At 44.3% G+C, this 72089-nt stretch overlaps 2 pseudogenes; both read right to left on the reverse strand.

Moving 5' to 3' along the window:
- Positions 1 to 10060: 10060 nt before the first annotated feature.
- LOC115390830 (complement C3-like) lies at positions 10061 to 49364 on the reverse strand (annotated as a pseudogene).
- An 8773-nt stretch (positions 49365 to 58137) lies between these two features.
- Positions 58138 to 72089, reverse strand: part of LOC115390831 (complement C3-like) — a 46406-nt pseudogene continuing 32454 nt past the window's right edge.

Genomic DNA, 72089 nt, shown 5'->3' on the forward strand with positions numbered 1-72089 from the left:
TCTTGGATACTGATGCCAGTAACGTTGGACTGGGGGCGGTGCTATCACAGGTAGGGCCTGAGGGAGAGAAGGTGGTGGCATATTTCAGCCGAGTACTTAACAAGAGTGAGCGTCGATACTGCGTCACGAGAAGAGAACTTCTTGCTGTGGTGGCCGCTATAAGACATTTCAAATACTACCTGTGTAGCACGCCCTTCACAATCAGAACAGATCATGCTGCCCTGCAGTGGCTGATGTCATTCAGAGAACCAGAAGGCCAAGTGGCTCGCTGGCTGGAAGAACTCCAGTCTTTCAACTTCACAATCGCCCACAGAGCTGGGACCCAGCACTCTAATGCTGATGCTCTGTCCCGCCGACCATGTGCTGCTGAGGGCTGCCGCTACTGTGAAAAGAGGGAAGAGAGAGAAAAGGAGCTCACACAATGGGATGATGCAGCTGAACTCTCCTGTAGAGCACTGCAGGTTGTGGATGCAGCGGGGTGGAGGTCTCAGCAGCTACACGACAGTGACCTGGAACCAGTGCTGCAATGGCTGGAGGGAGGGCAGAGGCCAGTCTGGGAAGAGATTACTGGCCTCTCCACTGCCACAAAGGGACTGTGGTCCAAATTTGACATGCTGCGCCTGAAAGACGGAGTGCTTCAGCGAGCATGGAAAGAACCAGCGACAGGAGAGGAGAGGTGGCAGGTCGTGGTGCCTAAGTCACTGAGGGGTGCTGTACTTGAGGCCTGCCATGGGGATAGAGGATCAGGGCACTTTGGGGTCTCCAAGACGCTCCGTCGCCTCCGCCAGGGCTTCTACTGGGGCCAGCACAGGCGAGACACAGAGGATTTTTGCCGCTGTTGCGATGCCTGCGCAGCTCACAAAGGCCCCCTCGATCAGTCCCGGGCTCAGCTCCAACAACAACCAACTGGAGCACCCATGGAGAGGGTGGCTGTGGACATTATGGGGCCCTTCCCCCACACTGAGAGAGGCAACCGCTATGTACTGACCGCCATGGATTATTTTACCAAGTGGCCGGAAGCATATGCCATCCCAGACCAGGAGGCAGAGACGGTGGTTAATGCTCTGGTGGAGGGCATGTTCAGCAGGTTTGGCACAGCGAGCACGCTACACAGTGACCAGGGGCGAAATTTTGAGTCAAAGGTGTTTGCTGCTATGTGTGAACGGCTGGGCATACAGAAAACCCGCACAACACCTCTACGGCCCCAGAGTGATGGCTTGGTGGAAAGATTCAACAGAACACTGGCTCAGCAGCGAGCCATCCTCACTGCAGATCACCAGCGTGATTGGGACACCCACCTCCCTCTCATTCTCATGGCATACCGATCCGCCGTACAGGACTCCACCATGTGCACACCTGCACTCCTCATGCTGGGGAGGGAGCTTCGGACTCCACCAGAGGTGGCTTTTGGACAACCACCAGATGCCCCTGATGCACCACCTGGCCGAGATTATGCAAAGAAGCTGCAAGATCGCATGGAGACGGCGCATGCTTTTGCTCGAAACCACCTGGAGAAAGCAGGCATGAGGCAGAAGAGGAACTATGATGTCACATCAAAAGGGAGAAACTTCCAGACAGGAGAACTAGTCTGGGTCTACAATCCAAAGAGAAAGAAGGGGCGCTGCCCTAAGTTGGACAGTCACTGGGATGGACCCTGCTGGGTTTTGGAGAGGGTGGGTGAGGTGGTTTACAGAGTCCAGATACCACCCAAGGGCAGGAAGGTGGTCTTACATAGGGACAGGCTGGCCCCTTATAGAGGACACTCACTTCCCTGTTTTCCCCAAGGACCTGCACACCCCCTCATGGCCCCTCAGATCACGCTTGACAGTGTTTCTCCCCCTGCATCACCTGCTCATCCTGACCCAGGGATGGAGCCCCCCAACTCTCCCACACAGCACTCACACCCGCTGCCTGACACTCACATACACACACAACTGGGACTGTCACCCCCTTCACCTGCTTCTCAGTCCCATGGTGCCCCCAGTCGGCCGAGAAGGCGTCGACAGTTGCCACGGCGCCTCAGAGACTGTGTTGTTCCCTCGGGGACGAGGAACTTTTTGTTGGGGGGACAGTGTAATGACTCTTGAGTCAGTATTAGTTAAATGTGCTGTTGCACCATTTTTCCTGAGGGTGGCACTCTAGGATTAGAGAGGTGACTGAAGCCAGCCTTTTGCTGTTGTTCATGGACTGTTGGAAAGGGTTCGTTTTTGAGAGATCGGCGTGGGTTACGGCCGCAACAGTAGCCCTGTGTTGTTGTTTGTTTTGCCTAAGTGCAATAAAAAGAGCCGTGTGGAACGACCTGGAGACGTCTGGTGCTTCGCAGATTGCAGAACGTTACAATATATATATATATATATATATATATATATATATATACAAATTTTGTGTGTGTGTGTGTGTGTGTGTGTGTGTGGGGGGGGGGGCGGGCTTATTTGGCCATAAATAAGCCCCCATAAATAAGACTGTCTTAAAAAATGTGTAGCCTGTTGCAAAAAAAGAAGGGTGAATACAGATAAGACACGTCATAGATAAGAAGAAAAGTGATGTACAAAAGTTCAAAATGGAGTTGATTTGTAGTTTTTTAATTCGATCATGTTTGATTAAAGCTAGGGTTGGCGATTTGAATGAGATACATTTTTTTAAATACTGGTTAAAATGATCTTTATGACCCGATGGGAAGCAATTCATAGCGTGTTTTTAAAGTAGTTTGGAAAATATCCGCTATCTACAGCAGGAGTAAAACGGGAAAAACAGCAACCAATAGTCTTGCCGGGACACCTTTTTTTAAACCAATCAAATCCCTTCACCGTTCGACCTGCCCCCTGCGCGTACATGTACGCGTGCACTGATCCTGGTTCAGTGCGCGCGTGGAAGGATGGAGCGTTGTTGCAGAATGGCGGAGACGAATGTTTGGGGCTTTACTTACCGTTGAGTGCGCCATACCTTGGCGTAGTGCAAATAAAGAAAAACGAAGAAACGAAGCGCTGAGGACAGGTTACACCAGGAACGCACTGGACGCGGAAGCGCCGCGCGTGAACGTCTCTGCGTCTCCACTCCCAACGGGAGCTCCTCCAGTGGGGTGGGAGCTGGGCGGCCCTAGCTAGGCGGAGCCTTGGGGAGATGCTACATGCTAACGCTAGTTTTCCAAGATCGCCAACCCTAGCTTTAATACATGTTTCAGTGATTGCTAAGTGTTTCATCAATGCATGTGGAGGAGTAATCATTTCATAGACTTCACAGAAGTTTAAAAATGTATCTATGCTGTTTTGGTCTATGTTGTGTTGTATGTTTAAAAGCACCTGTTGACATTTTGTTTGAAATTGTCATTTTCATTGGTTGTCTGTCATCGTCAGTTGCTGTAATTGGCAAGATTGACGGGAAAAAAATGAGGGGCACATTAAAGACTGGACACAGGAGAGGACGGAAAAAAATGGTGGTGGGGGAGACGTGAATTAATGGTGAAAAGAAAGTCGATTGGAGATAGATATTACTGCCAGTCATACTCAGAGTAAGTAACAGAAGAGTGCAGCTTGTGGACTGGTTTTGCTGGTGGACTGCAGAGGATCACAGACTCTGGAAGCCGCCATTAGCACGAGGCAGACACATACCAAGGAAGGACTGCGACTCACACTCAGCCGTGGACTACCCTGCCACCCCAGTCTTCACATCCTAGGCCCAGGGTCCGCAATAGGCGGACGGACCACCTCTTTGTGGACCCATGGCAAAAAAGGAAACATGCTACTCTGGCTGACTGACGCCAGGTGAGACTGGCTGAGAGAGATAGAGAGTGTGTGTGTGTGTGTGTGTGTGTGTGTGTGTGTTTGTGTGTGTGTGTGTGTGTGTGTGTGTGTGTGTAAAACGCCATTATGAGAAGCGCCCCCGCGATTTTGAAAGAGATTGTCCTCCAAAATCACAGCAATGAACAGATAAAATAAAAAAGCTGAAAAAGTCATATGAGGCTCCTAACATGAAAATGACCTGTGCACCTTAAAGGTGCTGTAGGCAGGATTTTGCTAGTCAATGCTAATTTTTCTGTGTTTTCTTTGGATTAAATGTTAGAGTACCCATTGATAATCCTTTAGGAGTGTAGCATAACTGCACTACCATGAGGGCGCAGCATTTCCATCTGTCTCTGTTCTGAGCTGAAAAGGAATCTCGACAGCTCCAGGTATCTTTGACCAATCAGAAGAGCCCCTGAGGCTCTAACTGTGATTGGTCGAGGGGCGTTCGTCGCACGTTCTTGTGGGAGGGGCTTAACTTGTGTAAGGGCGTGATGTCAGAGAAAACAGGGCAGGATTGGCTGTGCTGGGTTTCAAATCGGCATCTTAGATGGGTCAAATCGCCATCTTGCTTCGCGGAGATGCCGAATCCTGCCTATAGCACCTTTAATTGACTTTGCTCATCTGAGGAAATGAGGGTTTGTTTTGTTGAAAAGGACATTTTCTTTTATTTTTGAGCTCATGCAGTATGTGAATATTTGAATTTAGGAGACACTTGATTCACCTTTAATAGAAGAAAAGCAGTTCCCTCTTTTTTTCCAGTGTTTGCACTTTAAAAGAGGGGTCTATTCAATGAATGTGCCATGAATTTTTTTTTTTTTGACCTTAATGACTGAGGTCTTGCCATTTGTTTACCAAAGAACAGTATGAGGGTTTGGTTTGGTTCATTTTGCAAAAAAGGGAAAGGATACTTTGTTTTACTATTGAGATGTATCTACCCGGGAGAGGCGGAAGTACTGCTGAAGCGAACCTCATCCTCACGAAGCTCCTGGAGCAAATGGTGAAATTGCCAAGTTGCGATTGCCGCTGCAGGTTGAGATGAACCCAAAAACGTCGCACAGGCACCTGACGACGCCGTTTTCAGGCTTTCTTTGTTAATGAAGGGTGAAAAATACACTGGTGATACTCTGTACTGTTAAAAGAAGCTTTTGCTTGCTGATGTGTCCTGCTGGGATGGCAGTGCCTGCACGGCCTGGTACAGGTCATTATGACCCCTGCCCAGGCCGCTTATTAAGGATTTGTTTTGCTTAATGCTGCTCTTCAGAAGATTCTTAGTAACTGATGTAATAGTGACCACACCTCAGAGAAAGTATAAGACAGTGATGGATGAGAACAGCTTCGGCTTTTCACTTACAGACTATGAGCTGTGTGAATCTGCTCCCTGATTGCGCATCTTGTAATAAAAGACATCCTTTCTGCTGGACTTCGGCTCCGACTGATTTCATCCTCTCCCAGACAGAGAAAAACCCTTCATTAAATAAAGCCAAGCCAGTGTCTCAATGGGATCCGCCATTGTCAACATGAAGACAGGACACAGAAGCTCCTCCCACTCCCGCCAATGAGCTGCAGCGCGTCGCAAGCGTTGCAAGCGTCGTGTGTAGATTTGAACAAGCGTCGAATTCCGACTTTACATGCATCAACTTTGAGGCATCAGTGGAGGCCGTGAAGCTTGCAACGTGTCCGGTGTGAACGCACCATTATAGTATAATGAGATGGGGTGCTTCAAATGTTTGACTTTCCCTCTGGGGGGAAAAAGCACAGGAATTACATACCGATATTCTTTCTGGGTTTACATTTAACTTTGTTCATATAAAATGACTTCCTGCAGGACATTTTAGAAGCCAGTAGTAGCCAGTTTGTGATCCAGGATAATGATAGATGAAAGTGTTTTTGTATATACAAGAACACAATCTTACGGAGCCCCTAAAGGGACATCAAAAAAATTATTTTTTTAAGGGAGTTCTACGTGCGCACATAAAGTTGTTTACGTGCGCACGTAGAACTTTTACGCGAGCGCGCAAAAGTTCTATGTGCGCACGTAAAGCTTTTAAGAGAGCACGTAAAGTTGTTTACGTGAGCACTTATAACTTTTAAGGGAGCACGTAAAACTCAGCTCCCGTCCGTACGCTCCCGTCCGCGCAGATTCCTCCGGGGACATCTGCGCACAGCATTGGGTGTACACCGGTCGCACCTATACGCATGCTCCGGAGCGCTGCAGCAAACAAACCAGTACCGAAGTTAACATTGAAAAGTGAGTCTGTGAAGCCATCAGGCTTAGTCAATAAAAGACACCCAGGCCAGCCTCTCATTTATTAATCGATCATAAAACGGCACAAGGGTGCACTGCATATGAAAGACGAGATCGGCATTTGTGCATAGCTCCTTTTATATTTTCATGTTATATATAAAGTTAGATCTTGGATTTCTGCTATTATTCTTAAGATTCAAAATTATTCTTACTCTTTATTTGCACATTTCAATCGCTTTGTTGCACCCCCATGTGTGTTCTAGCCTCTGTAACTTGAAATTTCTCCGTGGTGAGATAAATAAAGTCTATTCTATTCTATTATGATATTTATCAATATGATAATGGTATGGAAAGATGAAATCAGGTCTGACATCATGTGCATAAGTTTGAGTCAGTGTGGATTTGCGGTGCAGCACAGAAAAACCTGGCGGAGCGTAATTATAAAGCGAACCTCCAACATGTCGTAAAACACAAGCAGCACAGATTCAGTACAGATTCAAAAGTGAATGGATATAAAAAAAAAACTAATGCTCTTAAAGAATATATAATAAAATTTCCTCTTGTGGGATTAATAAAGGATTTTTAACTTTCAATAACTGATGGATCCTGCCACGGAGAGCGCAGTTTTAACAGAGCGCACGCGCTGCTGCAGAGCGCATTTCAGACGCTCCAGCAGGGAAAGGTGCTCTTTAGCTCCGAAATGGTGTGTGACTTTATTTTGTCCAGTGTAGTTTTAGAAAATAGTGTACTGGCTGATGGAGTTACTTTAGATGCACTGGTGCCATGAGAGGACTTGATGTAGGAACCAGGAGAGGCTCGGACTGGAGGCTGGACGGAGGAGACGGGACCTGAAGAACCACGACTGAAATGTAAATATACTATAAGTTTAGCAAATGATTTATCTAATCAGTGATTTTATTCAGGAAAATAACTTAAAGGAGGTAGTAGAAGTAGTTAATGTAGAACTCAACAAGATAAAATAGTGGTTTGACAGCAACAAATTAGTTTTAAATGTTAAAAAAACAAATTTTATATTGTTTAATGATAGAGAAAATAATATACATATATCAATTAAAATAGATGGGATTCAAAGGGTACAGAAAACAAGGTTTTTAGGTGTTATTATTGATAAAGACCTTAGCTGAAAGTCACATATAAATTATATTAGAAATAAAATATCTAAATCGATTGCAGTATTACATAAAGTAAAAGCAGTTTTAAATCAGTCAGCATTACTTAACTTGTATAAATCACTAGTTATTCCATACTTAACTTATTGTGTGGAAATTTAGGGGACGACCTGTAAAACTTATACACAACCAATGTTCATTTTGAAAAAAAAAAAAGGCCCTGAAAATTATAAGTAATAATAGAAATAGAGACCTATCAAACCCACTATTCATTAAGTATAATTCTTTAAAATTTGATGATATAGTTGAATATAAAATACTTCAGATATTATATAAAGCTAATAGGAACATGTTACCAGGAAAAATTCAAGAAAGATTCAAAAAAGAACTTTTTTATAATCTAAGGGATTGACATTTTTAAAAACCCCAGATTCAGAACAAAAATAATGGAACTCACTGTGACTGTTAAGGGAACCAATCTGTGCAATGCCCTTCAGAAAGAAGTGAAAGAAATGCGAACAATCACAGCATTTAAAAGAAATGTAAAAACTACATTACTGGAAAATTATGCAATGTTGGACACATGAGATTAAGTACGGAGCCCCTAAAGGGACATCAAAAAAAATATTTTTTTTAAGGGAGTTCTACGTGCTCACGTAAAGCTTTTACGTGCGCACGTAGAACTTTTACGTGCTCGCGTAAAGTTGTTTACGTGAGCACGTAGAACTTTTACGCGCTGGCGTAAAGTTGTTTACGTGTAAAGTTGTTTACGTGAGCACTTATAACTTTTAAGGGAGCACGTAAAACTCAGCTTCAGTACATAAGCTCCCGTCTGCGCGGATCCCTCCGGGGACATCTGCGCACAGCATTGGGTGTACACCGGTCGCACCTATACACATGCTCCGGAGCGCTACAGCAAACATGATTGCTGGTCTTGATTCAGCTGCACCGGCAGCAGATGGCACGGCTATATTCATGGTTCAGAAGTCCCGCAATTTTGGCAAAAAAGAAACTTTTCCGGATTCTGGATATCGATCCTCTCAGGTCTGAGGTGGAGGTAAATAAGGAGGGGCTCAGTGGATGACTAAAAACTGGAATTAAAGGAGGACAGAAACACTTTGTCTGGAGGAAGATCACGCCGCAATGAACAGCGTCGCCGAGGATGAACGGACACCGGCTGAGGTTTGAATAGGTCCGTTCATGTAACCCTGATATAGCAAATAATGAGGCTAACACACTTACACAGCTCATATTTTTATTGTTTCGTTTATTTATGTCTCATACAGCAGCTGCACCGCGGCCAGGTCCCCGTCCCCCCAACACACACTCACCCAGTACCAGACCGGTGCTGAGCAGGACACGGGACCGAGCGGGTGCTGCTGGACCGAGAGCAGCCGTCATCATGGCAGAGATCCTGGAAAGATCAACAGAAATCTGCCGTTCATTGACCGCAATAGTGACCAGGCTGGGGAACCAATAATCAATAATACACTGAACAAATTAATGACAGTTTGTCGAAGTCTGAATAAATGTTTGACTAAACGTCCACTGTCTGTATGTAATCTTCCGTCAGCTAATATATTATATCTGGGCTACTGGCATCACATTTTATTATTTTATTTATAGATTTATTTCATTCAAAAGATGACACAAAAAATATACATAAAGAAAGTAATACATACATGAATGAAAACAGAGCAGAAAGAAGAATAACTTATGTCTGCCTCTTCTTTCATCAGTTCATATTTTACATATTTTCACAATATTTACAAACACCATAATATTTTTCAACCGAATTTTACACTCATTACACACACCTATTATTTTTCTCTCTATCTACCTCTTCTTTATCCAACCGCTTATATTCCGTCTCCAATTTCAATCATCTGTAATCAAAATTCAAAACAAATTCCATTCTGTCAGAATAAACTTATGCAATGTTGGACACATAATCTCATGCATTTAAAGAAATGTAAAAACTACATTACTGGAAGGTCATTCAATGCTGGACACATGAGATTATGTGTCCAACATTGCATGAGTTTATTCTAACGGACCTATTCAAACTCAGCCGGTGTCCGTTCGTCCACAGTGACGCTGCTCATTGCGGCGTGATCTTCCTCCAGACAAAGTGTTTCTGTCCTCCTTTAAGTCCAGTTTTTAGTCATCCACAGAGCCCCTCCTTATTTACCTCCACCTCAGACCTGAGAGGATCGATATCCAGAATCCGGAAAAGTTTCTTTTTTGCCAAAATTGCGGGACTTCTGAACCATGAATATAGCCGGATCCGCGCGGACGGGAGCGTATGGACGGGAGCTGAGTTGTGCTCCCTTAAAACTTATAAGTGCTCAGGTAAACAACTTTACGCGAGCGCGTAAAAGTTCTACGTGCGCACGTAAAAGCTTTACGTGAGCACGTAGAACTCCCTTAAAAAAAATTTTTTTGATGTCCCTTTAGGGGATCCGTACAATCTGAACCTTTCAATCCCCATTCTAAACATTGTAACTTACAAATCATGAATCTGTTCAACAGCTCTGGCCCTGATGTGGGCTATCAGCTTGTGTATGAGTGGCAGGCATCTCCTACCTGACATGGTTTTAAAAGGTTCTGTTTAATGATGATACATTTCATTTTGTTTTTGGCAGCACGTTTTTCCCTTTGCACCAAGTTCCTCTATTTGCATCTCAGTTAGATTTTTGTTTCAGTTTGTGAATTTGAATCGTTTCTGTTCTGGAAGTTGTTTTCCTCTAACTGAGACACACTGAAATTTTGAAGTGCGTTTGGGCCCCTGTCGGCCACCGTAATACACAGACTGCCACAGATATCTAAATGAAAACAAATTTTCAGGACAATATACTTTATTCTCCTATGCAAGGTTACAGATGAAAGACAGGAGATGGATAAAAATAAAGGTTATAGTTCCCTGGCTTTCATCACTGCTGACATGCAAAGACTCTATACTGATCCACCATCTCATCCAAGCCCAAACAGGACGGTCGGTGTTCAGCCGTTTGACACTCTGCTCTTGTGGGCCAGTACTCAACCCAGGTCCTCTCACCGAGCACGTACTGAAACCTGAAGACAGAAAAACAATGAGCCAGATACACAGGAGTCAGCGGTGAACTGATGTCGAAATACATAACACACTGTAGAAAGTCAGACTGCACATACGTCTGCCCTTGGTCATCTCTGTGGATGTCTTTGGACGAGCCCATGATGAGGTACGTTTTACCCTGTTGAAGACCTAAAGCTTGTCTGCAGTGCTGATAGCTGAGGAACATGCGCAGTTTACCCATAGGACCAATATCAGTGTTTCCTGCAGTCATGACAGCAAAGACAACTTATTTAATTCCATTTTAAAGACATTTTTCACCTTAAAATATATTCAGCATTTACAGAGTATTTTCAATTCAAATTTTCTCTTAATAAGATGAAAATGATTCTCTTCCCATCAACTCTCTGTCTAATAATTTAATTAATGGATTTCTTTTGATGACCCGTTGTCAACTATCTCAGAGCAAATATAGTTCATAATACATGTCATTTATTCCATCAAATGAACATCTTTTCTTTGTTTCTACCTCTATAGACACAGGAGATCCATACAATCAAATTCATGTGGATAAAAAAAACCACGGTCATAAAAACTATGTGACCTTTTACAGACTAAAACTGTAAAAAAGTATTGAAAATGAAAATTACCTTCTTTGATGACGTCCAGTATCCGCATGGTGTAACTGTCTGTGGACAGATCAGCTGCAATCTCCTCTAGTTGTACTTTGTATGCTGTGTAAAGGAGAGAGGCAGATTGTTCTCTTTCCTGCGTAGAGAAACACTTACATACTTGACGAGAAATACAAAAGGTTTCTTACCAAACTCTATTTTGCTGGTGAGTGTAGCCTCACAAATCTTAGCAGTGCGCTCATCATTGCTGATTTTGTCCGTCTTCTGCATACTGCAGTTCTCTGAGAGCAGAAATATGAAAACGATGTTGAATGTTACGGTTTTCTAAGGTCAAAAGACACAGACACTGATTGACTCCTCAGCTTTCATCATCCAAAGTGCTGAATTTCATTCACCTTCAGCGCAAGTGCATTCATCATTTCTGCAGAGCCGCAGAAGCTGTCCAGCTTTCCTCTCTGGATGGTAGAACTTCACGCATTGAGTTTTCTGCAATAAGAAAAATGGTTCATGAAGAATGCTTTGTGGTAACTGAACCGCGGCGTTTTGAGTCTTGGAGACTCACCCGTCATAGTATTCATAGACAGACACAGTTGTTGGCTGCAAGACGCCCACTTTGAGCGTCTGCCTAATCCTAAAACTGATTTCCTCTGGCCGTGTGTGAGAAACCTGTGAGCAAAGGGGAACCTGATATTAATAAAGCAAAACCATGGTGGGGAGGGGAGGTGAGAGGGTGAAAAACAAGGCCGTACCTTCTCAAGGTAGATGATGAGCGAGCCTCTTTCTGACAGCAGAGTGTTCATCTCATATTTTGCAATGGTGCGGGCACGTCCTTTCGACAACTGTGTGGAAACAAACACACATCGTAACCCCAAGCTTGTTTTTAAAGTAGATGATAAAAAGAGACAGCATCTTTGGTTTTAGTTTAAAGACCACATTAAATGAAGACTATATTTCTCCAGTCTTTAATTTTTGTCTAAAATATTCATCCATCCAGTAGTGGTTACTAAGTAATACAAATTCAGATTGCTTTCTGGTTGCTGTGAATGTAAGCTGCAGGACTAATTTTTTTTTTTGCCTCTTCCCGGATTTGTTTATAATTTGATGACAGTGGCAGCTAGCTCAGGACTTCTTTGGGGACATGATCACAATTGGGGTTCAAGTGGTTTGTTTGGTCCAGATGATAAAAATTAGCAATTAAGTAGATTTGGAGGTTGATCTGAGAAACTCTGAGTTTTCAGGCTGAGGGACGAGGAGAGTCTGCTGGCTTCATATAAAATTTTAACCGTTTATCATTTATTTCCCCCAGATTGCCTGTTAATCATCGTTAATGATCTATTTTTTGTGGCCATTGACAGATATCCCAGCAGTGACACCAATACAAATATTAATATAGAACAGTGTAGCATTCAATAAACCCAGTTTGATTCCATGAAATGTCGACTTTTAAACTCAGTGTTGTGAAAAGACTCACCTGGTCCAAGTCGTCTTTATCCACGGTGAAGCCAGTCCAATAATCCGATGTCCAAGATCGACATTGTCGCATCACGCTCTTTGCTATTGTACCTGCACACACAATAAATTGAAAAATAAGAGAGGGAACAACAAAAAGAACAAACAAGCTCAATTATTGAAAGACTGATTTCAAACAAAACAGGACTGAGGATGAGCTCCACTTACAACAATTCTATTCTCGCCGGAATACCTTCTCGTCATCATCCATTTTCTCTGAGAAAATAAAGCGTCAGATTAAGGAAGAGATCATAAAGACAAGTGTTGCGCCTCTGCTTCAGCAGATCGAGCGAGGTACGTGATTTCCTTTCAGCTTGATAGAAAGAGAGGCGCAGCCGGCGTCTTCACTCCATGTTGCTTTATTCGGAAGTCGACACGTCATCACTGTGTGACCACACAACACGTATTATACTTTTTGCAATGCATGACAACCATTTATAATTACAAACCATGAAGCAACTATAATCAATCAACTTCACCTTGTGTGTGCAATACAGCAAGCATTTGAATACATTAAAACCTGTTACCAAGCAGACACATGTAAATGAACAGATAAATAGGAAAAGATAGGGAGATAGGGTTACCTGGGATGAGCTCCACTGACATGTTGAACCTCTGACAGTCACTTTCTTTTTCTTTAGGCAGAGCATATACAAGGACACCATCTGAAATATAGATGGAAGAATATGTAAATATTAACAGCATTCATAACAGCTTGAAATGACATTGACCAAACAGAAAGCTGATATCGTACTTTTACTGTTGCTTCTCCTGATCCTGTGGCTGTCACGAGCACGTCCTGGTTTATGTCATTAATCTGTTGAGATTTCAAGATGTATATACACACCACACACACACACACACACACACACACACACACACACACACACACACACACACACACACACCCACACACACACACAGAGAAAGGTGAGTAGACAACACAGACATGAAAGTGTTTTTTGTAATGTCAACGAAGGAGTGTATTTCCACCTTCGATGTTCTTGTTTGTAGTGGTTTTCTCTGTTCACGTTGAACTTGTCAGGCTTCGACCTGCCTGGCATCAAAATGGTCCACGTTCAGGTCGTACTCTGGTTCTTTAGCGTTGATCCAGTACTCCGATACAGCCTGGTAGACCATGACTGTTGCCTGGAGAGAAAAATAAAAGGACAAAGAAAACATGAGGTGAAGGCGATGAGCTAACAGCAAAAAAAATTCCACTGAGGACAGACAGAGGAGAAAGTTTATTGTACCTGAGTTGATCATAGCCTCCGCCCACAAACTGCTGCTGGCTGAACCATCTCACCACAGGCCTGGCATCTTCAAATGCCTTCATGAACAGAAAGGAAGAAGAACAGGAAAAAGTTAAAGGCATTTGTGTCATCTAATGAGCAAAGCCACAAAGTCATCAGTGAAGAAAACTGCAAAGAAACTTTATTCCACACACACATTCATATTCTGAGGTCCCTTCAACTTTCTTTTGTAATCACACATGGCATGGTGGAGGTGGGGTCAGGTTGGGTCTGGTTGGGAACCACTGATATAGAAGATGAATAACAGAGTGGCATGCAGCCCTCCTCATCACCACCTCGCAGTACTTCGGACTGGACCACAATATTCCTGTAAGCCATTCATCATTAAATTCTGAGTTCAAGTTGCCTCCCTTCTCGCCTCGGTTTGCTTACCTCGATCTTGACCAGGGCCAGAAGAGCATAAGCTGTGGCCTCCAGTGTGTATATATGTCCCTTAATACAGGCCAGTGAGACAACTCTGAAAGACAAAAAACCTGTTACTGCTGTGCTCTCCTCCTCCCTGAGCTGCCCCCTTAACATCGTGGGGAGTTTGAGTGTCCACATGATCCAAGGAGCAAAGACCGTGACATTGCCTGGTGTGCCACAGTCGGGGGGCCCCACCCTGAAGCCAGACCTGGAGTTGGGACTCAAATGCCAGTGCCTGGTGGATGGGCCTTTGCCCACGGGGCCCAGCTGGGCTCAGCCTGAACGGACAATGTGGGTCCAAACTCCATTGGGCTCACCACCAGCTGAGGGAACCATAGCAGCCGGGTGCAGTGTGAATGAGTTGACAGCCGATAATGGCGTGCACAGTGATATACCCTCCATAGAGTGTTCAGGGTTCGTGGGAGTTTGCCCTACCAGTACATGCATTTTGTGGATTTGGAGAAGTTGTTTCCTCACGGTAGCTTCTCGGGATCGCTCCAGGGGTGCGGAGTCTGGGGCTCCCTGTTAAGGGCCGTCCAGTCTCTGTTTGACCGAAGTAGGAGTCTGGTCCACATTGCTGGCAGCAAGTCGGACCTGTTCCCTGTGCATGTTGGACTCTAGCAGTGCTGCACTTTGTCACCGGCTCTGCTCATAATAACAGAATTTCTGTCTGTCGGTGCAGCCAGGAGCAGGAGGGGTCTGATGTCTGGGTATCTTGGGAGTTTGTTCAAAAATGGGGGAAGGATGGAACGTGAGAATGACAGGCAGGTCGGTGTAGTGGCTAAAGTCCTCATTGTCTTGTTCTGTCGTGGTGAAGAAGGAGCTTAGCTGAAAGGCATCGCTCTCAATTTACTGGTCAATCTCAGTTCCCACCCTCTTCTATGGGCATGAGCTCTGGGTCATGACTGAAAGGACAAGATCCTGGATACAAGTGGCTGAAATGAGCTTCCTTCGTAGGGTGACTGGGCACTCCTTTAGAGATAGGGTGAGGGACAGCTGAAGGGGCTTGGGCATCTGTTCTGGGTGCCTCTTGGATGCTTCCCTGAGTCCTCCCTGTTCTGGGTCTGTTTCACCAGGAGAAGGCCTCAGGGAAGACCGAGGACACGCTGGAGAGACTATGTCTCTCAGATGGCCTGGGAATGCGTGGGGATCCTCCCAGAAGAGCTGGAGGAAGTGTTTGGGGCAGAGGTGTAATTTACGTAGGGTTGGTGGGTTATGAAAACCCACGGGGCCTCTTGTGGTGAAATCCACTGCAGAGGATTTTTGTTTGTTTGCGAAATGAGAGCAGCAGCTGCCTTCTCTCCAGCCAGAGGCGCCGCTACACATAGGGCCCCGAGCTGAAGGGGGTCCCGAGGGACGGCTGACATCAGTCAATTTCAATGACAAATTAAAGGCGCTACACTGGACGCTGCAACGACAGCGTGTCGAAATCCCCTGCACGGGGCCCTTTCCCAGAACTCACCGGTTAGTTGCTAATAGGGGGCCCCGACAGGCAGCAGATATCAGCAACACAATTTGAAATTTACAATGACATGTCGGGGAACCTACCTACGATCCGCTTGCATCAACGTGATGCATTACATGCAGTCAATATTCGGCTTAAGGTCAATATTACAGTTTCTGAAACATTTGGAATAACCCAATTACATGCTTAAACAGAGTTACTCACAGACTCACAATGCCATGACTGCATTTGCACTTCATGCCACTAGGTGTGCTGTTTGAATGTTCAACCTTATTTTACACAGACACCACAGAAGAAGAAGGGCCCCTGAAGTGCAGGCTCTCTCTGCATGTTGTAAGAAAAAGCAGGCAGGACGTCGTAATAATGATCATGATGTGATACATCGTTTTTTCAGTAAAAGAGAAGAACTGAACTATTGTTTCTGCACATTTTATATACTTAGTAGCAGTTAAACTGGATCACAAGTAGTTCCCCGTACTCAAAAGACCAAGATTCCTTGTGGATGAACATGCTCAGAACAGTAATTTAATGCCCCTTTCGCCAATGCGCGTTTATATGTCCAGAAATTCAGGTTAGCAAGTGCGTAGCAACCCAGGATTCGGGTTTTTAAAAACCGGAATATGAGCATTTCAGGTTTTGCAGGTGTTTACATGGCTGGTGCCCAACTGGGTTATTGCGAAGATTCCAGTTAAGAAGGGTAATTGCCTGCATGTAAATGTAAACACAACAAACGGTCTTGGGTTAAACCATAAAAAGTGCATGTAACAATAATATCCACAATGTATGGGCTTTATGTTTTGCACTTATAAGTGTTTCCCATACATTGTTAACTCGTGATTAGATTGTTATTGTAGGGGCAAAGCCTATGCTTGAAGCCACTACGGCTTCTACCCAGAGTTTTTAGGCTGACACGCTAGCACAGGAATTGCATGAATAAGGTGGCTGAGGCGATCGTTTGCTTCATAGAAATATGTCCATTTATTTCCACTACTCACACATTTTACCACAGAACACGAATCATACAGCGATGGCGAGGCAGCAGCGACAGCGGTCAAAACCGTGTTTCCTCTCACGGGCAGCAACACCTGTCAGCCGTGATTACTTCCTATTTATGGCTTCCGGTGCTAATTGGCTCCAACACACCAGCCCCTAATTGTTACTGGTGCATAAACATAACAATTCCAACATAGATTATTGAAGGAGCCATAACATAAAACAACTTAAATCATAATATAAACCATAGCTGGTTATACTTCATGCAATAAACACAGCTTAGTCACAGGTCTTTCCATCACACTAGTTTTCGTCTGTAACTTGACAGAGAAATTGACCCCATTTGCCATGACAACTCTAGTACTTTGCACCACGAAAACCTGAGACATCCATGATGACGTGAATAACATCCCAGCTACAAGATTCCTCTTCCTCTGCTGAACCGATGGAGAGCATTTATGCGCACGTCCGTATTCTTTGAGTCTTACATCCTTTGGCATCCAGACTGCTTATGTTCCATCTCCAAAGAACAGGTGTTTCCCCATTTCTGATCCATTGAATTTTCCATATCAATGTGATATTTGGCAATTGCCTCTTGCTCCCTCTCAAGTTCAGACCTCCTTGTGCGGTCCTCTTCTTTCGCTTTCCTTCTGCTTTGCAACTCGGCTCTCAGTTTGTCTAGCACAGCTGCCAGGTCCTTGAACCATCTTTGCACCTGCTTCAGCTGGAATCGCAAGTCGACCGTGAACTTCGTGTCTCTGACAGCATCATCCTCATGTCTGCAACCAAGCTTGTCCACCTGACTGGAGAAGCAGCTCCTCTCTGTGTCGATCTTCTTATAAACATCTGCAAGCTTCAGGTGAACATCAGTTGATTGTGATGTTGCTTCATTCAGAAGGAATTTCAGATGGCTTTTGTCCTGCAAGCTGAGTTTTTGCAGGAGGGCATAACAATGGCGCTCATCTTTAAGCTCTTTGTTAGTGACATCCAGGCATTTCTTGAACAACACACTTGGATGCGCTTCAATCTGCTGCTTCTGTTTCAGATTGCTGTGGGCCACTTTCTTCTCTGGAAACATGACTGGTGACTTCTGCTTCTCAGAAGACACCTGTACAGCGTCTTTCTTTCCTCATTGTCTGCATCAATGCAGAGTTTCACAGCTCGCTTCAGAGGTGCAGCTTCAGCATCTCCCCTTTCAGTCACCTCTCGGACGTATGCTGAATGTTTCTTGTACAGCTCTGGAATTTTCAGAAACTTCTTCAGTCCATGAAGTCTATGCTTTTCCATAGCAAATTGACTTGGAAGTTGAACATCAGGTTCTTTGAATGGAAACTTCGAGGAGTACCTCACATCCTGCACCACTGCAGAGGGTTCCATGCCCACTGATGTCTTCTCATTGAAGTCATGTTTGCCTTGACTGTTTGACATGTGTTCGAGTGTCGTCACAGAAATCCTGCTGACAACAACAGAAGAACGCTTGACTTTATTGCTCTCACCATTATCACCTAAAGGACCATTAATGACCCAACCTAACACTGTTCTTATAGCATATGGGCCATCTCCACAGCAGTTGACAATCTCCCATGGTTCCAGTAACGTGGGAGCGTTGCTACCTATCAACAAGTCAACGTCAGCGTGTATGTTGTGGATATGTATCCTAGACAAGTAAGACCATCTTTTTAAGTCAGCAGTGGTGGCGATGTTATCTGAAGAGGCTGGAATTTGCTTTTGTGTGAGGACCTTTGGCAAAGAATAGAATTATTAGCTTCCAGCCCCGACACTTCCAGACGACCAAAGAATAGGACGGAACAAGCCTTTCCTGTCCCATGGTTTTTAGCAGAAAATGAGTTCTTGTTCCCGTCATCTTCAACCTTCGCATGAGATTTTCAGAACAAAAGGTTGTCGTACTGCCAGGATCTAAAAAGGCATAAGTCTTTATGATCTCATTTCCCTTTGCTGATTTAACCTGTACTGGAATGATGGAAAGTAAGCATCTCTCTTGACCAGCCCCTGTACGACCACACAGCTGACCACTGACCACTTTTGTCTCTGATAAACCAGTTATTTGTTCACACTGTTCGCTTGGCTTTTCGATGTGAAGCAGAGTCGGATGCTGTTGTTCACACACCTCACACCACAAGCGTTTGGTACACTCACGGCTTAAGTGACCAGAGCACAGACACCCAAAACACACTCCTTTTTCCTTTAAGAAGTGGATCTTTTCTCTGTGCTTCTTTTTCCTAAATTGATTACACTTCTCCAACAGATGAGCACGTGAACAGTAAAGACAACTCAAGACCTCCTTTTTCTTGACATTTGTAACCAGTTTCTCATCCACGGCTTCCACAGTCGCAGCAAAGGTGCTTCCTTTCATTCTTATCTTTGACTGAGGTTTCATGTTGAGATTCTTCACACCAACTGTGGGTTTTGAGGCATATTCCAGATCTCCAAAGATCAGATCAGACAGAATTCTTACATGTCTTTCCAAAAAGGAAACCACATCCACAAAATGAGCCCTGTCATTTTTGGCTTCAAAAATATCATGTGCTTTGCATCTCCACTGATCCCTGAGTTTGAATGGTAGCTTTGACACAAGCAGTTTCATGTTGGTCGGCATGTCAGCTCTATCATGTAATCCAGCTCCTCCATAACATTACAGCAACCACGCAAGAACATGGCATAAGCTTGCATGGCTTTGAGATCTTCAGCCCTTATAGCTGGCCAGGCTAGAGCCTTCTCAATGTACGCTCTTGCAATCTTATACTCATTGCCAAAATGTTCTTGTAGCAGAGCTTCGCGACGATGTATCCACGCTCAGGAGCCATGTGCTGACAGCTTCTAACCAGTTCCTTAGGTTGTCCTGCTGTAAAACTGTTCCAGATAGTACAGCAGTCAGCTCTACTGGCTTTGTCCTCAACACCTTGTTCAAATGCTTTAATGAAAGCTTTGTACGGAGTGAATCACCTTCATACACCGGAATGACCCGTGCAGGCAGGGACAGTAAACGCTGCTGATGTACAAGAGCGCTTGTGATCTCATTTGTCTATGCATGATGGTTACAACGTCTCCAGCAGGTATTGATTGTTTTGGCAGTTGATCCATACATTGAGCGTCTGCTTTCTTTAACCAAGCTGCTGTTGCACCAGGTTGTGAAGCTGTTGTTGGGTTTAAAGATCTTTGTAGTTGTGTGTCAGCACACATATTCAGCACATGTCTTTCTTGAGTGTCTGTTCTCTTAGGTTTTGTGACCATTGCTGATTGTTTCTTCTCTGTGTGCGTTTGTTTTGAAGCTGCAGGTTCATATTCCTTTGCCATAGGGTCAAGAGTGTTGCTTGTTGTCATTTTCCTTTTCTCCTTCTCCAAGTAAGAGTTCATGCCATCTGCTGATCCATGAGAAGAACTTCTTTGATCTGAGAACTGCAGAACTTCCAGCTTAGCAGTGGAGGCAGCCAGCTCGGTTTCCAGTTCAAGCTGCTCTTTTTTCCGTCTTATTTGTTGTTCTTGTTCCTCCAGTGCACGTTGTCCCTGCTCTCTTTTCCTCCTTATTTGTTGTTCTTGTTCCTCCAGTGCATGTCGCTCCTTTAACGATGACATGCGAGCGAGAAGTGCAGCTCTCTCGGCAGCAGCTTTAACTCGTGCAGAGGAAGTTGTGCTTGACCTGCAGCTGGATGTACTCTTGTTCCTGATTTTACCCGCATTCGAACACTGGTCGTTGGATTGATGTCATCCTGATGAGATACTCTCCCCTCATGACTAACTGCATCACTTTCACGCACACCATCACCTGACAACCAGCCCTGAGTGTTGACAATAAACTCATCATTGAACATCATTTTCGCTTTTAAACCTATTTCATGTCGCTCTTTCTCAAATGTGGCAATAAACTCAAAACAGAACCATGAATTAACCTTATTTCAGTACATAACTTAAGTAAATGATCAAGACCACTTTGCACATCTCCCACTTTGCATTCTTGCATCCAACCTTGTAATCTTGTCTCTTAACTGAGAAGCTTTGCTCAGTTACCCTTTCTGGTCATGCTGCAAACACTCCAATTTATGTGCAAGAGCTTTGGCAGAAAGCTTTGGCAATCTTTTAGTCAGTTTTGTGTCACTATAGCTGGTCACTGCGTCCAGTGCACCAACTGTGGACACGTTCACACCAGAATGTGTGTCTTGCACGACGCGCTTTTCCATTTAAACAAATAGTCAGAGTCAATCGAGCAAAAATATGCTGCAGCGTCGTTGTTGTGTTGTTCATTTGCTTCCCACCAAGGTTTGGGTTTATGCAAGTAATGTGTGCACACTAAGGTTTATGGCCATTATCATATGGTAGCGCTCTCCATACCTTGTCCAGAAGAGTCGCTCCATGATCCATTCAAAAGAAATCCCACGGCGTCCTCAGCGCTGCACAATTAAAGAAAGGCACACCTGGCTCCTTGCCAGGCTCCGTCTCCGACGCTCACTGCCTCACCGCAGCGGCCGCTCGGCCACCCCGCTGCTCGCTCCGCTCCTCCACGGCCTCCGTGCCCAACGATGCCGCTCCTCCATCCGGTGTCCTCTTCCGGCAGGTGAGCAGATCAGGCGTCCGTTGATGTGGCGTCCCGCCCCTCCGTGTCCTCTCCGGCAGGTGAGCTCCGCAGCGCCGCTGGTGACGCACCTCCACTCCGGCGCGCTCTCCGGCAGGTGAGCAAACCTGGCTCCGCTGATGTGGGCGTCCGCCCCTCCGGTGTCTTCTCCGGCAGGTGAGCGAACCAGGTGCCGCTGTGGCACCTCCACCCCGACGGGTGAGCTCCTGCGTGCGCTCTCCAATCGTGCACTCAGCCGCGTCTCTCCTGTCTGGTGCGCTCTCCGACACCAGTGCGGCGCGCTGACAGGTGTGCTGCTCACAGCGTGATCCACATGCGGCTTTCCAGAGTTCTTAGTCCTTGTAACCTCCTTATGAGGAAACGGTTTTGACTTGAATGTAGGGGCAAAGCCTGTGCTTGAAGCCCCTACGGCTTCTACCCGGAGTTTTTAGGCTGACACGCTGGCACAGGAATTGCATGAATAAGGTGGCTGAGGCGATCGTTTGCTTCATAGAAATATGTCCATTTATTTCCACTACTCACACATTTTACCACAGAACACGAATCATACAGCGATGGCGAGGCAGCAGCGACAGCGGTCAAAACCGTGTTTCCTCTCACGGGCAGCAACACCTGTCAGCCCGTGATTACTTCCTATTTATGGCTTCCGGTGCTAATTGGCTCCAACAGTTATTATTATTATTTACTGCACTTTATTGGCTTTTTTTCTGTCCTCTATTCTCGTGTGCAATGCGGCATGAAAAACATGGGGGCCCCTTTGACACATATTAAACCCATGTGGAATACATCCCAGCTATGCCACTGGTCTGGGGACAGGGAAGTCTAGGCATCCATGCTTAGACTGCTGCCTCCACGACTGATCCCAGATAAGTGGCAGATAACAGATAACAGATGGATGGATGGATGGCACTGTGCTCTACAGTAAAGATGCCTTGCCAGCAGACACATATTGTTCATGCATCAGTCTAAAAAAAAAAAGACAATTTTGGGTCAAATGTGGTGTTCTGGTCTGTCTTTTTTATTTGCTTATTTTAACACATTTGCAGCATTTACTGTGTTAACTTATTCACTAAAAGGTATTCTTAACAAATTTTTATCTATTCTACTTTACTGGGATATGCAGTGAGGTAAAATCAGACATGAAATCACTGTCCCAAAAATGTAAGATATCTGCATAAATTAGTGAATTATCAAGAAAATTTAGACCATCATGAGAATTAAAACTTTGCAGGTCTTGGTAAACATTGAAATAGTGTGAGTGAACGTGTGTGAATATCTGCCTGTTATTTTCCAGTGTGAACGCACCTGGGGAAACAAATTTGTAGAGGATCTCCCGGTTGAGTTTGCCTTCATTGGCCAGCGCGTAGGAAGTCATAGCGACAGCGTAAGGATTGGTGAGGCTCTCCAGGCGATTCTCCAGGTATGCCACAGCTTTGTCTATGCTGTTTGGCAGACTCTGGAAAGATGGAGAAAACAGAAAACATTCAGCAGGATTGACATGAGGCCTTAAACACGAAAGGATTGCAGATTTGATCAACTTTTCTCGATCTGTCCAGATGTTGAAGTATGACTGTGAAACAAACATTTCTAGTGGAGGTTGAGCATCTTGCGTGGCAGCCAGGAGTATCAGTGTAAAGCACTTTGACACTGTTGGAGTAGTGTTTAGTTCAAGACAATTTCCCTGAATAACAGTGTGCTGTTGTTTGTCTGCACAATGATCAGTGATTGAACCTCGAAACTGCAATTCCGTCATCATTCTTTAAACCTGGTAACATCTTATTTTTGTCTGGGTTAAAGGAAACATGGATTTCACTCATGAAGTCCTTTTTTGACTGATACAGCTGTCCTAAAGCCTTTTCTTCCAAACATGCCTGATGAAAACAGTAACACATATAAATAAGCCAAGCAGCCAAGTCGGTGAATAACTTCTTAAATATTTGAAATAAAAGTGCTTCTATGTGTCTATTTACATCATATCTAAAATGTATTACCAGCTCTACAATTTCCACAGTCTCATGCAAACAGAATGCGAGAAAAAGAAGCAAACAGAAGAGACAGCATGCTGGTGATATACTCACATTAACAGTGGCACCACATATCGCCCGTGATTCCTGCATGGCGATCAGGTTGAAGGCCGTCATGGAGGCGTCTGAATCTGTGCCCTTCACATCTCCCTACACAGACAGAACCCCAGTCACATTCACAATGCTCGCATCAATATGATTTTAAAAGATAATCTGGTATAGCTGTTTATTCATCTCAATCAATTTTGAAGGGAAATGAGCAGAATTCACAATAATTTCACTCACAGTCATTTCCCCTTGGAACACTGCCCCAAGCTCCCGAAACCATGCCATCAGGCTGCTGTGCATTGAGGATTAAACTACTTGATGGCATCACAGATATATTTTTCCTGCACTGCCACCAGACCATGGGCCATGGCAAACACCTTCGCAACATAGGCTGTCAGCCTAAAAGAGGAGAGAATGTCTTATTGTTTAAATGTGTGTACAGTATATTTGTGAAATGGAGGTGCATATAGAATTGAGATCTGGGAGTCTCACCAGGAGCTGCTTGGGCGGCCTTTCCACGCGAAAAAAGACCCATCCGTTTCACGGAAAAGCAACTCCCGATTGTAGCCTGTGTAAAACACAGCCTTTTCAATAACTCTGTTATCAAAAACTCTGCAATTTTACTACTATGGCAGCATTTTGTAGTTATTCACATGCCATGAAATTTACAAACTACACTTGACTGAGTTACCAGTTTTTATGTGTTGGAAGGCTTCATCACGTTTCTGAAAGCCTACAGCCTCCCACTGGTTGGTTCTGTCCAGATATATGGTTGCAATCACAGGCAGAGTCATGTGGATCATGTTCTGCTCTCCGCAGCCTGTGGGCTGGTAGATCAGTGTACCCATCGACTTTCCACTGATGGCGTTCTCCACGAGAGCTGAAACATCTTCTCTTCCTGTACAAACAACGTTTGAACCTGTTACTGAGGAAGTGAGCATATCTGGAAACATTCATCTTCATGGAAAGACTGGCCTGAATATTTGAACCAATGAGCTTCACACTATGAGGTTATTCCCCTTTTCACACTGATGAACTGAGTGCACCAAATCCTGCGGATCACTGCAGCGGTGAACTGCCACTCACCACGGTGCTGGGTTATACAAGAAGTGATTTCTTTTGAAAAAAAAGAACTTCTCTTTGCGCACTGACGATGCATCACGAGTGAATGCTGGCAGAGAGTTTTCGTAGTGCTGGAGGACTGTACACATATATAGTGAGCGTAAAAAGATGTGCGGTTACGCAGAGTTGGAGGAGAACTGTTGTACATTATGCGGAGACGGCGTTCTGTCTTCCTGCAGTTTGGTCTGAGCTCATTTATGAATTCCAATTCTCCTCTTAGCCCTATCCCTTGGCTCGAACCCTTCGTTTTGCACGTTCACGTGAAGTGGTAGGGGTGTCCCGATTCTAACTTCATCCCCCTTCAGACCGAGGGGTAGGGCGGAGTGCTAGGGCTATCTGGCCCTTGAAACGGAGATTTTCCAGGAGCACACTAGGAAATGAGGGCTAAGTGAAATTTCCCACATTGTGCTGGGAAATGCCAGCAAAATGGCAAGGAAAACATCAGCCAAAGAAATCTACAATGTGAGTATTTAAACAAATGAAAAAAAAAAAAAGATATTTTAAGGTTGCAGCATGTTACGTGACAGCTGGTTGTGTAGCGTTAATTGCATCTGCTCATGTCTCTAACGTAACGTTAACGATTAACTTGTTTTAATTTCTGGCACGGTCATGACAGATTTTTTTGATATTACCGTAGCCTGCTTTTCTGCTTTGAGCGTATAAGACACCTGAAAATATGCCATTTGGGCTCCCCTAGTAAAGTTAACATTACCGGAGCATTTTGCAGTATCACGGACTGTAACGTTCACGTCAACGAGCACCGCTGGGATAATATGATTGATGAGGAATGAAACGTGTGGGTTGTGAACGAATAAAAAACGGTGGGTTTTGTATTTCAGCATCATGGACAGTGCCTTGGAGTCATCATGAAAGAGCGGCCCACTGATTTTCTGCACCACAAAGGTGGATTAGCTATTTCAGCACCATGAACAGCGTCTTGGATTTTTACCGATACAGTGACAAACTGATACTCTTCACCACAATGGTGGATTGGCTATTCCCGCACCATGGACAGCACCTTGGAATCATCATGAAGAGTGAACTACTGATATTCTGCATCACAATGGTGGATTGGGTGCTTCAGCACCATGGACAGTGCCTTGGATTTTTAATGATACACTGACCAACTGATACTCTGCACCACAATGGTGGATTGGCTATTTACGCACCATAGACAGCGCCTTGGAATCATCATGTAAAAGCGAACTAGTGGATATTCTGCATCACAATGGTGGATTGGCTGTTTCAGCATCATGGACAGCGCCTTGGAGTCATAATGAAAGAGTGACCCACTAACATTCTGCACCACAACAGTGGATTAGCTATTTCAGCAGCAATGAACAGTGCCTTGGATTTATCTCTAACAGTGACTAATATTAATCTTTACCACAACAGTCAACTGGCTATATCAGTGCCATGGACAGCGCCTTGGATTTATCTGTACCACTGACTTAATATTAGTCTTTACCACAAGAGTCAATTGGCTATATCAGCACCATGGACAGCAAATTGGAATTCATCAATGAATCAGAACTGACAATTAATCTTTCCTAAATCTGTGGTTTGGCTATTTCAGCCACATGGACAGCACCTTGGAAACATTTTGAAAGAGTGAACTACTGATATTCTGCACCACAATGGTGAATTAGCTTTTTCAACAGCATGGGCAGCGCCTTCGATTTTACTGATACAGAGACCAACTGCTACTCTGCACGTCAATGGGTGGATTGACTTTTCAGCCCCATGGACAGCGCCTTGAATTTATTGGTAAACAGCAACCCACTGTTAAACTTCACCACAACAGTCATTTGGCTATATAAGCAGCATGGACAGCAATTGGAATTCATCAATGAATAAAGACCCACTGTTGATCTTTACCAAAACGGTGGGTTTGGGTATTTCAGCACCATGGACGGTGCCTAAGATTTTTAATGATACAGCGACCAACTGATACTCTGCACCACAATGGTGAGTTGGCTATTTCAGCACCATGGACAGCGCCTGGATTTATCTGTAAACAGAGACTTAATATTAATCTTTACCACAACACTCAATTGGCTATATCAGCAAACTGGACAGCAAATTGGAATTCATCAATGAATCGAGACTGACAATTAAAGGTGCTGTAGGCAGGATTCGGCATCATCTAAGATGGCGATTTGAAACCCAGCACAGCCAATCCTGTCTTGTTTTCTCTGACATCACGCCCTTATGCCAAGTTAAGCCCCTCCCACAAGAACGTGCAACGAATGCCCCTTGACCAATTACGGTTTAGAGCATCAGGGGCTCTTCTGATTGGTCAAAGATACCTGGAGCTGTCGAGATTCCTTTTCAGCTCAGAACAGAGACAGATGGAACGCTGCGCCCTCGCAGTAGTGCAGTTATGCTACACTCCTAAAGGATTATCAATGGATACTGTAACTTTAATCCAAAGAAAACAGAAAAATTAGCATTGACTAGCAAAATCCTGCCTACAGCACCTTTAATCTTTACCAAATCCGTGGTTTGGCTATTTCAGCACCATGGACAGCGCCTTGAAAAACATTTTGAAAGAGTGAAGTACTGATATTCTGCACCACAATGGTGATTAGCTATTTCAACAGCATGGAGAGCGCCTTCAATTTTTAATGATACAGTGACCTAGGGCCGGGTCTACGCAGAGGCAAGAGGGGGCCTGGCCCGCTCAAATAAATTTGTTCCCCTCAAACTAAATCCCCCAAAATATATTAGAATGAGCATGCACCGCACCATCCTAGCTCCGACGCTACATGCTACATATCGAATAGGGTAGGGGGTCGAACACACAGAGCTACCAGAGGTCTAACACCCCCCCCCCCCCCCACTGTAGCTTTCACTACTCACAGTAGCTGTGTGGCCTGGGGTTATGAAACCGGAGATAGGCACCGCCTAATGCACTTGTGCATAGGGAGACTTTGACAGTCAGTAAGAGCCCTGGGCGTGATTGTTGACTCTGAGCTAAATTTATTCCACACATTAAAAACATAACTAAGATTTGATTTATCATCTTAAGAATATAGCCAGAGTCCCGTTCTGTTGCTCTCTCATGCCAGTACAGAGGTGATAATGCATGCTTTTATCTCCTTTAGATTAGATTATTGTAATGCCTTGCTCTCTGGTCTTCCCAAAAGGAATATTTCAAACCTACAACTTCTACAAAACTCAGCCGCATGCGTGTTGACCAGGTCCAGGGGGCGGGCCCACATTACACCGGTTTTACAGTCGCTGCATTGGCTCCCTGTCCGCTTCAGGATCAATTTAAAGTTCTCTTATTAGTTTTTAAATGTCTTAATGGCCTTGCCCCTTCTTATTTAGCTGATCTGTTTTTACCGTATCGACCCTCGCGGCCCTGAGGTCCTCTGCCAGTGCCTTATTGTGTGTTCCAAAAGCCAGAACCAAGACCATGTGAGGCGGCTTTTAGCCATTACGGCCCCCGCCTGTGGAACAGCCTGCCGGAGATCCTCAGGACCGCAGAGACTGTTGATATTTTTAAAGGGAAGTTGAAAACACACCTTTTTATTCTGGCTTTTAAAGCTAGGGTGGCGATTTGAATGAGATACATTTTTTTAAAAACTGTTAAAATGATCTTTATGACCCGATGGGAAGCAATTCATGGCGTGTTTTTAAAGTAGTTTGGAAAATATCCGCTATCTACAGCAGGAGTAAAAACGGGACAAACAGCAACCAATAGTCTTGAGGGGACACCTTTTTTTAAACCAATCAAATCCCTTCGTCGTTCGACCTGCCCCCTGTGCGTACATTATGCGTGCACTGACCCTGGTTCAGTGCGCTCATAGAAGGACGGAGCGTCGTTGCAGAACAGCGGAGACACTGTTTGGGGGTTCACTCACCGTTCAGTGCGCCATACCTTGGCGTTGTGCAAAATAAAGAAAAAACGAAGAAACGAAGCGCTGAGGACAGGTTACGCCAGGAACGCACTGCACGCGCCACGAACGTCTCAGCTGCCAACGGAGCTCCTCCAATGGGGTGGGAGCTGGTGGAGCTAGCTAGGCGGAGATGCTACATGCTAACGCTAGTTTTCCAAGATTGCCAACCCTAGCTTTAATTGACCTTTTATAGTTCTTATCTCCATCATTTTTATTTTTATCATTTTTATTTTTAATCTATTATCCTATTCATTCATTCTATTTTTATAATGTAATTCTCACTTATTTGACTTTTTTACTTCATAATCTTATCTACTTGTTTTCTATTAACTTGTATGTCTTTTTATGTTTTTAACTGCTTAAATCCAGTGTTTCCTGAGGGGGGTCCTTCACACTGGGAGCTGGTTCCTGTCCTCTGCTCTGAGTCCTCTGGTCCCGGCTGGCCTGGGGGTCTCCACACTTCGGTATGCGGGTTCCCCTTGGTCTGATGGGGTCGGGGGTCGAGCGCTGGAGCCCCAGTATTAATGACCTTCGCCTTCTCCTGTTGTGGATGGCCCCACTGGTAGTGTTTTCCCATGATGCTTAGTGCCATGCCATGTCTCCTCTGCTTTGCTGTGTGCAAAAAATTGGGAGTGTGTCTGTTGTGTGTGTGTGTGTGTGTGTGTGGAGTATACTAATTGATGGTGCGGGTTTTTATTCTTTTGTTTTTATTACTGTTTGTACTATTCAGTACTTTGCGTTGTTTTTATAAAATGAAAAAGTGCTATACAAATAAAGTTTGATTTAATTTGATTTGATTAACTTGCAATTATAGGGGAAAAAAGATGACGTAAACTTGGCTACTGTACAGTACACAAAAACCTCTTGGTTTCTTTGGTAATTCATTTAGTGGGTCACAGTGACATGGTACAATTGGTGCTCCACAGTGTTTAAAAATAAATAAACTGAATTGCAAATGAGCGAGTAGACCATTCGTGAATGGGGAAAACCGTTGAAGAGTTACCTGCATTGGCACTGCATCCACAGAATTGGAATATACATGTCGATATCTCCTACCTGTCACAGAGATGTTGTGCTCTTAGGTGAGTTTGGAATCAAATCCGTTCTGGGAATTTGACTGTTGAGAATTTTCTCTTGTTCTTCCCCTGAATGGAAAAGCAGTGGTTAGATACTGAGAATGGTAAGTGATGATTAATGGGTTTAGTGAATTTAAAGAACTCAGCCACACCTTTAGGGTCCAGAGTGATGATCTTAGGACTCTTAACGAGTACACCTGCAGGCTAGAAAAACAACATGGTCAAGGAATTACATATCACCATGGATCTATGGTTCAAATCAAAGATAACCTGCCCAGTGAAGGATAAACCTAAAGCATTGTATGAAATCTGACATGATGCTGATCCTGTAAGCTGAGCTGATAGGGTAGCTAGGGTAGACGATGTTGTCCAAAAGCACTTTTTGTCATACTGAGTGAAATGCTCCTTGCCCCCTGGGAGAAATCAATACATTATGTTGACGGAAAAAGGTGCGGAAAAAAATCTGACAACTGTAGCGGCCACAGGACAGTAAAAACTCCAACCAATTGTAAGGTGCGGACCGCTCTTAAGGAACCAATCAAATCCCTTCGCCGTTTGACCAGCCCCCTGTGCGTATATTTCAATGGCGTGCACTGGCCCTGGTTCAGTGCGCGCACAGCGTTGCCAAGGCGCTCTGGGTGCTCGCGGCTCGTGTGAACAAATAGAACGAAGCGGAGCGGGCGCCGCTGCGTTCCTATGCGCGTTGTGTGTGGGCAGTCAGAAAGGTTAATAACATTGGAGGTGATCACAAACTCCATGCGCGTGGTGCTATCCGTCCGCGTCCAGTGCATTCACTCCCCAACATGAGCTCCTCCAATGGGGTGGGAGCTAGGCGGAGCCTTGGGGAGATGCTACATTCAAATACATGCTAGTTTTCCAAGATCGCCGACCCTAGCTTTAAAGCATGAAATCAACTCTTCCCACTCTGTGGAGAGGAGAAGTAATTTGTGTCGGTGTCTCTTACCACCACCCGAAGCATCTTCATGATGCCGTCACTGAGTGAGGAGTCCTTGACAGCTGCTTTGACCTCAATCTGGACCTCTCCCTCCCTCATGGGGATGATGACGAAGGGCACCGATCGTGTGGTTTGTGGTCCTATGTTGATCTCCTGACGGTACCGCCCACGTCTGGATGCTGCACTGCACACATGCTGTGCCTCCGTCAGATCTACTCGCACCTGGAAAGCAACACAAAGACAAACAGAAGTGTGAAAATCACCCCAAGTGTATCAGGCCGCTGCAGTAATACACTGATTACCTTTTATTTCTACAGATACAAATAACCTTAAAGCTATAGTGCGTAACTTCGGTCGCCCTCTAGCGGAATTCTGCATTCTTACAACAATAAAGCCGGCGCTTCCACATGACGTATGCCCAGGTGTCACCCCCTCCCCCTCTCCCCCCAACCGCTGCAGGGTGATTTGCGTTTCCACAGCGCGAATCACCGTTGGAAACGGTTTTTTATTGTGTGTGAATAAGGATAGCTGGTGAAAAAAAGATGGACTCTTCCGAAGAGGTAATTATTGTTTGTCTTTTTTTTTTTTTGCCACAGAAACGCAAATAGCTTATTACAAACGGGAGACAAGGTGCCTGCTAATTTGTAAGTGACAGGTTAGTGGATGAAAAGACCCAGTGGTCGTCAGCGGAAATCATTTGTTGTCTGTTGGTCTCCAGTAGCTGCTTCTTGAAAAAAAACGGAGTGTGACACACAAGTACAGTGTTTTCTGCAGGAAAGAGTTTGGCCGGCGGGGTGGGAGCGTGTGGTGTCACTGCTAACGCTGCTAACAGCTAGAGGCCTCAGTATACTCCCCCGTCGCCGCCACGGCGTTCCTACGCCGGCAACCCTACGCCGCTACTGAACATATCTTGCTCCTGCGTCAAAGGATGGATTTGCTTCACGCTACCTGCACTGGCATTCTTGACTCTGTTGCTCCGTTCAAAACTAGTCGCTCTAAATCTGCTGGAGAGCCATGGTTGAATGACACTACTCGTGCGCTCCGGAGAAAGTGTCGTCAAGCTGAGCGAAAGTGGAAAAAAGACAGACTGCACGTTTCATTGGAAATACTTAGAACCTGCCTTGCAGAATACCAGAGCGCTGTAAAAATTGCAAAATCAGAATTTATGTCAAATCTTGTGACCAGGAACAGCGATAGGCCTCAGTTCCTATTTAATATCTTAAATAGGCTTGTAAACCCTTCTGTAACTAGGCCTACTGGTATTGCTGCAAGTGCCTCATTATGTGAGAAGTTTTGTTCTTTTTTCACTGAAAAAATTACAAACATTAGGTCCTCATGTATTGCTGCCTGTACTGTGGCTGATCCTTCTGCTTCCACTGTTTGTCCTACCAATCTTTGTAATTTTGAGCTTGTGTCTCTGCCTGAACTTACACGAGTGGTCCAAAATTTAAAACCTTCAGGTTGCTTTTTTGACAGTCTTCCCCCCCAAACTTTTAAAAAGTGTCTTTGAGTCAGTCGGGTCAAGTATTTTAAAGCTGATAAACATTTCTCTGAGCTCTGGCTGTGTTCCTGAGGTGTTTAAACATGCCATTGTCCAGCCTCTTCTTAAAAAGCAGAGCTTGGATTCCTCAGAGCTCTCCAACTATCGGCCTATTTCTAAGCTGCCCTTCTTGTCAAAAGTCTTGGAAAAGGTGGTTCTATGTCAGCTGCAGACTTATCTGGACTCAAATAATTTAACAGAAAAATTCCAATCTGGTTTTAAATCACATCGTAGCACTGAAACTGCACTTTTAAAAATTCTAAATGACCTGCTTTTAATAACTGATTCTGGCCAGCCTGCAGCCCTGGTGCTTTTAGTTCTCACCGCAGCCTTTGACACTGTGGACCATGAGATCTTATTAGATCGTATGCAATCCTATGTTGGAATGAAAGGCACAGTCCTGAAATGGTTCAGATCCTACCTCACCGGAAGGCACTTCTCAGTGAGCCTCTGCTCATTTTCGTCAGCTAAAGCCCCCTTAACATGTGGAGTCCCCCAGGGCTCTGTCCTTGGCCCCACTCTATTTTCTATCTATATGTTGCCTCTTGGGTCAATTTTCCACAAATACCAGCTTTCTTTTCATTGTTTTGCCGACGATGTACAAATATATCTGCCATTGCAGGCTGAAAATGCATTTCATCTTTACAGCAGTGCCTCCAGGAGGTAAAAGGATTGGCTGAACTTGAACTTTTAAGTTTAAATGAAAACAAAACCGAAATGATTCTCTTTGGTAAACCTGGGCCTTCTACTGATTGTGGATTTTCCTGCAGCCCTCTGTAAAAAAACCTAGGAGTTAGTATTGACAGCTCACTCAGCTTGGAAAAACAGATCAGCTCAGTGATTAAAACAAGCTTTTTCCAGCTACGTCTGATATCTAAAGTTAAATCTTACTTGCCTTCCGACCAGTTAGAAAGACTAATCCACGTGTTTATCACATCACGTTTGGATTGTTGTAACTCACTGTATATTGGTCTGGCTGCTCGCTCTCTGCGTCGGTTACAGCTGGTCCAAAATGCAGCTACCCGCCTCCTGTCAGGGGCGAGGCGTGTTGAGCATATCACTCCTGTGCTGCAGTCTCTTCATTGGCTCCCTGTCTGTTTCAGAGTTCAATTTAAAATCTTGCTGCTTGTTTTTAAATCTTTAAATGGCCTAGCGCCCTCGTATTTGACAGAAATGTTATCTTTGTATACACCTGCCAGAGCTCTGAGGTCGTGTGACCAGCGACTTCTCGTATGCCCTCGCTCCAGATGTAAGAGCAGAGGCGACAGAGCCTTTGCAGTTGCGGGACCACAGCTTTGGAACCGTCTCCCTCTGAACATCAGGTCTGCCCCCTCGATTGAAACTTTTAAATCACAGCTTAAAACCCACCTTTTCACATTGGCCTTCAACACAACCTGAACCACACAGTGTGCCTTATATTTATCTTATTTATTCATTTATTTTAAATAGTTTTTTTCTTCCTTTTCCTTTCTTCCTTCTTGTATGTTATATTTTAATGCTTTTTTAAAATTTGTGCAGCACTTTGGGCAGTGGCTACTGTGTTTTAAATGTGAAATATAAATAAACTTGACCTTGACCTTGACCTTGAAAGGGAACGCCCTCCTCTGCCAAGCCGCTAGCAGTCACAACAACAATGCGGCTTCCGTAGCTCCGGCTTTACCTAGACATAGATCTATAGACATACATTTCTAGACATGCGTATCTAGGCACGCGTGCATTTACCGAACATATATCTGCATATATGACATATCCCGCGACACTGGGCTGTGGTGGAGGAGAGGCTGAGCAGACCGTGATGAATATTAGTGAAACTAATGAGCTTTTGGACGATTAAAGCCGTTTGAGGAGCAGCTATACACATAGCCCCGTCTGCTAACCGTGCTAACACTGCTAACAGTATGGGGATGTGCGCCGCTCAATTTTGGATCTAAATTTCTCCCGAAGCACTGTTCGGACCAGAAAAGCATTCCGGGTAGTTCTACTTAATTCTATAAACAACGCGAAAGCGGACCAATCACAGCCCTCGACGTTCACGTCACCACGCGTCGAAACGACGCAAAGTCACAATTTTCGGGAGGCGCACGTCAAGCCCCGACGTAGCCCGTCGTAGGGCTACGACGTCTACATCGTAGGAACGACGTAGCGGCGCCTGGGGAGTATACTGAGGCCTTAACGCTGCTAACGCTGCTAACGCTGCTGGTGTTCGACCGTCGGAGAGTTTTTTTTTTCCTCCTCTCCATGTCCGGGCGCTGCACAATTTAGCGAGGGCGGCACCCGAACTGAAAAGGTCTGGCAGAAACCCTGATAGCATGTCACTTCCTCGGTCTGCCTGAGACTGTGAGCTGAGCCTGCTGCTATGAGACCCTCCGCGCGTCCTCCCCCTCCCTTCTTGTTGTGATGTAAAATGCGGCGCGCTGGAAATTAATTTGTGACCAAAAAAAATATGTTTTGTTAGAAAATCAGCAACTTAATTGGTTTGTTTTCAAATCTCACTGGAAAGGTAAACAGGGAATATGAAATAATGCTGTAAATAACTTTTGTGATTTATGAAATCGAGCTGAAACGTACAGTGATTTTATCAGGACTGTAGTTGTGAAGGATGGCCTTGATCTCCAGCTGCTCTCCTCGGACAGCAGAATAAGGCAGCCTGAGGTCGATGAAGAACTCTTTCCAGACAATAACCTCCAACGGCTCTCCAACACAGATTCCTGCAGACGGAAGACAGCATGAAGGGTGTGAAGAAGAGAAGAGACGCAGGTGAAACACCAGTTGGGATTGCTCACCGTGAGTCCGCGACAGGCTGATGCCAGTTAACTGCCAGGTTGTGATGGAGTCGGGCAGGGGAACACTCTTCTGAACTGATGTGGAGTCACTGGAAAATGGAGAACAGTCGGCATTGTTGATTTAAACATGCAGCTGCAGAGGTGAAAACTCTGGATGTGCATCAACTGGCTGCTGCTGACTCACCACGCTCTTCCTGCAGGACACTTGGGAAGCTCGACGTCAGTCCACAGCCAACTTTCAGGGAAGCTGCTGCGAGTGACGATGTCAATGCTGTCCAAGTAACTCTCGTCATCCTCTTCACCTGAGGGGTCAGGGAAAACCATGTCACTTCAGTGATCAGCTTGTGTTACAGTGACCTTCTCCTGAGCCTCTGTCTCTTACTGCGAGCCAGTTTGAGACTCTCCTCCTTCTTGTCAGCTCTCTGTGTTGTCATCTCTCTGCAGCAGTCCAGGAAAGCCTCCACACAGGCTGGGCCGTCTACGATGTACTCACTGCGTCTCTCACAGCTGTATGAAAGAGGCGTTTCTCTCATGCCATCCATGCAGCACTCCTTTTGCAGCTTGTTCGATTTATATTTATCAACTGCAAATAAACAGTAAAGAGTTAATGCCACTTAATATCTCTTCACCAGTACATATGGAGACTGAAAAATTGCAAGTGTGACTTGAAGAGACTGAATTTGAAATAATCGAGTTATAGCTGTTGAGTTAGAGCTGTGATTCTCACCCAAAGTGGTGGTAACCTCCATTATAGTAGAAGCTCGTTTCCGTCTTGCTGCCAGAGGGGCCACACATTTTGGTTCTGAAAGGATGCAAAGAAAAGATGATCTTTAAAATAGGAGCAGTCAACAAAGGTCAATTCTTTAAATAACTCAAAACAGACTCTCTCTGCGTGTGTGTTAATGTATCTGACCGTGCTGTCAGAGAAAGATACAGGTTACACCATTCACCTATCTGTCTATCCAGTGCTTGATTATTCTGGCTGTTTTCTGTCTTGGTTGGCCTTTCTTCTTTGTTCACCTGGCACTATACTAATTTCCCTCTCCAAAAAACCAGCCTCACACAGTTTCAGATCAATACAATTTGTCAGAGCAACTTATGGTTTGGTATAAAAGGTGTTTCACATATATATTGAGGGGGCATATACGGATCAGAGAGTGGAGCTGGGGGGGGGGGGGCGGCATTGCCACCTTGTCTGTAAGGAGTTCCTGAAGCAGTGTTGGTTTGAAACACCAGCCCCGCATCGTAGAAAACTCCCATGCTGTCCTTTCCTCCACCTGGTGTGCAGCCGGTGTCGTGCTCCTCCACTTTGTCCCACACCTGTGAAGCAAACACAAGATTTACTCTTAGAGTGCACAGAACGAAGGTCTCCAGCTGCTGGAGCCTGCATATTTATTCACATATTCACATTCAAAATGAATGATTGAGAAAACTGAAAGTAATATGTGTGATTCTGGTCATTTAGTAATTTTGATTTTTCAGTAATTGTGTATCCTACATCAAAAAGTGGCATGGAGTTTATTTCTACTGCCACTAAAAAGTCACAACAATTTTTAAGGGATTTTTTTTTCTTTTGCATATCTATTTGAAGAATAAAGACATTGCCTTTTTCTGTGTGAGCCGGTGCTTGTTGTTCAGGACGTAGACACCTTTGTCCACCGCCACCAGTCCCACCGTGGCTCCGGGGTCTCCCGTGACCTTCAGATCGAACATCCTGCGAGGGAGGTAGGATGTTACAGGCCTCACTGGTTGCAGTGTCAACTAAAAGTGAAAGGAACATTGAGAAATTAAGCAGAATTTATATTTTCTGTCATTAATGTCATATAAACTCTGTTGTAGAAAATATAAACAACTTACCGAGCCCATGCAGGAGTCTTTAACATCCACCCAGATAGAGTCTGATACCACTTCATTGTCACTTGGATGGTAGTAAGCAACAATGCGGAAGGATGGTAGCATTGTTTCAGTGATGGGAACATTCAGGGAAATCAACACTTGTCCTTGTGTCTTTTCACGTCCAAATTTCACCAGCTGACCTCTGGCCAGGATCTGTAGATGCAGTTGACAGAGTCAACCCTGATCCAGCACAAGCAAGCATGTGACTACATTTGCAGGAATAAAACAGGACCCACCAGGTACGTGATGTCTCGTTTACCATTTGGTAAGTTGTTGAGGTTCAGATTCATGTTGAGGTTGTTTCCTTTTTCTAGATCTGCTGAATCCACACCTTTCGAAAAAAGAAAAAAAGTAAAAAATCAATCACTATGTAACACCGTCACATTAATATTTAACTGTTTGATATCATTGCATGTGTTTCTTACTGATATGGATGTATCTGGCAGTGTTGGTGGTGTATGACTGTGCTGTCATTCTAGCCTCTGCCTGCCTTTTCAGCGGGAGCGGACCAGCCGTCCTGGCCTGGAATTAATACGAACAAAGTGAAATAAGGTCTTTAATAAAGGAAGAAGGATCATCAAGAATTTTGATTATTGAACAATAGAGAAGGAGTAGGATTAATTAAGTTTTATTTGTTCCTTCCACTTGTCAGACATATTGAACTTGATCTATGTGTTATGAGTGTATTTCTCTGTGTGTGTATTTCAGGATACATACATACACGTGTTACACTGTATAAAACATGGTGGATATCAATGGATTACCCAACAGCAGCATTGGCACAATTGTCTTAAACAATGTTGTTTGTTGTTCTTTCTTGCTTGGCTCTAGGAAAAGGCGGACACTTTTTTTAATTGCTCTGCCCGCCACCCCCCACCCCCCACCCAATACCTACTATTGTCTCTGCTTGCTTGCCAAACTTTGTCTTGTCTGTATGACTTGGAGAAATCTCTTGGCTTTGGATTTTTGAACATACCAATCACAGATTTGATCAGCTGGTCTCTCAACGCAAATGACGCCATTTCCGCAACGAAGAACAAACGTGCGGGGCAACCCTCCTGCTTGGATGGGACTCAGACTGCTGGGTATGTGATCAACACCTGGGGGAAGTGGAGGGAGATGTTGTGCCTGGCGCCCCTGTCTGTTCAGCTAATTGAAGGTGTTCATCCATTCGGATTCAGAGAGGTCTGCTGCCTGTGCAATGGCCCGAGCTTCTGGAAGATCGGGAAGACTGCAGCCACAACGGATGCCCAATGGCTGACGGTTTTTGCAAATGAACAGGCATAAGCTGTGGTTGACCATTTATGGGTAAACTCAGTCGTAAGATGGACAATCTGATTGGTGTTATGATCGATTTGAGTCGCAAGCTGGGTGTCATCAAGGAGAGGGTTTACTCAGTTGTTGTCTGAGAGTTGAGAACCAAGAGTTGTCTGAGAGTTGAGAAGCAAACAGATGTCTAAACAATGACACCGATGATTATATTTGGCACCCTTGACTGGAAACAAGAACAGCTCCTCCAAAGATTCAGTGCCCTTGACCATATCCTCCCTCCTCTCTTTTTTCATACAATTTTTCATTTGGAGATGCATCAGTTGAAAATGAATAAATTGTGGTGCCGAAGAACGAGAATCGGAGGCGGAGTGAACTGCTCGAGCTGACGTCTTATTCTCCATGCACCAGGAACCACACACCAATTGAACACTCGGTGCAACGCTGGCGAAACCCCACCCCTCAGTCTAAATGGGGATTCTGTCCACGTGAACACCACACAAGCCCCCCCAGAATTCACTCATAAACGAAGTCCGCATGACGAGGGGGAACAATCGGGCACCCAGGTGACTCCATGGAAACTTGGTGTGGGGGCGATGGGCAACGAGGTCAACGGGGAAGGCGGGTGGGGAACTGGTGGCAGCGTCCGCTGTGAAGGCAGGCAACGGGGGACTGGGATCCGGGGGAAACCGCAGGCGCACAGTCGGGGGCCGACCCCGACGCAGCGTTTGGGCCAACATCAGAGGACAGTCCAGTCCATGTGAACGGGTTTCAACCTTGTCCCCCCGAAACCCGCTCTGCATGGCCGCCATCAACGACCACCTGCTTGTCCCCGTGCACCAAGACACGAAAGGGGCCGTCGTAGGGGGATTGAAGAGTCTGCGAAGGGCTTCGTGGCAGAAAAAACATACCGGGCGGAACTCAGGTCCGCTGGCACCCACAAGCCCGGGTTGTCGTGTAGGCTGGTGGGGACAGGGGGCAAAAGCGTTGGCACCTACTCGGAAAGAGGCGCGTGGCCTCGTCGTGGGGCGACCACAGAGCCGTTTGTGTGAGAAGAAAGTCCTCAGGGACTCTTGAACGTCTGGCCGTACACCAGCTCGGCTGCTGAAGACTGGAGATCCGCGTTGTTCTGAGTCCCAACATGACCCAAGGGAGCTTGTCCACCCAGTTGCCGTCAAAGTGGCCTGCAGGGAGGCCTTCATGGACCGGTGGAACCTCTCACAGAGGCCGTTGGCTTGGGGGTGGTTGTGGGTGGTTGGTGGTGGTGCGGTGAAGCCTAACGGACTGACCCTCCACAACAGCATTCCACAATTTCGATGTGAATTGGGCATCGCGGTCAGAGGACAGGTCAGCGGGGGTGCTAAAACAGGATACCCATGAGCTGATGAACGCGCGAGCAACGTCGTATGTGACGTAGAAAGGAGGGGCACTGCCTCGAGCCACCGAGCGGTCCTGTCCACCATGGTCAGAATGTAGGAGAACCTGTGCGATGGTGGAAGCGGACCCACTAAATCGACATGAATGTGATTGAAGCGCCATTCTGGAACCGGAAAAGTCTCAAGTGGAGCCCTGGTGTGATGGTGGATCTTGGCGCGCTGACAATCCACGCAGCTATCAGCGCAGGACCTTACGTCGTGTTTGAGGCCCCGCCACATGAACTTCGCGGCCACGAGGCGAACCGAAGCTTTCCTGCAGGGGTGCGAGAGGTTGTGTACAGCCTCGAAAACTGTGCACCCTCAGGAAGCTGGCACGATCGGCTGTGGTTTGCCAGTGGACACATCATAGAGCAGCGACGAATCAGAGGCCCCGAAACACACGTCTGCCAAACGGAGACCCAAGTTTGCAGATTTAAGGGTCAACACATCCGGATCAGAGGCTTGGTCCGCTGCCATGTTGGCGTAGTCGATTGCCAGGTGGACCGTCAGGACCACGGCTCTGGAAAGGCAGTCCGCGACCACGTTGGATTTACCCTCCACATGTCAGACGTCCGTGGTGAACTCCGAAATGTACGCGAGTTGTCATTGTAGACGCGCTGACCATGGTTCGGACACTTTCGTCATGGTGAACGTCAGGGGTTTATGATCCACGAACGCAGTGAATTCGCGGCCCTCCAGCAAAAACCTGAAATGTCGCACCGCTAACCATGACACTAGCAGTTCACGGTCTAACGTGCTGTACTTGTGGTGCCTGGGCGTGAGCTGACGGCTGAAAAAGGTGAGTGGCTGCCAGGAGCCATTACCCAACTGCCCCATAACGGCCCCGACGAGGTAATCAGATGCATCTGTGGTGACAGCGATAGGCGCGGCGGGTGATGGGTGTGCCAGGAGTGCGGCCCGTGCTAACGCCGACTTAGTGGTCTCAAATGCTGACTCAAGCTCTGCGGACCAGTCGACGGCCTGGTTCGGGGTGGTTCCTTTAAAAGCCTCGTAGAGCGGGCGCATGATGTGGGCCGCACGCAGGATGAAACGGTGATAAAACGTTACCATACCAATGAACTCCTTGAGTGTGCAAGCCGAGTGAGAATGCGACAGCCTCCACGCGAGGGTAGATGCCCCGCCCGTGGTGATACGGTGGCCGAGAAAATCAATTTCAGTGCAGCCAAAAATGCATTTCGCAGGGTTAACAATCAACCCGTGCTCACTGAGCCTCTGAAAAAGCGCCCGCAAATGTCAAATGTGCTCTGTGTCGGAGGTGCTGGCAACGAGAATATCATCGAGGTAGACAAAGCCACATTTTTTTCTGTCCATGTGATCACCACAAAATAAACAACTAAAAGTTGTGTTCATGCACTTTTCTGCTTGTGTTTGCAAAGTTTCTCAGAAAACCTTCCTTGACTTACTGAGATGTCGAGAGTTTGAATGTTTCCTTGTGTATTGACGTTGAGCCTTGCGACACCATTTCTCCCAGTGACACCTTGAACTGCACCAGGAAAGACCACCACTTGAACGCCTGTAGCTGGAGTCTCATCAGGGTTTAAAACTTCAACCTGGCATCAGAGGAGAAAACACAGTCAGCTACGATCTTTAAATGAAGTGAGCTGAGATATGAGACGTTAAACATGCTTTTACTGCTCCAGAAGTACATTATTGAGAGTGAAGCTGTTTTCTGCCACCAAGGCTGTAGACCTCAGATGAAGATGCTTTTTGTCTAATTTTGTCTAATTATCCTTCAAAAAAAATGTTTTTTAAATCCCTTTCCGATAACATTTTATCCTTCATGGAGACTGTAACATTCCCACAAGGTGTCAATCACTCTGTTTGTCCACAGCGAGTCCTGTCTGTTTACAATTTTTTCTCTTGATCAGGGTTATTAATCTCATTTCACCTCAGGGGTCATACACAGTGCAATCTGATCTCAAGTGACAAGTAAATCATAGCATTGTGATCCGTAAATGAATAGAACTCTTAGTTTTTAGTGCAATATATTACAATAATATTAATTAGGGATGTTCGATACCACTTTTTTCAGAACAATACCAAGTACAAGTACTTCATCTTTAGTACTCACCGAACTTACTGAACACTCATACTGATACTTTTGATACATAAAATTTAAAAAAAATTAAAAAAAAAAATGCAATGACAGATCATTTTTGAAAAATTACTTTTATTTTTTATTTTTTGAAAAAAGGCAGCACAACCACTGTGTTTAAGTCCAAAATAATAGACTGAGAAATAAAACAATCAACTCTTCGAGTTTTACACTTTTCTAAATGAAATTAAGTGCAAGATAAAACAATTTCTCTGAGTTTACATTTTGTTTAAATGAACTGAAGTACAAGATGTAAACAAATAACTCTAAATAATACACTTTTTTAAATGAACTTATTTTAACGTTTTTTAAATGTTTTAAATGTTTTACATTTTAAATTTAAACTAAAGTGCAAGCTAAAACTGTTTTCTGAGTTTTACACTTTACATGAACTCAAGTTTTTAAATGTACTCATTTTAATGATTTTTTTTATGAGCTAAAGTCAAAGATAGGACAACCCCTGAGTTTTAAGAGGTGCTCTAAGAGTTGCTTGTCTATTTGTACTGCTCTAGGATTGGTGCTCTTCAGTTTCTCGGTCTTTTGCAGAGTTTGCCGTCGAGTTGGCTGCAAGAATTTTTTTTTTTTTTTTTCCAGCACAACAGCGTCAGACTCTCGTTCACATGTTTCGCCCCTGAGGTGTTTCAACAAATTAGCATTGCAGAGTTTGCATTCTGCAAAGCTTGACTCATTTTTTGCTTATGTACAAGCCCATTTCCCTATAGGGCTGATACACTTCGAGTTCCTTTGAGGTGGAGAGGGAGAATGGTCTCGGGACGCGTGTCTGCCTGCTGGGTCAATCAAAAAGTTCCACGTCTTCTTTGTTTGGGTGCGGCAACCCATTTATTTTCCTTGGCTCATATATCCACAGTTTCACATCGAGCTGGAGCCGAAGAGCTCGCACATACGTTCCCCACACACCGGTCAGACACCCTGCAACCCGCCGAACGAACACGGTAAAACGACTGTTCGCTGTTCCTCTATGCACACCTGCCCCTGATCAACTGTGAGCCTTACGGTGTGTTTCCACCGGACGCGACGCAAATTTGTCAGGCAATGAGATTACATACAAAGTCAATGTAATGACGCGATTGTCGCTCAATCTTGACGCAGTGGGCGGCCGACGGCGAGCGGTTTCCAGCGAAAAAATCCGCGCGACCCGTCGACTTGCACTGCCACTTGCCGCCGCCCCGCCGCTCACCGATCGCTGCCCGAAGCCCGCCGCTTCATCGCTCCACGCTTGTCGCTCGAGTTGAAATAATTGAACTTTTCAAGCCAATTCGCACCAGGCAGCCTATCAGCGCGGAGTTCGTCACGACGTGCTGACGTAGGGCAGCAGGGCTCCGACCACGCAAAGTAGTTGGTGTGAGGCCAAGGCGAGCGGCTTGGGGCGAGCAGCGTGCTCAGTCTCATTTGTTCACCGCTTCTGGTGGAAACCGGGCGTCAGCCTGAAGTAGCGCTGGAACCGGCCGTCCAGGCGCAGCTCCTGCAGAGGACGGTGGAACTCACCGAGGTCATACTTGCCTCCATAGGGCCGTATGCATCCAGAAGTGATGCTGGTGCCTCGGCCGCAGCCGGAGCTGACTTCTCCATGCCAAATACAGAGCAGCGATGGTGGCAGGCGGAGCCATCTCAATCTTTATTTGCAAAAGCACTTCTCATATTCATAAAAGCAAAGCAAAGTGCTGAACAGTAAAAACAGTCATAAAAACAAAAAACAACAAAAACCGCACCATCGATAAGTACGCGGGCGCGCGTGAACGCACGCGTGCGCGCACACACACACACACACACACACACACACACACACACACACACACACACACACACACACACCACACACACACACACAAAAACACACACACAAACACAGACAGACAGACAGCCGGGTGCACACAGGGACTGTGGACAACATCAGAAGAATCCTGTCCACTGCTGCTGTGCAGGAGACGGTGATGAGGAGGGTTGTGATGTTTCTGCAGGATGTTTTGTGTTGCATATTTGTACCAGCGTGACGCGTCGTGCGAATGAATTTACACACCAGTGATAAAACTCGTGCATCTAGCGCGCCGCGGTGTCATTTGTCGCGCGAATGCAGTCGTGTTAAACGTGTCCGGTGGAAACACACCGTTACTTATACCTTTCCCCATACTGCTCCCCCTGATGGTTAATGAAATAAATGATAAATTGGCTCCTACAGCTTATACAAAAGAATTTCCACACCGGCGAAGTTTTGGTGAGACGAGCAGCCATTCTCGCAGAGTCATTCCTGTTGTCTCTGCACTGGATGTGACGCACATGGAGAAGTCAACCTGCTGCAGTGTAGCGCCCAGCGCCTGTCAGTACCAACTCCTGGACAGTAGGGCTTCTTAATCTTTCATGTTTAAGGGCAGCTTGCATCCCATTCAATTGCACTACCCGCCATCTGCTGGTGATGAGGGCTTACTATGCGTGGGATTTCTTGCCTTGAGTATCGGTGGCTGGTATCGGTAGCCTTCAACAGTACTTGATACTTTGAAAAAAGGCCAGTATCAGCCTGGTATCGGTACTCGCACATCCCTAATTAGGGACCGAGCCCGGAGGGTATGGTGGCCGCAGGCCACCATGACCAGAGGGCAAGGTCTCTATTGTTCTTCGTTCGTTTATTGTCATCGTTCTATATTTAGGGACCGAGCCCGGAGGCAGGCCACCATGCCCAGAGGGAAAGGTCTCTATTGTTCTTCATCCGTTACTTATCTAGGGACCGAGCCCAGAGGGCAAGGTCTCGATTGCTATTCGTCCGTTTCTTATGATTATTACGCCCCCCCCACCGCGACCCCAAATTTGACCTCCTAAACTAAATAAAAGCCCTTTTTCCAACGGAAAATGAATTAAAATCAAGAAAATGGATGTTTACAGAGTAGCAAAAACTCCCGGTGACCTGGATTTCGGCCAGCAAGGTATGAGGACACGTCATTTGTGGGCCGGCGAGGAGGCTCGGTCCCGACCAATGCCGCTTGCGGCTTTAATATTAATATTACAATGGTAACAACTTCAAATTTATTGAACCAGCTTTTTGAACTAAACCTGAAGACTGAATAAAAGAAGTGCGACTTCAACAATATTATGACAGTATTCAGTCAGTTCATCATTTACACACATTTGCATCTTCAAAGCCATAAAATATCTGGTCTCATTTAGCTGGAACTGAGAAATATCGCAGTGTATCTCATATTGTGGTCAGAATGACTTGGCAAAATGTAGAAATTATCTTTAACACTTTTGTAATAATCCTGGTCACCTGAACTGATTCAGGCCCAGACAACCCTGATCAGGACATCTCTCTCTGATAGGGAGGTTTTACATTTTTTTAAAGTAGACAGAAAGGCAAATTTTTAAAGTTAAATTATATCAACACACAAAAGAAGCACCTCACCATGACATGAAAAGGCATTCCTGGTTTGAAGTATCTGGGAGTTTTCTTGAAGTGGATAGTGTAGGGTGAAGTGACAATCTGGATGCCCCTGACTTCTGCCTCCACCATTTCACTACCTGCAACAGGAAGCCACAAAATAAGCAAGAGCTGAAGAGCTGACAGTCATCTGTTGATGTTTTTCAGCTACACCAGAGCTGCCACTCTGAGTCAAAGTGGTGCCAGCAGACGTCCTGGTCTCTTACCGCTCTCAGTCAACACACTGACAGAGACAAAAATGGAGCTCCCAACAAGATCCATAATGTTTGGAAAGACCTGAGTGATGTGCTCACTCTTCAGTGTGGCCTTCCCCTCACCCCTCTGGACCTAATGCCACAAGGAACAGTGAAAAAACACATCCTGGGAAACATTCAATGACCAAAAACTCAGACACTGATACAATTTTGCATATTCTCTTCACAGGCACATAAATAACTTGAAATATATATATATTTTAAACATGAAAAACCTGACATTCCTGAAGTTGTTGTTCAGCTGTTCAACTGAGCTTTTCAACGCCAAACATTTCAACATTCTTCAACTTTAAAGCCAAAGTGGTTCCACAGGTGAGCAGATTCTTTACATACACTTTTACAATCCAGTTTCAGGCATCATGTAAACATTCTAAACTGTTTTTATTACTGTATGAATAAATGCGTAGGACTATTCCTGTCATGGAGGGTGCAATTAATTGAATTTACTTTGTTCCTTGAATACCCAAAGACTTCAAACCACATCAACAGAGCTGAAAGGAAAAGTGCCTCAAGTGCAGACTTTCAGCTTTAATATGAGAAGGTGGTGCACTGAGAATGCATGCTGAAAATTGTGAAAATGTACAAATACTACAGATACCAATGTAACCCCACACCTATCTAAATTTTTGATTTTATTCTGTAACATTTGCATTAGGATTAATCTGTACTTACTGGCACCCTCTGAAGAGAGCTTGGGAAGCTTTTCTTTTGTCCTTCCTGCATAACTCCAAACACGACATAGGCCATCCCGTCCACCTCTTTACCAAACAGATACCTGAAACCACAAGAATCAGACAAATCAAACCTCCACAGGGACTGAAACGGGATTTTAAAAAGAAAATAGATGGAGAAAACAGAAGCCACACAGATTACACCATGCTTCATTTTGCTTTATCATTTCTCACAGTTACTCCAACAGTTCAGCCTGAACTGAAACACCTCTAAAATTTGACTCACGTTGCTTTGATTTCCACAGTCAGGTTGTTGCTGTCCACGTAGAAGTAGGAGTCCTGAGGTTTGAGTTTCACCTCAAAACTGGGAAGCACTGTCAATATGAAATGCTTTTTAATGTATTCTTCCTTTGAAATAAAATGTACACTGGGATTATGTCAAGAAGAGACTCACCGTATTCTTTCACCTCAAAATCAGCTGAATAGCTTTGTTGTGGATTACTTTGGAACCTCGCCACCACCTTCCAAACACCAGGACTACACACACACACACACACACACACACACACACACACACACACACACACACACACACACACACAGTCATGCGATAAAGCCAATAGTGTATTAATTGTCAATAATGTAATTAAATATTTCAGATTCTTCAATCGGAAGGTTGCAGGTTCGATTCTCCGTCTCTCCCTGTTCACATGTCAAAGTGTTCTTGAGCAAGACTCTAAACCTCATACTGATCCTATTGGGTGCACAGCAAGCAGTTCAAAGCTGTCTACATTTGAAATAGTTATTGGCAGGTTACATCACTGGTTACGTTTTGGTTACTCATTATTCAGCAAGCCATCTATCCATCCATTTTCTACCGCTTGTCCTTTTCAGGGTTGCGGGTGGCTGGAGCCAATCCCAGCTGTTGCGGGTGAGCACGGGGTTCTTTAAAATACATTCAAATTGTATTTGAATGTATTTCTGTATTGAGTGTACATTTAATGTACTCACCATCGTTGTGAACGGTGTGATTTTAGAGTGAATTTACCTTGTAGCTCTTGTAATCTTTTCATATAAAAATATAAATTTAAAAACTAATAAAAATCAATAAAATACTCACCTTACGATTTCGGGGAGTTGATAATGATCAGAGTGAATGCCTGATTTCAGTGAGACTGGATCAACTTGTAAAACAATGCCATCAGGTGTCTGAGGGGAAAAAACTGTAACACTTTACTTGAAGCACCCGGTATAACACATTGTAAGTAGTTATAAACACTCATAATTGATCACAATGCTTTATAACCCATCATACAGCTTAGGTTAGGGTTAGGAGTAGGGTAAGGTCCTGGCGTTGTGATAATTTATGAGTGTTTATAACTATAGCTACATGTGCTATAATGGCATTATAATGCTTTATAAATGTACTTATAATGTGTTATACCGGGTGCTTCAAGTAAAGTGTTACCACTGTTACTCCTACACTCATAACACTTAAACTCACATTTAAAGATATATTTCATACTAAAATGTTTGTCATTACAAAATGTTAATAAAAGTACTGAAATAGCACAACGTTTAAATATTCCAGTTTATGTGAAATTGAATTTTATGTTTGTGCTATATGCTCTTAATGTCTTCAGCTGCACGTTGGCACTGGTGAAAAATGAGACACATTACCACAATCTCAATGGCGATAGAGGCTTCAGATTTAGTTTGTGGATCCCTCTCCACAGGCTCCATCTGGGGCGTCACAGCAAACATCCTGTAATTAACTGCGACAAGAGGAAAAAAAAACAGGGGAGTTCATTTGTCATCAGTGAGTCTACGTTGGGCCTACTTTTGATTGCCCTGTCTTAACATGCACAGAGCTTTAGAGCTGGGAAATAAACTTTACTTCAAAGCCTTGAGAGCAACAACCGTTAATGAATAAAATATTTAAAGGACCTCTTTGGCTTCAAATTCTATTAAAAACAATAGAAAACACATTCAAACTGAATAGTATTTTGTAATGGTTATTGTAGCTATAATTCATATTGTAGTGATCGATTTCTTAATAAAAGCAAGTATCATCACATTTCAGTAGCATTTGAGACTTACCTCTGCTGTTGGGGGTGTAGAGGGTCTTGTCTGTCTGGATGAAGATATATCCAGATTGGAAGGAAACTAAGACCACCTTTTCCAGTAGTCGATCATCAAACTGAGCTTGCAGGTAAACGTACTGCTTCTCGTTGGGATCCTTTTTGAACTTTGCACCTGCGAGCTGAAACAACAGACACACTGAGAGATAAATGAGGGATCTTCATGAGAACCATTTCTGCATTATGAATAATTCCCTCACCTTGACTTGTCCAAACATTTGGTAGTTGTTGGCACTGGTGAGAGTCACAGACGTGGAGTCAAGAATTTCATCTTTCCTTGGGTGCTTCATCACGTTGATTTGGACCTTGATGTCTCCTCCGGTGCAGTCCTGACACTCCACAAAAATGTTTTCTGTTGTTTCCACTCTCAACAGGTTGGGGGCAGACATGACTTTGCTGCAGTGCGGAGAGAGGACAGAAAAATCAAGCCAATACTGCTCTTCAGTGACTTCCTGTGGGACTCAGATTGAGAAAGGGCTCAGAATGAAGCTTCGTGGCCTCTTTTTTTTTATCGCAAATTGAATCTTTATAGTGATGTAACATATAATTTTGATTGCTGAAAGTTATATAGCTTATTTTATCACAAGGTCCAGTTCACTCAAATTATTAAAGTTTGCATGCCAAAAGCATATATTTGCTCAGGCAAAGGTCGTGAGCTGCTGTCTGGACTTTACACACAATGAGTGATCTATTGATGAATTTGATAATCATCCAGCAGAGGATCAACTCGAAATTCTCATCTCAGCTCTGGACTGGGTTTTCCCTTTTTTCTTTGCAAAGAACATGTCAACCTTTTTTTTCTTTTGGGACATTGAATAATGTTATTTTTCAACGGATGTATTTCAGTTGAATTTTTAAAATTCAAAATCTTAAAAATAATGTTTGGATACACAAGCTATGTCTAAAAATGTTGATATTTCAATGTTGAATCCGTGGCGAGTTCATGACACAACTTCAGCTATTTGGTGTTCAACGTTGTTTTTAAATTGAAATAATGTTTTTTTAATCAAATGACATTCTTTCAACACAAATTTAATGACCATCGAATGCCAGCCGGGAGTTACATATCTATATTTTCTGAGAGAGGCGGAGGTAAGTAAGTACAAATTCTCAATTAACTGTATATAAGTCTCTTTTTTTTATGCATACATGTGCAAGTAGAGGTAATATTGCTCATACTTACACTGACATATTTTTTAGCTGGCACATAATTTTAATTATTTTCTAGCAATTAATTGTGCAGCTCTGAGGTTGAGAAGTCTTACTTTTGAAAAATGGCAAATCTCTATTTGTCGAAGAAAAAAGAAAAAGAAAGACCTGGTATTGAACATTCAGAATAAAAATGAAACATAACTTTGAAAAACGTCTTGCTCTCTACTCTTACTTGAGTGTTTTGACAGTACTTAACTTCAGGATTATATCAGCAGTTGTACTTCAGTACACTGTTTGAGTCCTCTGCCCAGTCTACCATCAAACAGAACGTTGAAGAAGCTGCAGCAGGTCTACTCACAGCGGAGCTCCATCAGTCAAAGCCGTGAGAGAGGCAAAGGCCAAAGAGGCCAACAGCAGCAACCGAGTCTTCCTCATCCTCCTCATCCTCCGTCTCCTGGTTCTGTACTGTCCCGTCCTAGAGCAGCTCCTTCCTTTTATCCAGCCAGCTCTCTCCTCCCGCCTCCTCCATATTCCTCCCAAAAACATCTCTCAGTGCAAACACAGACACCTGATTTCCCAGCAGCTGTTGGGAAACACTATTGGCACTCTGAGGAAAGATAAACATGAGAAAATCAATGAGATGGTGCAGGACACTTAAAGGTGGTATGGATAATTTTTCTTTCTGTGGCTTTCCGGGTGGATCATCTCAACTATTGAGAAAGGCTCATGTCCATGTTCAGCTCCTTTTTTCTTCTGGCGTTCAGTTCGTATACACTCTACGGCAGGGGTCGGCAATTAGATTTGGCGGCGGGCCACTTTTTTTGGGGGCACTTCAATCGCGGGCCCGGGGGTGGGGGGGGCACCGGACGCGTTTAACGCAACTGCATTCGCGCAACAAAAGACACCGCGCCGTGCTCGATGCACGAGTTTTATCATTGGTGTGTGAATTCACTCAGGAGCTTCGTTTGGAGGCGCGTTTTATTCCGATCCGAATATGAGGAGCGGGGGGGGGGGGGCACGCATGCTTTGATTGGTAACCGGGAGCGGAGACGGTGGTAGTGCAAACAGGCCGGGGGGGGGGGGGGTGGGTTGCAGGCAGGCAGCAGACAGCAACAACATGGAAAAAAAAATTCTGGCCACCGGCCCGGAATAGACCCCGCCAGCCCGGAATCACTGGCCGTTCGGGAAACCTCCCAAACCTCCTAATGGCCACCCCGCCCCTGACCGCGGCCTTTGTGGCATGGTCGGTGTTACTGGGGCACGGGACGCTGCTCGCGTTCCTTGCCTGGCTTCAGGAAGTGAAACGCAGTTGGCTGGTATGACTGTCTTCTAACTGTTGTGAAGCCGCGTTGCACTCTCCGCCATGCGGGGCTCACCATGGCCGGTGGCTCGGCTTCATATTGTGGCCAGCACCCCCGTGCCGTCGGTTTGTGCTTTGCCGCCGCGGCTGGCGAGGAGCATGGCGGGTGGTACCATGCGGCCGCAAGCGTGTAACTTGCAGCTAGTCAGTGCTGTGTGTTGCGGTGGGGGAGGCCCAGCCTCTGTAACACCGGCTGTCGAGTGTCTTCTGATCTGTTGCCCCCAGCTCCGGCGAGTGACGCCGCTAGCGGGGGGATGGGGGAGCTGCTGCTGCCCCCGCTGCTCTGACCTACTTTTCACACCAACTCTGTACAGGATGCACACATACACGTCTTTGGGTGTTTGGATTGCCTCTTTGACACGCTACTGTTGTAGCTGTGCTGCAGGTGTTCGCTGCACTGTTGCGTAGCCTGCTGTCAGTGTTGCTGGATTGGATTTTCTTACCATTGCCGGACGCGCACTGTTCCTTGAATAGGGGACGCTGCTGTGACGGAGCCATGGGGTGCCGCTGAGTGCTGCTCCCGCTGCTGATTTGAGCTGCTATATCTGCGTTTGCCGTGCAGGCGGTGTATACCCTCCTTCCCTCAGCTTCTGTGCTACCATCTCCTGCCTTGGGCCCCGTTGCGGCGGGGCAGAAGGGGAGCAGGGACCAGCAGGTGGCCGTTCCTCTCCCAGGATACAGTTCAGCTCTTGCTCTCCCATCTGCGTTTGCTGTGCAGGTGGCGTATGCCCTCTTTCCGCAGCTCACTGCATCACTGTTGTTCAGTTGATTTTGCTGGTGCGAAGTGTACACCCCCGCCTCTTTCGGGTGGTGCCATTATGTAGGCTGTTGGAAGAGGGAGCTGCTGGGCAGCCGTTCCGTCTCCTGGACGTGGCCTAAGCTGGAACCCTGGCCGGTGGTTGGTGTTTGCTGTGCAGGTATGCACAGCAAACGGCAACCCCCCCCCCCCCCCCCCCCCCCCCCCCCCCCCCCCCCCCCCCCCCCGGCTGTGGAACCAGTGGCAGCTGATGGAAGAAGGGGCTGCCGTCCCTCTCCTGGATGTGGCTCAGCCGGCTTGCCAGCCGGTGATTGAGGTTGATTGTTCAGATGACACATGCCTCCATCCCTTGGCTTCCTCACAGGGTACTGCTGTCACCTCTCCCAAGCACGGCCCCAACTGGCATTCATGGGCTTGGTAGTACGGTGTCCGCTGTGCGGGCAGCATATGTCCCTCCCCCAGCTTATCGCACTGCCGTTGTATCCAGGGTCAACGCACGGGCAAGAGAGGGCCTGGCCCCCTCAAATAAATGTTGTGCCCCCTCAAGCTAAATCCCCCAAAATATATTAGCACGAGCACGCACCGCACCATCCTCACCCCCCAAACCCTACACACACACACACACACACACACACACACACACACACACACATTTGTGCCCCCCATACACTTGATATGCCCCCCCCCTGAGATGAGTGTCTGGCAACGGGTCTGCAGTGACCAACTGCTGCTCTGCACATCAATGGTGGATTGGCTATTTAAGCACCATGGACAGCGCCTTGGATTTATTGGTAAACAGCAACCCACTGTTAAACTTCGCCACAACAGTCAATTGGCTATATCAGCAGCATGGACAGCAATTGGAATTCATCAATGAATAGAGACCCATTGTTAATCTTTACCAAAATGGTGGATTGGCTATTTCAGCACCATGGACAGTGCCTTAAAATCCTCATGAAAGAACGGTCCACTGATTTTCTGCACCACAACGGTGGATTAGCTATTTCAGCACCATGAACAGCATCTTGGATTTTTACCAAAACAGTGACCAACTGATACTCTGCACCACAATGGTGGATTGGCTATTTCCGCTCCATGGACAGCGCCTTGGAATCATCATGTACGAGGGTGTACCCAAAAAAAAACGGAATTTGATTATAACTTTTTATTTCTGACATTTCAAAATAAAACACCACCATCGCCTTCAAAATAATCCCCATCTGCATTCATGCAGCGCTCCAGCCGTGTCTCCCACTTCACCAATGCGTCGTCAGACCCGTGCGTAAAAGTGCCATTTTTTGCCGGCTGCGATTTTTCTGTCACCTCCTCCACATCTGCAAACCGCTGTCCCTTCAGCTCTTTCTTCAACTTGGGGAACAAGAAAAAGTCACTCGAGGCTACATCTGGCGAATAAGGCGGATGGGAGAGGAGATTCATCTCATTCTTCTCCAGAAACTGCGTGACGCGCAGCGCCGTGCCCGCTGGCGCACTGTCGTGGTGGATCAACCGGGCTCCACTCCGCCACTCCGCGGGCCGCTTCCTCCTCACATCCTCACGGAGCCGTCTGAGGACTTCCATGTAGTAGTCCTGGTTTACAGTCTGACCTGGAGGGACAAACTTGCTGTGGACGATACCCTGGACAGCGGAAAAGCAGCTCAGCATTGTTTTCACGGCTGAGCGCACCCGACTCGCGGACATCTGGCCCTTTTTAAACCACCCGAACCACTCATGGACCTGATTCTTCGCCAGAGCATCATCCTTGTAGGCTTGCTGCAACAAGGTGAGTGTTTCTGCTGCTGTTTTTTCCCAGCAAAAAGCAGAATTTAATGTTTACGCGCTGCTCTGGCTTCCCAGGCAATGTCGCCATTTTGGAAAAAATCGCAGACCGCCTCTGCACTCTGTTGCTTTAAATAGCTCCTGACAGGCGTCAGTGTAACTCTCGGAGCTCAAATTTCTCACAGATGTGCATGAGGCTTACCTGCAGCACATCTTACGGCCAGAAGTCGGAACTCATTATTATTATTGTTTTCTGACCAAATTCCGTTTTTTTTTGGGTACCCCCTCGTAAGAGCGAGTTACTGATATTCTGCATTACAATGGTGGATTGGCTGTTTCAGCACCATGGACAGTGCCATGGATTTTGAATGATACACTGACCAACTGCTACTCTGCACGTCGATGGTGGATTGGCTATTTCAGCACCACGGACAGCGCCTTGGATTTGTTGGTAAACAGCGATCCCTTGTTAAACTTTACCACAACAGTCAATTGGCTATATCAGCAGCATGGACAGCAATTGGAATTCATCAATGAATACAGAACCCATTGTTATTCTTCTGTTTGATATTTTTATTAATGTGCAAAGAAACAATGTTTCAATTATGCAATGCAAATAGAGATATACACACCATTTCTTTTTGTTATTTTTTCCAACACAGAGTAAAACATGAGGAAAGTAAATAAGTAAAACAAATAATTAAAATAAAAAAAACAAAATAAAAAAACACCCTCACACCAAAAGAAGGGAAAGAGGGGGGGGGTGGGGGGTGTTAACCTTTTCCAAAAAAATTGATAAATGGTTGCCACTTTTGAAAGAATTTATCTGTCATACCTTTCTTGGAATATCTAATCTTTTCAGCTATTAGAAAAGACATGACCTCAATCCATTGTCTACTGGATGGGGAATTAGCTGACTTCCAATGTACGAGGAGATGCCATCTAGCAATGAGAGATGTGAAAGCTAAGATCTGCAGATCTGCTGAAAAGTTGGAGTAGTTTTCAGCAATGCCAAAAATAGCCACATGAGAAGATACATTAATGTCTTTTGAAAGCACTTTGGACATGGTACTAAAATAAATTTGCCAAAACATATTTAGGGATGGACAAGAAAAGAACATATGAACAAGGTTACAAGGTGATCCACCACACCTATCACAACTATCTATGGTAGACGGGAAAATTTGAGCAAGCCTTGTTTTAGTGTAATTGCACCTGAGCATAACTTTGAACTGGACCAATGTCAAATGAGCACAAATAGTTGTCTTATGAATAAGTTTCAAAGCACAATCCCACCAGGGTTGGTCGAAGACTACTCCGAGTTCCGTCTCCCAGGCTTGTTTTACTTTTGTGGCTAAATAACTATCATATGATTGAATAATGTTATATATTTTAGAAGTAATTGACTTCTGTGATGGAGGTAATTGTAAAAGTTCGATCCAAGGCTGCTCGGGTGGGGGTAGGGAAAACTGGAGAATGGCACAATTGGCACAATTTCTCACATGGAAATATCTAAAAAGATGAGTAGGCGGTAGATCAAAGTTACGCGATAAATCTGCAAAAGAATAAAAAAAACCTTTTTCATAGAAATCCTTAAAGCTTTTCAATCCTTTATCATGCCATGCTTTAAAAACTGGATCAGTAAGTGAAGGTTTGAACCTATGGTTCTTCAGCAATGGTGTTAAAGGCGTAGATTCAATAAACTTGAAATGCCTCCTAAACTGAAAAAAAAAAAAAATTGTTGGAGTTAAAATCACCACCAAGTTATTCGTAAGGCCAGAGGGGTTGGCACATATATCCGAGGTAAGCGCGGCGGCTGCTGCGGAGCTAACTCTCCTCTGCCTGGGCGAGCGGCTGTGCTTTCTGGCTGCTCCACACTTTGATTGACAACACGAGAATGAGGAAGCTCGAAATCTCTTGGCTTACGCTGACCGGCGCTTTTTCGGATAACATGGGGGTCTATGAGACGAAGGCGGGACTCATAAATACATTTTTATATTGCTCTATGCTGATATTATATTGTAGTATCGAACCAGACTGACACATTTAAGCTCTGTTGAAAAATGATACATACGTTGGAAACGAACGGAAACTCCGGGCACGAGCTTTAAGAGCACCTTCTCAGATGACCTGCAAAAACAAGTTCCAACATACCGAGATGAAAAATAGAATGTAGAAGAAAAGCAGGATGAAGAAAACAATTTAAGATTAAAAGTATATATCTCTTCTGTTTGTTAAGTTAGTGTTTTGGTGAGACTCTTATATTCTTCTATCTTAATACAGTTATTAAGAAATTTATTGTTGAAGCTGGATTTTCTAACAGAAGAGTTCATATTTAGAACATTATCTAATATTTGTAAAGAGTCTAAGAGAGCTGTTATTTTGTTACAAGTTTTTACATTTCATTTAATTTTGTTAAAGAACTTAGTTTCGCATCATTGAAGCATAATAAAGCATTTTCATCAACCTCTGAGAAGCCTATCTGAATATGAAAGATATTAATCATGAAGAGGTGTCTAACAAAGAAGGTCAGGAGTTAAAGGGAACTTTACTGAACAAATTTCAACAAGAGTAAAAGCAAAAATAAGTTGGAAACATCAGGAAGGTTAAAAAATTACAGTGGGGCAAAAAAGTATTTAGTTGACCCCAAATTGTGCAAGTTCTCCCACTTAAAAAGACAAGAGAGGCCTGTAATTGTCATCATAGGTATACCTCAACTATGAGAGACAAGACGAGAAAAAAAATCCAGAAAATCACATTGTCTGACTTTTAAAGAATTTGTCATGCCAAAGAGAGGTTTACTGATGTCGACATTGACAACCTGGGATCTGTGCATGAGGCCCTGGTCCTGTTCACATTCCCCATGAACCAGCTATTCCTGTATCCACCAGCAGGAGGTGGATACTCAGACCTGCAGTGCCCACTTGCCTTTAAGACACCTCACCAGAAACCTGTTGCAAGGAAGCTTTATCTCAGTAGTCACAAACACGAACACCAAGGACACACTGTGATTTCTTCCCATGATAACGTCACAACAAGCATCTCTGGTGTCATTCAAAGCAAATTGACAGGTCAGTTGCCTTGAATTTGGCCTTCAATACATACATACATATATATATATATATATATATATATATATATATATATATATATATATATATATATATATATATATATATATATATATATATATATATATATATATATATATATATATATATATATATATATACTGTAAATATATATATATTTTTTTTTTTTTTTTTTTGGGGGGGGGGGAGGGGTCTTATTTGGCCATAAATAAGCCCCCATAAATAAAACTGTCTTAAAAATGTGTAGCCTGTTGCAAAAAAAGAAGGATGAAGACAGACAAGACACGTCATAGATAAGAAGAAAAATGATGTACAAAAGTTCAAAATGGAGTTGATTTGTAGTTTTTTAATTCGATCATGTTTGATTAATACATGTTTCAGTGATTGCTAAGTGTTTCATCAATGCATGTGGAGGAGCTCCAAACATGAAAATGACCTGTGCACCTTAAAGGTGCTGTAGGCAGGATTTTGCTAGTCAATGCTAATTTTTCTATGTTTTCTTCGGATTAAATGTTAGAGTACCCATTGATAATCCTTTAGGAGTGTAGCATAACTGCACTACCGTGAGGGCGCAGCGTTTCCATCTGTCTCTGTTCTGAGCTGAAAAGGAATCTCGACAGCTCCAGGTATCTTTGACCAATCAGAAGAGCCCCTGAGGCTCCAATCGTGATTGGTCGAGGGGCGTTCGTCGCACGTTCTTGTGGGAGGGGCTTAACTTGTGTAAGGGCGTGATGTCAGAGAAAACAGGACAGGATTGGCTGTGCTGGGTTTCAAATCGGCATCTTAGATGGGTCAAATCGCCATCTTGCTTCGCGGAGATGCCGAATCCTGCCTACAGCACCTTTAATTGACTTTGCTCATCTGAGGAAATGAGGGTTTGTTTTGTTGAAAAGGACATTTTCTTTTATTTTTGAGCTCATGCAGTATGAATATTTGAATTTAGGAGACACTTGATTCACCTTTAATAGAAGAAAAGCAGTTTCCCTCTTTTTTCCAGTGTTTGTTCTTAAAAAGAGGGGTCTATTCAATGAATGTGCCATGGATTTTTTTTTACCTTAATGACTGAGGTCTTGCAATTTGTTTACCAAAGAACAGTATGAGGGTTTGTTTTGGTTCATTTTGCAAAAAAGGGAAAGGATACTTTGTTTTACTTTTGAGATGTATCTACCCGGGAGAGGCGGAATTACCGCTGAAAGCGAACCTCATCCTCACGAAGCTCCTGGAGCAAATGGTGAAATTCGCCAAGTTGCGATTGCCGCTGCAGGTTGAGATGAATCCAAAAACGTTGCACAGGGACCTGACGACGCCGTTTTCTGGCTTTCTTTGTTGAATAAAGCCAAGCCAGTGTCTCGATGGGATCCGCCATTGTCAACATGAAGACAGGACACAGAAGCTCCTCCCCCCCCCAATGAGCTGCAGCGCGTCGCGAGCGTTGCAAGCGTCGTGTGTAGATTTGAACAAGAGTCGAATTCCGACTTTACATGCATCAAATTTGAGGCGTCAGTGGAGCCCGTGAAGCTTGCAACGCGTCCGGTGTGAACGCACCATTATAGTATAATGAGATGGGGTGCTTCAAATGTTTGACTTTCCCTCTGGGGGGAAAAAGCACAGGAATTACATACTGATATTCTTTCTGGGTTTACATTTAACTTTGTTCATATAAAATGACTTCCTGCAGGACATTTTAGAAGCCAGTAGTAGGCAGTTTGTGAACCAGGATAGTGATAGATGAAAGTGTTTTTGTATATACAAGAACACAATCTGAACCTTTCAATCCCCATTCTAAACATTGTAACTTACAAAATCATGAATCTGTTCACCAGCTCTGGCGCTGATGTGGACTATCAGCTTGTGTATGAGTGGCAGGCATCTCCTACCTGACATGGTTTTAAAAGGTTCTGTTTAATGATGATACATTTCATTTTGTTTTTTGCAGCACGTTTTTCCCTTTACACCAAGTTCCTCTATTTGCATCTCAGTTAGATTTTTGTTTCAGTTTGTGAATTTGAATCGTTTCTGTTCTGGAAGTTGTTTTCTCTAACTGAGACACACTGAAATTTTGAAGTGCGTTTGGCCCCTGTCGGCCACCGTAATACACAGACTGCCACAGATAATCTAAATGAAAACAAATTTTCAGGACAATATACTTTATTCTCCTATGCAAGGTTACAGATGAAAGACAGGAGATGGATAAAAATAAAGGTTATAGTTCGCTGGCTTTCATCACTGCTGACATGCAAAGACTCTATACTGATCCACCATCTCATCCAAGCCCAAACAGGACGGTCGGTGTTCAGCCGTTTGACACTCTGCTCTTGTGGGCCAGTACTCAACCCAGGTCCTCTCACCGAGCACGTACTGAAACCTGAAGACAGAAAAACAATGAGCCAGATACACAGGAGTCAGCGGTGAACTGATGTCGAAATACATAATACATTGTAGAAAGTCAGACTGCACATACGTCTGCCCTTGGTCATCTCTGTGGATGTCTTTGGACGAGCCCATGATGAGGTACGTTTTACCCTGTTGAAGACCTAAAGCTTGTCTGCAGTGCTGATAGCTGAGGAACATGCGCAGTTTACCCATAGGACCAATATCAGTGTTTCCTGCAGTCATGACAGCAAAGACAACTCATTTTAATTCCATTTTAAAGACATTTTTCACCTTAAAATATATTCAGCATTTACAGAGTATTTTCAATTCAAATTTTCTCTTAATAAGATGAAAATGATTCTCTTCCCATCAACTCTCTGTCTAATAATTTAATTAATTGATTTCTTTTGATGACCCGTTGTCAACTATCTCAGAGCAAATATAGTTCATAATACATGTCATTTATTCCATCAAATGAACATCTTTTCATTGTTTCTACTTCTATAGACACAGGAGATCCATACAATTAAATTCATGTGGATAAAAAAAACCACGGTCATAAAAACTATGTGACCTTTTACAGACTAAAACTGTAAAAAAGTATTGAAAATGAAAATGACCTTCTTTGATGACGTCCAGTATCCGCATGGTGTAACTGTCTGTGGACAGATCAGCTGCAATCTCCTCCAGTTGTACTTTGTAAGCTGTGTAAAGGAGAGAGGCAGATTGTTCTCTTTCCTGCGTAGAGAAACACTTACATACTTGACGAGAAATACAAAAGGTTTCTTACCAAACTCTATTTTGCTGGTGAGTGTAGCCTCACAAATCTTAGCAGTGCGCTCATCATTGCTGATTTTGTCCGTCTTCTGCATACTGCAGTTCTCTGAGAGCAGAAATATGAAAACGATGTGTGAATGTTACGGTTTTCTAAGGTCAAAAGACACAGACACTGATTGACTCCTCAGCTTTCATCATCCAAAGTGCTGAATTTCATTCACCTTCAGCGCAAGTGCATTCATCATTTCTGCAGAGCCGCAGAAGCTGTCCAGCTTTCCTCTCTGGATGGTAGAACTTCACGCATTGAGTTTCTGCAACATGAAAAATGGTTCATGAAGAATGCTTTGTGGTAATTGAACCGCGGCGGTTCGAGTCTTGGAGACTCACCGTCATAGTATTCATAGACAGACACAGTTGTTGGCTGCAAGACGCCCACTTTGAGCGTCTGCCTAATCCTAAAACTGATTTCCTCTGGCCGTGTGTGAGAAACCTGTGGAGCAAAGGGGAACTTGATATTATTAAAGCAAAACCATGCTGGGGAGGGGAGGTGAGAGGGTGAAAAACATGGCCGTACCTTGTCAAGGTAGATGATGAGCGAGCCTCTTTCTGACAGCAGAGTGTTCATCTCATATTTTGCAATGGTGCGGGCACGTCCTTTCGACAACTGCATGGAAACAAACACACATCATAACCACAAGCTTGTTTTTAAAGTAAGATGATAAAAAGAGGCAGCATCTTTGGTTTTAGTTTAAAGACCACATGAAATGAAGACTATATTTCTCCAGTCTTTAATTTTTGTCGATGAGTTTAAGAAAATATTCATCCATCCAGTAGTGGTTACTAAGTAATACAAATTCAGATTGCTTTCTGGTTGCTGTGAATGTAAGCTGCAGGACAGAATTTTTTTTTTTTGCCTCTTCCTGGATTTGTTTATAATTTGATGACAGTGGCAGCTAGCTCAGGACTTCTTTGGGGACATGATCACAATTGGAGTACAAGTGTTTGTTTGGTCCAAGATGATAAAAATTAGGAATTAAGTAGATTTGGAGGTTGATCTGAGAAACTGAGTTTTCAGGCTGAGGGACGAGGAGAGTCTGCTGGCTTCATGTAAAATTTTAACCGTTTATCATTTATTTCCCCCAGATTGCCTGTTAATCATCGTTAATGACCTATTTTTTGTGGCCGTCGACAGATATCCCAGCAGTGACACCAATACAAATATTAATACAGCACAGTGTAGCATTCAATAAACCCAGTTTGATTCCATGAAATGTCGACTTTGAAACTCAGTGTTTGTGAAAAGACTCACCCGGTCCAAGTCGTCTTTATCTACGGTGAAGCCAGTCAATAATCCGATGTCCAAGATCGACATTGTCGCATCACGCTCTTTGCTATTGTACCTGCACACACAATAAATTGAAAAATAAGAGAGGAACAAAAAAAAGAACAAACAAGCTCAATTATTGAAAGACTGATTTCAAACAAACAGGACTGAGGATGAGCTCCACTTACAACAATTCTATTCTCAGCCGGAATACCTTCTCGTCATCATCCATTTTCTCTGAGAAAATAAAGCATGAGATTACGGAAGAGATCATAAAGACAAGCTGACAACATGTAAATGAGCAGATAAATAGGAAAAGACAGAAAGCACCGGGTTACCTGGGATGAGCTCGACTGACATGTTGAACCTCTGACAGTCACTTTCTTTTTCTTTAGGCAGAGCATAATACAAAGACACCATCTGAAACATAGGTGGAAGAATATGTAAATATTAACAGCATTCATGACAGCTTGAAATGACATTGACCAAACACAAAGCTGATATTGTACTTTTACTGTTGCTTCTCCTGATCCTGTGGCTGTCACAAGCACGTCCTGGTTTATATCATTAATCTGTTGAGATTTCAAGATGTATACACACACACACGCAGAGAAAGGTGAGTAGACATGAACGTGTCTTGTGAATGTCAGTGAAGGACTGTGTTTCCACCTTCGATGTTCTTGTTTGATAGTGGTTTTCTCTGTTGAATTTGAACTTGTCAGGCTTTGCCCTGCCTGGCATCAAAATGTCCACGTTCAGGTCGTACTCTGGTTCTTTAGCGTTGATCCAGTACTCCGATACAGCCTGGTAGACCATGACTGTCGACTGGAGAGAAAAAAAAAGGACAAAGGAAACATGAGGCAAAGGCGATGAGCTAACAGCAAAGAAATTCCACTGTGGACAGACAGAGGAGAAAGTTTTATTGTACCTGAGTTGATCCATAGCCTCCGCCCACAAACTGCTGCTGGCTGAACCATCTCACCACAGGCCTGGCATCTTCAAATGCCTTCATGAACAGAAAGGAAGAAGAACAGGAAACAGTTAAAGGCATTTGTGTCAATCTAATGAGCAAAGACCAGGAAGTCGTCAGTGAAGAAAACTGCAAAGAAACTTTATTCCACACACACATTGGTATTATGAGGTCCCTTCAACTTCCTTTTGTAATCACACATGGCATGGTGGAGGTGGGGTCAGGTTGGGAACCACTGATATAGAAGATGAATAACAGTGTGGCATGCAGCCCTCCTCATCACCACCTCGCAGTACTTCGGACTGGACCACAACATTCCTGTAAGCCATTCATCATTAAATTCTGAGTTCAAGTTGCCTCCCTTTTCGCCTCGGTGTGCTTACCTCGGTCTTGACCAGGGCCAGAAGAGCATAAGCTGTGGCCTCCAGTGTGTATTTATATCTCTTAGGTACAGGCCAGTGAGACAACTCTGAAAGACAAAAAACCTGTTACTGCTGTGCTCTACTCCTCCCTGAACTGCCCCCTTAACATCGAGGGGGAGTTTGAGTGTCTGCATGATCCAAGGAGCTACGTTGTTTGGGGCTTTATGCCCCTGGTCGGGTCACCCATGAAAAACAGGTCCTGGGTGATGGGCTGGAGAAGGAGCAACTGAAACGGCCTTATGAACAGAGTTAAAGCAAAGACCGTGACATTGGCCTGGTGTGCCATAGTCAGGGCCCCAGCCTGAAGCCAGACCTGGAGTTGGGACTCAAATGCCAGTGCCTGGTGGATGGGCCTTTGCCCACGGGGCCCAGCTGGGCTCAACCTGAACGGACAACGTGGAGAGCGGACAAACTCCATAGGGCTCACCACCAGCTGAAGGAACCATAGCAACCGGGTGCAGTGTGGATGAGTTGACAGCCGATAATGGCGTCTATTCTGCTGTATTCTACTCTACTGGATATGCAATGAGGTAAAATCATTGTCCCAAAAAATGTGAGCTATCTGCATAAATTAGTGAATTATCAAGAACATGTAGGCCGTCATGAGAATTAAAACTTTGCAGGTCTTGATAAACATTGAAATATTGTGAGTGAACGTGTGTGAATATCTGCCTGTTATTTTCCAGTGTGAACGCACCTGGGGAAACAAATTTGTAGAGGATCTCCCGGTTGAGTTTGCCTTCATTGGCCAGCGCGTAGGAAGTCATGGCGACAGCATAAGGATTGGTGAGGCCCTCCAGGCGATTCTCCAGGTATGCCACAGCTTTGTCTATGCTGTTTGACAGACTCTGGAAAGATGGAGGACGCAGTAAACAGTCAGTAGGATTGACCTGAGGCATCAAACAAAAGGAAGCAGGGTTGCTGGTTTGATCAACTTTTCTCGATCTGTCCAGATGTTGAAGTATGACTGTGAAGCAAACATTTCTCGCAGTGGAGGTTGAGCATCTTGTGTGGCAGCCGGGAGTATCAGTGTAAAGCACTTTGACACTGTTGGAGTAGTGTTTAGTTCAAGACAATTTCCCCGAATAACAGTGTGCTATTGTTCGTCTGCACAATGATCAATGATTGAACCTGGTTACACTAGAAACTGCAATTCCCTCATCATTCTGTAAACCTGGTAATATCTCATTTTTGTCTGGGTTAATTGTGAAGGAAACATGGATTTCACTCATGAAGTCCTTTTTTGACTGATACAGCTGTCCGGAAGCCTTTTCCTCCAAACATGCCTGAAGAAAACAGTAACACATATAAATAAGCCAAGCAGCCAAGTCGGTGAATAACTTATTAAATATTTGAAATAAAAGTGCTTTTATGTGTCTATTTTCATCACATTTAAAATGTATTACCAGCTCTACAATTTCTACAGTCTCATGCAAACAGAATGCGAGAAAATGAAGCAAATATAAGAGAAGAGATGGCATGCTGGTGATATACTTACATTAACAGTGGCATTACATATCGCCCGTGATTCCTGCATGGCGATCAGGTTGAAGGCCGTCATGGAGGCGTCTGAATCTGTGCCCTTCACATCTCCCTACACAGACAGAACCCCAGTCACATTCACAATGCTCGCATCAATATGATTTTAAAAGATAAATCTGGTATAGCTGTTTATTCATCTCAATCAGTTTTGAAGGGAAATAAGCAGAATTCACAATCATTTCACTCACAATCATTTCTCCATGGGCTACAGTTCCAATTTCTCGAAACATGCCGTCAGGCTGCTGTGCATTGAGGATTAGATACTTGATGGCGTCACAGATATGCTCTTCCTGCACTGCCACCAGACCATGGGCCATGGCAAACACCTTCGCAACATAGGCTGTCAGCCTAAAAGAAGAGAGAATGTCATATTTGTTTAAAATATGTGTACAGTGTATTTCTGAAATGGAGGTGCATATGGAATGGAGATCTTGGAGTCTCACCAGGAGCTGCTTGGGCGGCTTTTCCACGCGAAAAAAGACCCATCCTTTTTACGGAAAGTCAACTCCCGATTATAGCCTGGATAAAACAGAGAAACAGCCTTTTCAACAACTCTATCAACAGTGTGCAGTGCCACTTCGATGGCAGCATTTTATTTTTATAGTTATTCAGATCCCATGTGTTTGTTAGGTATTTGTGCTTGACTGACTGACTTACCAGTTTTTATGTGTTGGAGGGCTTCATCACGTTTCTGAAAGCCTACAGCCTCCCACTGGTTGGTTCTGTCCAGATATATGGTTGCAATGACAGGCAGAGTCATGTGGATCATGGTCTGCTCTCCGCATCCCGAGGGCTGGTAGATCAGTGTACCCATCGACTTCCCACTGATGGCGTTCTCCACGAGAGCTGAAACCTCTTCTCTTCCTGTACACATAACATTTGAACCTGTTACTTAGGAAGTGAGCATATCTGGAAACTTTCATCTTCATTGGAAAGACTGGCCTGAATATTTGAACCAGTGACCTTCACACTGTGAGGTTTTTCCCCTTTGACACTGATGATTTGAGTGTACCAAATCCTGTGGATCACTGCGGTGGTGAACCGCGATGCGCCATGGTGCTGGGTTATCCAAGAAGTGATTTCTTTAGAAAATAAGAACTTCTCTTTGCGCACTGACGATGCATCACGAGTGAATGCTGGCAGAGAGTTATCGTAGTGCTGGAGGACTGTACACAAATATAGTGAGCAGAAAACGACGTACAGAGTTGTACATTATGCGGAGACGGCGTTTTCCTGCAGTTTGGTCTGATCTCATTTATATCTCACATTGTCAATAACAGTGGGAGAACTGATCCTGTATTAAAGGTGCTATCCGTGATTTTAATTTAACCAGTACGAGAAAAATGCTTTTTACATCATGTACTAGGAAGTCCATGCTATATTTCTGTGAAAAAAAATCACACATTGATCAGCGTGTTTTGGATATCTGGCGCTGGGGGGGTCATCAGCGTGTGCACAACAGCTGTACACAGACCAGCATGGAAGCCGAAGGAGCAACAGGGAAAGTCCACTTGCTGTTACAAATTCATTTTTGCAGCTACTTTCTGCATTGAACATGTGGTGACAAGATAAAATATGGTTTACCTGAGATGAAGTGGCCATTTATTTTGAACAAAAAAGAGTCGATGTGGCTTCTGCTGTGTTTCCTCCGGAGGATTGTGCATGCATATGGGATGTGCCTGTAGCGTCGTGCATGCTGGGTGGGAGCAGAGAGGAGGGGGAAGTGGGAGGGTTTTCTCAATGTGAGGAACCAGTCAGAGAGCTCGGGGGCGATGCCAACATTTCAAACTGAAGTCAGGGCTCAAACTTGCACAGAATCACAGATAGCTCCTTTAATGTTTTGGATTAAATTCCACACGGAATTCTTTGCACGACTGTATATGCAAGCATTAAAACAGCGTAAAAAGCGGTGAATCATCATTTCTGCCAGTGATTTTGAGGAGGAAGTTACCGGGACTGTACAATGGTTATTAACTTGGAATAAGTTATTTTACACCATCAAAGAACCTATTCTGCTGCCACATATCCACTGATTGGCAATGAGGGAGAACGAATGGATGTAGCAGTGAAGAAAAGTGTGGAAGGTGGAGATGATACAAGGAGAAGTTGTTGGGTCATATAATTATTACGGGCACACCATTGTGAAACTGTCATAATGCTTTTAATGGTTCCTCATTTGTAGTGTTCTTGAGAAACTAATTTTATCTTCCAGGTGAGATCATGGCTTCATGACGTGTTTCTAGATCGGCAACAGTCCAACGAGATTTTGTGAGAACAGTCTATGAACTCACAAATACATCTGTGACTGTCCGATGTGGCAGTTTTCCTTTTTCTGTGACTTTTTTTACTTTTTTCTTCCCATATGATTTTGGAATTGACCATGCATAGATGATGAACAATTCTGACTCTAGCCACAAATTGCAGATTTATCTCGAACTGTTCAAGTACAATCTGGCTCTTGTCAGTTCATCACACTCCGCAACAAAAAATTTAAACATGTTTCATATTTTGAAACTTCGTTTCGGACAGTCTTGGAAAGCTTCAGACTTTGGCAAATTGATTTTGCATCATTTTGCAACGCATTTCGTAAAGCCATGTTCAAAGTCCATTTGCATTCTTTGTTCATTGTGAATGGGGGTAGAGCTGCGTGGAACAGCGTGCACCAGCACGCAGTGCCGTTGGCTGCTGCAGCATCCGAAAGATCTTGGCGGTGCGAGATCGTCAGTGTTAAAGGGGTACAAGAGAGTGCTAACCAGTCCACCACAGTTGGAATATATATGTCGATATCTCCTACCTGTCACAGAGATGTGTGTGCTCGTAGGTGAGTTTGGAATCATATCCTTTTTGGGAATTTGACTGTTGATAACTTCCTCTTGTGTTCCACCTGAATGGAAAAGCAGTGGGGAAATACTGAGAATGTAAGGGATGATTAATGGTTTTAGTGAGTTTAAAGAACTCAGCCACACCTTTCGGGTCCACAGTGACGATCTTAGGACTCTTAACGAGTACACCTGCAGGCTAGAAAAACAACATGGACAAGCGTTAAATATCACTATGGATCTTATGGTTCAAATCAAAGCTAATCTGCCCAGTGAAGGATAAACCTCAAGCCATTGTATGGAATCTGGCATGAAGCTGATCCACTAAACTGAGCTGATCCACGCAGAGTGCTGTTATGAACAGCCTAGCAGAAACACGTGTTTTATTTTTTTTTAACCTCTGAATATCTTAACTTTCAAATTGCTCTTTGCAGCTGTGTAGCTTCTTATTTTTTTTGTTGTTGAAGCATGAAATCAACTCTTCCCACTCTGTGGAGAGGGGAAATAATTTGTGTCAGTGTCTCTTACCACCACCCGAAGCATCTTCATGATGCCGTCACTGAGTGAGGAGTCCCTGACAGCCGCTTTGACCTCAATCTGGACCTCTCCCTCCTTCATAGGGATGATGACGAAGGGCACCGATCGTGTGGTTTGTGGTCCGACGTTGACCTCCTGACGGTACCGCCCACGTTTGGATGCTGCACTGCACACATGCTGTGCCTCCGTCAGATCCACTCGCACCTGAAAAGCAACACAAAGACAAACAAGAGTGTGAAAATCTTCACGTGTATCAGGCCGCTGCAGTAATACACTGATTACTAGGGTTGCCAACTCCCAGAGATTGAAATAAGGAATGCCTCTCGCGGGCAGCTGAATAAAAACTGGGTTTTTGGGGGGTCAAAAACATATACATAACAGCATTTTGCCACAGTTATACCTATTACAGACTATAAAAACACATTAGGCTACTGCATTACACCTACAGTAACAAGATTGTAATAACTCATGATCAGCTTGATCAGTTTGTATTTGAGGCATACAGTGAGACAGTTATCATTCAAGTATCATCCATCATCATGGACAACAGCTCTCAGCCACTGCACCGGACGGTAGAGGAGCTCAGCAGCTCCTTCAGTGACCAACTGAGACACCCTCAGTGCAGGAAGGAGCTTCCACAGGTCCTTCATCCCCACCGCTGTCAGACTGTACAATTCTACTGTATAGTATATGTGCAATAATCCCACACGTAAATTGACGCTGTATGCGCGTTGCCGCACAGGAAGAACATGGCCGCCGTGGATGCGGACTCAAACACTGCTGGGATCAGGGGCGGGCAGTGTTGCCAACTTGGTGACTTTCTCACTAAATCTGGCGACTTTCCAAAGCCTCTTGGCGACTTTTTTTTGTCAAAAGTAACTAGCGACAAATTTAGCGACTTTTTCTGGTGCTCTGGAGACGTGACAGGACGTCTCCGCTGTCCTCAGCAAGCAGTGGGTGCTGCGTGAGCCCCTCCCCCGTCCCAAAGCACTCACAGGCGGCCAGTCTCACGCAGCACTCCCTGCTGCAGTCAGAGCAGAGAGAAGACCCACACCGCTCTGTCCACACTTCAAATGAATCACGCGTGTGCAAATACACCGCTGCTCACTTGCTGACAAACCAAGAATCAACAGAAGAAAGTTAATTTGTAGTTCTATTTGTAGTTTCATTTGTCCGCTCTCCCGGTATATTATACATTTGCTCCCGGTCTGTGAATCCAAGCACGAGCCGAGCCCCCCTCCCATACAATCGGATAACTGCATCCACTCAAAGCCCACAAAAAACACCACGAAGAAAAAAAAGACTTTATCAGCGTTATCTCGCAAAAAAAAAAGACCGAAGCCGCAGGCACCCGAATAAATATTGGATATGCGTTTGATTCATGGAGGGAACTTCAGCTGCATTTGGGAGTGAAAACGGATGCTGACAAAAATCATATAATATGCACTGTGGTCTTGCAGTAAACTGTGACGTAGTAAACAGCATGAGCATCCCTGGTGCAGTGCTGTGAAGACAGACTTTCTGTAAAATGTTTGTGCGCGCTCCCGTGCCACCTTGGCTGGTGGCTGCAGTTACCCGCAGCGCCTATCGCCGCAGCACTGAGGTAAATTTTGAAAAGTTGCCTTAAAGGTGCTGTAGGCAGGATTCTGCATCTCCGCCATCTTGCTTAGGGTTACCTAAGCAAGATGGCGATTTGACCCATCTAAGATTGTGATTTGAAACCCAGCAAAGCCAATCCTGTCCTGTTTTCTCTGACATCACGCCCTTGCGCAAATTAAGCCGCTCCCACAAGAACGTGTGACAAACGCCCCTCGACCAATCACGGTTAGAGCCTCATGGGCTCTTCTGATTGGTCAAGATACCTGGAGCTGTCGAGATTCCTTTTCAGCTCAGAACAGAGACAGATGGAAATGCTGCGCCCTCGCGGTAGTGCAATTATGCTACACTCCTAAAGGATTATCAGTGGATATTCTAACATTTAATCCAAAGAAAACACAGAAAAATTAGCATTGACTAGCAAAATCCTGCCTACAGCACCTTTAAGTCCCTTTAAATATGAACACTGGTGAACAGAGAGGAGTGTTAATAGAACTCCACAGAGTGTCAGCATTAGAAAATAAACACTTGCCAGTGTTGATTTTTAACACCACAAAAGGGTATATATGAATCCACTCTTTAACACTTTCAGAGTTAATTTAACACTTGAAAATTTACTGTGTGGAAAATATAATATTCTGCACCCACCCCCTTTTCAGAAATTGAGCGACACTTTATCATCCATTCACTCTGCTGTATACATTCACTCCGCTAAAACATATTATATCATACTGTATAATTATTAGGGGTGTCCTCAGATAGTCGACGATTCGACGATTCATTCGAAGGGGCCTGATTCGACTGCCAATCACGCAGTCGAAGCATCGAAAAAATGTGGTTATTAAACGAGGACCATTCCATTACAGCTGTATGGGGGTGCTGAATGACTGATGATTTTACATAGAATTGCTTGTTTTTTCCAAATAAACCTGATATAAAGCCTATTTAATATAAATGTCAGCCTATCAAATATACTGTGGAAAAATGTACTTGTACTTTTATTCAATATTCTATCTATTTACTGTTTGTGAATGAACCACCATGGTGAGTGGCACAATCCGATTTTGCGCAGAGCTCCGTCACAGAGCAGCGTCTTGGTGGTGATTTGGCTGAACTTTAAAGCGATACTTCAACATTTTGGCAAATTGGCCCATCTAGGGCAATTCGGTAGTCATTTAGAACAGCATACTTACTTTTTTTGTGAGGGCGAGCTGTTGTTTATTCAGCGGTGAGTCTGAGGAGAGCTTCACGGCGGACATAATGGAAGTGGATGGTACAGTAGCTTCCCTCGTCAAACTCATCAATCCAACACAATCCAACAACCCCAAAACACACTTTGGTGGACACGTTATAATCCCCACATTCACTACGCTGTGAAATATTAATGCAAAATTACGAGATTGAGCGTTTTTTTGCGAAGATTGCTAAGACGGAACTACTTACTAAACATGGCGTCTGGGCGTAGTGATCTCAAAAGAAAAAGTAGTTCCCAATATTTGCTTCAATGTCGTAACGCTACAATATTATTTGTTGGTGTTTCACAGCGTAGTGAATGTGCGGATTATAACGTGTCCACCAAAGTGTGTTTTGGGGTTGTTGGATTGTGTATTTGATGAGTTTGACGAGGGGAAGCAACTGTACCGTCCACTTCCATTATGTCCGCCGTGAAGCTCTCCTCAGACGCACCGCTGAATAAACAACAGCTCGCCCTCACAAAAAAAGTAAGTATGCTGTTCTAAATGACTACCGAATTGCCCTAGATGGGCCAATTTGCCAAAATGTTGAAGTATCGCTTTAAAAGGCTCACAATGTCAGAAAAAAAAAAAAAAAACAGAACTTCAGACAAGGCAAAGATGATCCAAAAAAATGTCAAATGCAAGTTGTGTCCTTTCATATCACTTCACAACAACATGGCTTTCCACCTTAAACGGGTAGGTAGCCAGATAATTGGGCTAATAAAAGACGGTTCTGTTACTTATTTCTCATTTTTAATGCTGACTTTTATTTCGTTTAATTGTAATATTTTAGGTTATTATTATATTATTATTTTATTTGTCTAAAAGGCTAATTCTATTTAATTTAATGTTTGTTTTTGCATGGATGTTGTGCTGCGAAACCGACCCGACACAGCGCAATTAAGCCTATTTCATTTAATTTGAGCAGATAATGTGAGAAATTGTTTAGCCAAAAACTGTAAGCTTATCTGCAGAGATTATAGATACAAATAAATGACATGCTTTAGCCCGTTTGTTAGAAGTGGGGTCGGTTCTGGTCATTTGAACTATACTTCATTTGTTTGATGTTTAGAGTTACCAACACTTTGTTCCAGTCTGTGTGTCAGTGTGTAGGGGAAAAAAAAAGTGTTGTTTTACCTGCCTGCGCTGTTTTGTGTTTTTTTTTTTTTGTGTTTTTTTTTGTTTGTTTGTTTTGTTTTGTTTATTTTTTTGTATTATTAGTGCAATCAGGGAGGGCCCCGACTGTAGGCATAGGCGCCCCGTGAGCACTGCTCTGCACTGTGCTGCTCCGACGCCCGTGTTGGCACGCTTCACCAACCCCCCCCCCCCACGCCAAACAAGATGATAGATTCGACTATCAGTCGACTATTGGCAGATTCGGACGAATCAGATTCGACTATGGAAATTCTTAGTCGGGGACACCTCTAATAATTATATATTGCATATTGCATATTGTGTTGTATATATTGTATATATTGTATATTTCCTGCTATATTTTTAAGATTCAGGTTGTACATACAGTTAGATCTTCATTGTCTTTAGCTTCTATTATCAGTTCTAGTATGATTTGCACATACACCTGTAAATTTCTCCACTGCGAGATTAATAAAGTCTTCTATTCTTTTCTATTCTTTTATATTCTATTCTATACTTATTGCTAAATGTGCAAAATAACATCAAACAGCTGCTGTCTCTTCTGGATTTTAACATGTTCTTTTTTTATTTTCAATTAAAAAAGTGCAAAATCAAAACTGGAAAACCTTCTGAACAAAAAAAAAAAAAAACAACAAGGTGCTGTTTCTAAACTGAAAACACACCACAGTCTGCAGCAGCAGACGCAAATCAATGAACTAAACATAATATATCCAATATGTAAACGGCACAAACTTACGTGTATATGGAAGCCATGCTGCGCGCTGCTTTAATGTTTTGATTTACTTCTTCCTGTGCGCTCTGTGACGAGACTGACTATTGGCCAATGAACTGCCGTAGCCTACTGGGAACGGTCTTTTTTTGACCAATTAGATAAGAGTGATTCTGTGTTGTCGAGCCATGTTTGTCAGCTTATTGGTCACAGAACGTCAGAGAGCCGGTGAACCATTTACCGTAAGTTTTCACAAAAAAGCGCAAGTTCCATTGCTCACGTTTTGACTCTCACAAAAATACGGAACAAAGTGCGTTCCTTTTCAGCTCAATACGGAACGCACACCTTTACATCCAAATACGTAACGATTCCGTTTTTCAAGGAACGTTTGGCAACTCTACTGATTACCTTTTATTTCTACAGATACAAATAACCGTAACCCCAGAATATACTAGTGAGAACTAAAGTTTTGTAATAATTAACAATACAAGGGTTCAAATGCCTTAAATTAGTGGTGCTCAATCCTGTCCCTGGAGACCCCTATCCGTCAGGTTTTAGTTCTCTCCCTGCTTCAACACACCTTGATCTAAGGATTGTGTCATCACCAAGCACCGAACAAAACCCAGTGATGAGCCTGTCATTGCATTCCGGTGTGTTGAAGCAGGGAGAGAACTAAAACATGATGGATAGGGGCTCTCCAGGAGCAGCATTGGGCA

This window comes from Salarias fasciatus, chromosome 6 (assembly GCF_902148845.1).
Source record: "Salarias fasciatus chromosome 6, fSalaFa1.1, whole genome shotgun sequence".
Classification (NCBI taxonomy): Eukaryota; Metazoa; Chordata; class Actinopteri; order Blenniiformes; family Blenniidae; genus Salarias; species Salarias fasciatus.